This window comes from Nannobrachium achirus, assembly GCF_963921795.1.
Source record: "Nannobrachium achirus genome assembly, chromosome: 8".
Classification (NCBI taxonomy): Eukaryota; Metazoa; Chordata; class Actinopteri; order Myctophiformes; family Myctophidae; genus Nannobrachium; species Nannobrachium achirus.
Genome location: NC_137817.1, coordinates 30,757,775 through 30,829,863, shown reverse-complemented (window position 1 = coordinate 30,829,863; position 72,089 = coordinate 30,757,775). Strand labels below are relative to the sequence as shown.

General features: G+C 40.5%; 3 protein-coding genes across 7 annotated transcripts in view; 2 read left to right on the top strand and 1 right to left on the bottom strand.

Annotated features, from left to right (window-relative positions):
- Window positions 1-11,581, bottom strand: part of picalmb (phosphatidylinositol binding clathrin assembly protein b) — a 19,748-nt gene extending 8,167 nt beyond the window's left edge. For 3 of the 5 annotated variants that reach the window (XM_080732260.1, XM_080732256.1, XM_080732258.1), the window contains exons 1-11: window positions 11,063-11,581; window positions 5,792-5,934; window positions 5,543-5,618; window positions 4,837-4,939; window positions 4,606-4,699; window positions 2,910-3,021; window positions 2,615-2,721; window positions 2,436-2,477; window positions 1,132-1,217; window positions 864-987; window positions 632-765 (exon numbers count right to left, since the gene is read on the bottom strand). In XM_080732260.1, the coding sequence (XP_080588386.1) occupies window positions 632-765; window positions 864-987; window positions 1,132-1,217; window positions 2,436-2,477; window positions 2,615-2,721; window positions 2,910-3,021; window positions 4,606-4,699; window positions 4,837-4,939; window positions 5,543-5,618; window positions 5,792-5,934; window positions 11,063-11,192 (1,151 nt within the window). In that variant the 5' untranslated portion in view covers window positions 11,193-11,581. The remainder of the gene's footprint in view (window positions 1-631; window positions 766-863; window positions 988-1,131; window positions 1,218-2,435; window positions 2,478-2,614; window positions 2,722-2,909; window positions 3,022-4,605; window positions 4,700-4,836; window positions 4,940-5,542; window positions 5,619-5,791; window positions 5,935-11,062) is intronic. The other 2 variants (XM_080732257.1, XM_080732259.1) reach the window with 1 other exon arrangement.
- Window positions 11,582-21,951: 10,370 nt separating this feature from the next.
- LOC308290430 (zona pellucida-like domain-containing protein 1) lies at window positions 21,952-28,964 on the top strand (the record flags this gene model as incomplete). The annotated part of the gene is made up of 10 exons (XM_080732262.1): window positions 21,952-22,090; window positions 22,315-22,535; window positions 22,855-23,036; window positions 23,519-23,591; window positions 23,732-23,829; window positions 24,199-24,279; window positions 24,500-24,671; window positions 26,368-26,470; window positions 28,537-28,566; window positions 28,789-28,964. 10 exons carry the CDS (start codon window positions 21,952-21,954, stop codon window positions 28,962-28,964), a joined length of 1,275 nt encoding a protein of 424 aa, XP_080588388.1.
- Window positions 28,965-33,862: 4,898 nt separating this feature from the next.
- On the top strand, window positions 33,863-39,660 carry LOC308290049 (zona pellucida-like domain-containing protein 1; the record flags this gene model as incomplete). The annotated part of the gene is made up of 9 exons (XM_080731825.1): window positions 33,863-33,959; window positions 34,711-34,928; window positions 35,478-35,662; window positions 36,320-36,392; window positions 36,619-36,716; window positions 37,070-37,150; window positions 37,452-37,620; window positions 38,226-38,337; window positions 39,518-39,660. 9 exons carry the CDS (start codon window positions 33,863-33,865, stop codon window positions 39,658-39,660), a joined length of 1,176 nt encoding a protein of 391 aa, XP_080587951.1.
- Between the last annotated feature and the right edge of the window lie 32,429 nt (window positions 39,661-72,089).

Genomic DNA, 72,089 nt, shown 5'->3' with positions numbered 1-72,089 from the left:
TTATGTGAGCATCCACACTGGTGAACGCACTGCGTAGGCCAGCTGTTTCAGAGGCAGAACCCCCACAGAGAGAGAGAGAGAGAGAGAGAGAGAGAGAGAGAGAGAGAGAGGTCTCCATCTCACTGGTTCTGAAAGTTGTATGGAATAGGATGCATGCATAATCTGACTAAGATGATAAATTATACGGAGGCAAGATGATTGTACCTGAGGAAATGCCAGCCAGCCTACCTGATAACGCTAATTCATAATTCATCATCATCTCCGTTAACAACAAAACTTTCTGATGGTGATTGAGACCGATTGCATCCCAAATGTCTTTCTGATGGATTTTGGTTGGCTGTCAATGTTTCTATCGTTCAATCCCTCCGAAGTGATCGAAACGATATCATTGAAGAATAGCATTGTTATAGTTGTGGTGTGGACTATCATCCACTTCAGTTGACCAGTGAACGGTGCGTTTGTGGTGCCACTTCAAAACATCAATATCCAATATCCTTTTATATAGGATTACATTAATGCACTATAAAATGTGGTACAATAGTGTAATCAGATGTCCTCCAAAGAGTGATTAAACACGATGGCAGGCATAGTAAAACAGGAGCAGAACATCACAATAAGATGCAAACTGTACCCATTGGAGCAGCTGGGTGTGGAGAACAGGTCAATGGCAGGTGCTGTGCTGATAGTCCCCCCGGTGGTGGACACTGGTGATGTATCCGTTGTAGCAAACGAAGGCCTCTTGGAGAGTTCCTTCAACCTCTGTTCCTAAGCAGGGAAGCAGTCCCATTCAAACAAAAGATGCTACAACCAAAATAACAGTCATCTCAATTTCTTTCTAAACTTCTTTCAAGGAAGATTGCTACCTTCAGAGCTTTGAGTCGCGCCTGCTCTTCTTCAAGTGCTGCCTGCTTCTCTCTTTCGTCCACCTTGGTGAAAGACATTCCTGTGCTTGCCAGTGACGACACGGCATTAGACAGAGTACTGGCCCTGAGGGTAAAAACACACAGGAATGCACTCTCAATACTGTACTGTACATGGACCGTTACATCCATTATCAAGAGATCAAATATCATCCGCCGCTATTGACTAGAGAGAAATTCATGCCAAAGAACAATTTCCCGGCGAACCTACCTGCTGGCAGCTGTGGAATCTTTCACCTTTTTGCCCTCTAACGAGGCCAAGTGCTGCTCCAGAGCTTCTAAAAGGCTACTGGGAGCCTGTAATGATAAAAGACATACAATCAGCACGTTGTTGATACACAGAAAATGTAAATGATTATATACATAGAGACCATCTAAGACAGTGGAGGGCAACTAGGCTTTCTATAATATAACACACAAAAGCAGACAGCAATGTGGCAGCTTGTACACACAGCCGATTTATATCTGTGATTGCAAAGTCTATATTCAATTCTAGAGTAACACAATCTGGTAAATCTTTTTTTGTTGTTGTTGTTGTTGTCCCCAATAGGATGGCAAAACCTTGAATCATAAGTTGCCCACCACTGATTAATGACTGCATTCCAACTGAAAAGCTAGCCCTGTGGATGACTGAGAATAACATCAGAGTGAAATGATACGCCACGGCACTTTCAACCACCTGTACGGTGTTGAACTGGGCAGCCATATTAGATGAGCTACATTGGTGTATACCTCAGGTGACAGAATGAGCATAATTTACCACATCGTTTTTTCCTATCAACTGTTCATCACAATGTAGAGACAGAGTCAGAAGCAGAGGCATGCAAAAGACAACACTAAAGCAAGTCACAGACACGGAAGTAGAGTGAGATGATAGTACTTACACAAACTGTGAACTAAAGTGGAAAGATAAGGGAAAATACAGAATATAAAGGTGGTGATAGTTAGAGATAGATTTATCCTAACCGCAGTCCTTGGGGTGAAACAATTTTGTATGTTTCCCCAGCACAATATGTGCAATCTAATGAATACTAGTTACTACAGTTCTTGGTCAACATGTCAGTGGGCTGATATGCTGTGACTGGACTTTAACCCTAGTCATACACTTCCTGTATTACACACTTACAACATTTCACCTTTATTTACTGTACAAAGTAAAAGAAGAAGAAGAAGACCTCTGTCGGAGACATGCGCTAGAAAAGGACATCATGCAAAGTGTCTTATCTTAAAGAACATTTGTGCAGGGCGGAGTACTATGTACAGTATATTGTTGGACAGAGTGACAGAGCTCTTAAAACAGAGGACTGAGCTGAAGAGGAGAAGAACAATGTGAAAGGCAAATAAGGCAAAAGAACAGGGCAGTGTTATAAAGAGAGAAAGAGAGAAAGAAAGAAAGAAAGAAAGAAAGAAAGAAAGAAAGAAAGAAGATTTCTGTGCCAAGTGCTTGATCAGAGTTTAAATTAAAGAGTGCTTGCTGGGATCCTTCTTAATCCCAGCTGTTGTGTAAATGCTCACCTGAGAGAGGTCTGGAATGTCTCCTCGATCAATCCCCACCTGCTGTAAGGCAAAAATGTAAACCAAGTCAACATTGGTACCACTGGTGTACGTACGTACAGCAATGCGTAAGCCAGCCTTCTAAAGTAATCCCGATAATGAGGATACAAAATAAATCATGAACCATAAACACAAATTACCTCTGCTACTTTAAGGAATTCTGAGATCCGTGTCATTCGAGTGAGGAATTTCTTGTATATGTCCAGTCCCTCTTTACACTGGGTCTTCTTCATGTCGAAGTATTTTTCTAATGTGGGTTTGAAATAGATTACTTGATTTACCAAACTGAGAAACTAAGCCTTGGATATTCAATGATCAGATTAATTCCAAACATATTCCAACTTGGTCTAATAGTAATGTGTCACTGTCATTCTAGCTTTTGTAATGAAAAAAGTAGTCTGCAACTGACACAAGTGATAAATAAAAATGTTTTACCGAGAAGGTTAATAATTCCTTCATTATAGGCAGCAAAGAGCCTGATGGAATCTTTGAAGAGCAGCATGAAGGCAGCATTGATGACTCCATTAGTGAGCTCATTGGCATTGACCTGTAGGAAACAGTCACAAATCTTTACATATAGGGCCAGCATTATCTTCCCATCAATAGGTACAGTAGGTTGGCTAAAGGTGATATGTTTTTAATGGAATACTTGAACGTAATTTTGGGCTATTTTTATAGCCCTAGCGCACATACACATTTTGTGATGTACAGTTTGAAAGTTTGTAAAACAGTTTCTACAAGTGAGATCAAAATGCCATGTAAATTCACTTCAGATGGATTTTGATTGGCTGGCAGTGTTTATATCATTCATTAAAATGCTCTGAAAGTGATCCCAACTATATCATTCTCTCTACTGTGGTGAGGAACGTGGATGACTCTATCATGCACTTGAGTTAGAGGGATTTTTAAAACTTCTTAGTTATCATTCTTGGTTTTGGACGGCCCTTAAAGTGGATAGAATGTAATTCAGTGTGACAGGGTCAAGCCGATCCACAGCGCCATAGGTTACAGTGGGATGTCTGGCAGGGTATGAACATTTGGCCAGAATGTAACGGATCAGGGTCACTGTTGGTGTTAAAGGGATATTTCACTTTCAACAAAAACTTTTGGTAATTGTATCGTCTAATGAGGCTTTTATGAACACCCTGAACTGTTTTTAATTTGCTTGATTCAATATTTAGATATTTGATGTAAATGTTACCAGGCCCTCCAGGGCCTCTCCCCACACACCATTGTAACTTCAAACTTCATTTTAACCATGATAGATTCATTAAAAACAGGAGGGTAGTATGAGTCACCAGAAAAAACATAATGGGTGTTTTTAATAAATCTATCATGGTTAAAATGTGTGGGGAGAAAAGCCCATAAGGTGTTTCCCTGTTGAAAGTGGAATATCCCTTTAACAGAAACTTCTACTGTACCTTTACTGGCAAAATGACTACTGTTAAACCACAAGGAATCAATTATGATTACTACCGGTATGTGTAAACAGTTTCCTGAAAAACATAATTATCATCAACTCCCTTTGAAGTCTTCTTTATTTAGTTTTGTCAATGTAAAACAATGCATCAGTATACTATGTCAGCTGATGCATGTTGTTGCAACAAACGGAGTCAATTCAAGTGCTAAAATTGCGCAATGCACATGGTTCCCATTTTGCTCTCTATTATTACCCATTTAATACCACCAATTTAAAGTCCACTCATTCCAATTACAGGGCCTCCAAAGAGTCCTGGATTGCTATTTTTCGTCACTACCTCATCGTGCCGGGAGTGGTTAATTTGCGCGCCTGCTGCCTTCCATGGATGTGGTAGCCGTTTCTCCCTCTCTAGCAAGAATAAACTAATTGATTCGCATTATGTGGGGAACAACAACAACCCGAAATAACCACCATAAACCACTGTTTGTTTTGTTTTTTAACACGGCTAGTTGTAGAACGAATACCAGAATTTCCTCCGAGGTCGAGAGTCTTGTGACGCGAAGTTAATTATGATATACGAGCAAAATGGTCAGCATGCTAACTATGATCAAAGCACCTTACTTTCGATTTCAGCAGTCATCAGGAATGAATACAGTCTGCGCACCCCAGACAAGAACAGCATGGCTATGGGTGGCTTCACCTTAAACTCACATTGAAATCAAGGAGGGCGTCCATCTGGTTCTGAATAATGGGGATCGTCTTCAGAAGCTTTTCTGTATTCATGGTTCTCATCACACCGTCCACCCTGTACAGACACATGGGGTGTCAGAGCACAAGAGGAAAGAATGAGAGAGAAAAGATAATGACACAGAAAGACTTCTGTGTGAGAGATAATGTAGTAAACATTTAAAACGAAACCTGGATTCTTAGATAGATCCTTACCCTCGCTTTACTTTAGTGAAGTCAAAGGCAACCTGTCTGTATGAAACAGCTTTCTCATTCAGATATCGACTATACCTCCGGATAAATGTGGACATGTCATACCCTAGGAAAGAAAGAGTAGTCACGTAAACTAGTAGTATAACCATCAACAATTGAGTACCTGAGACGAAAAACTGTCCATATTTTATTTCATTTTGAATATAGATATTTATATTTAGATAGATAGATATTTTTATTTACCAGACTGTAAACCACAAACTATACGTTTTTAATCTGTTAAATTCTTAATGCACTCCCCCCTCATTTTGAGGAATTAGATTTGTTTTACTTAACTCATATATATTAGGAATTATAAAACATAATACTTATGGAAAGTGGAAAAACAGTATATCTCCAACAGTTTGTGGAACAACAAGTCCGTACAAGAAATATTCAGCAGACAAAGGGAGCAGATAACATTAAAACAGACAATTGAACAAAATGAGGGGGAGTGCATTAACAATTTAACAGATTAAAAATGACTTGTTTGTGGTTTACAGTCAGATAAATCAAAAAATATCTATATTAAAAAAATATATATATGGTCTTAAAACTGTTATTCGTCTCAGGTACTCAATTTACTTAATAAATTATGTTCACCCTAAAAAGAATGTAACACGAATGTAACACAAATTAGAATAGAAATAAATAAATCATCATATTTTACCTTGCAACCCACTTTTGTCTAAAAAGTTGCTGAGGTTGAATAGCGTATTCCTTGAAGCCAAGTACTGGACAAAACGCTGTGGTAAAGAAAATACATGTCATAATCTGCCATTATTATTTTTCAAATTCCAAGTCAGTCTGAAGAGATTATAATATTATTATTTATTGTTTTACATTTACGTAAAAGTATGTACATCGATTATGGTATACACTATAATCTCATCATATACTCCATAATAGAGCAGCTCACCTCATTGCCATAGACCATTAGATGATGTGTGGTGATAAGAGACTTAAAAACCACCACCCAACTAGTGTTGGTGGTCCTCTCAAACAGAGAGTCAGCCAGCTGCGGAATGTTCACGTTCATCTCATTGGTGCAATGGATTAAATCTGAGAGGAAACAGAATGGTCAGTGTTACAGTGTGTGAATTGAACCAGATCGACCTACAGGTTGCTTTAAAGATGGTGTGCCATGATTTTTTTCACCCTCTAAAACAGTGGTTCTCAACCTGTGCGTCGGGACCCCCAGGGGGGTCCCCAAATTATTTTGGGGGGTCCCCAGAGGATTAACTTAATGTACAACACTGTTTTCTCACTCAACAGTAAACAAACCAACATAAAGTTTAAGTGTATAGAGGGTATCTGCGCATTTCTAGAGTGACAATTTAAAGACTTTTTAATACCTCTAAAATGACAACTAAACATTGGGCAAATTGTCAAATATTAGAGGCAGAAATTGTGAAAATAGACGATCTACATGCTCACAACGCCTCGCACCGCGAGGCGTTGTGAGCATGTAGATCTGCTATTTTCACAATAGAACTGTGTTATACAAAATGTGATGCCTCAACTCTTGGGTTAGGGTAACCCTAACTCTTCGGGGGGTCCCCAGTTAAAATATGATTATTTTGGGGGTCGCGGCCTGAAAAGGTTGAGAACCACTGCTCTAAAACATGATGATCAGGTATTATGATTATACTAGAAGGAAGGTTTTTTCCAAAGAAAGTGTACAGAATTAGTTAAAATTATGTTTTTATGTGGCCACACCCACCAGTTCATTAAGTATGCCTGGTTGTCAGGTGGGTGGTGACCAGGCTGAAGTTAGCCACACCGACAGTGTTGGGTGTATGGTAAAAGGGGAGGGGATGAGTTTATGATGTCATTAAATCTGTGTTTTTCGATCTGGCCTTTTGACTTAGAAGCTTTCAGCTTTCAGTAAGAAACCAAAAATACTCAGGGAAGGCAAATGTGCACATTATAACCCTACCTGGTGGTTGATTAGAGTAATGTTAACTCTATAGACACATACAAAACAGAAAAAGCACAACACTATGGCACTACCTCTTTAACTAGCATAAAAACAATATTTGCTAGTGTGTTTATCTGGATACTGAAACCAAACTTAAGAAATTAGATCCAATAACATAGTGAAAACCTATCCATAAGGAAACTGTGAAGCTGTATAAGCATCATTTTATGTGGCGAATATAAAGTTCTGAGTGAACAGCAGGGCTCTCTGCCCTGTGTGGGCATACAACTCTAACCCTAGACACTAAATGAACGCAAATAAATGACAACTCATCTCTCTGTGGGAGACACTTCACAATCACATGTACCCTTAAGCTAAGCACATAATCATCACCTGCTCCACTACACGAATCTGGACCACTGCCAAAATAACTGAACTCATCTAAACTGCATTTAATTTTATAAGATATCACACGCACATTCGCACAATATGATGTGCCTTGCATTATTAGACTCATGAAAGACGTTTGCTAGTAGTGTGATACTACTTGCCTTCACCGTTATTCGTATTGTAAAATATTCAGTCATTTTGTATTGTAATTTAAGCTAGGTCTGTGATTATCTCTAAATAAACAAGTAGCTAAATAGTCTACAGTAAGCACACACTGCTTAGCTTTGCCATAGTGAATTCAAAATTGGTCCATCTGTGGACGTGCGATTTAATTTTACAGATTAATATTTGTGACATGGTTATTAATCAATCGACCAGATAACACATTGAGTGGTAAAGAGGCTGTAAAGCTAACTAACGCTGCTCCTCATTCTCATTGGATGGCCAAAATGTTGGAAAGTGGCAACCCTACTTACAGTATTTTAAATGTTATATTTTTAAATGACAAACTGTAAGTGGTAGCCAATGGTATTGTTATCTGCAAGAATACTTTTGATCCCAGCAAAAAAGATAAGTGGAAATGTGTGTCATTAGATTAATTAGCAATTAATAAAGCAAACCTTGCCTGCATTGTGGTCACGTTCAGTCTGAATTTTCAAATACTAACATGTCTGGCTATGGCACTAAGGTGCTGGCTACACGAATATGGATCTTTTTTTTTTCGCATTTGGGGCTTTTAGCCACAAGCAAACGGAGAACATGATCTGTACCCGACTGGCAAGTGCCTCTGAGACCTTAGTTTCAACCCCTAACATAATTGGTCAGATATAGTATTGTGTGTGCACTGAGGGAAAGAATTCTCAGTTATTTTTAAATTATGCCAATGTGGTTGTGTTGAGGCTGTTTATACTAGCCTGGATCAGCGAGAAACTTTCTGTTCCAGCGGTCTGTTATTATCATTATTTTTTTTTAAAGATTTGTTTTTGGTCTTTTATGCCTTTGTTGGATAGGACAGTAGACTGACAGGAAATGGGGAAAGATGGAGAGTGACACGCGGCAAAGGTTGTCCGGATCGGGAATTGAACCGGCGACGCCGCCAGGCATCCATGCCTATGTGGCAATGCCTAAGTGGTATGCGCCTGGACCAGTAGGCCAGCGTGCACCCCGGTCTGTTATTTCTTGATAACAGACCGCTCCGCTCTATAACAGACCGATGCCTAATCAAAGCCTCAGAGCACCTGCTGCACTGCGTGCATGTTATGCCGTATCCAACATGAGAGCCATGTAAACACAGAAAATGGATTCCATTTGACCAACACTTCCTTGTTTTCCAAGGCGACCGTGTTGCGCTGGGGGGACACCCAGCGCAACACTTGGAAGAGACAAATCAGAGTGTCGGGACTTTTATTTCTCGACCGCTCGGCCAGACGTTATCCCTTACTTAATGAACATGCTCACCTGATAATTTGCTATGACTCAAACCTTAATGGACACTTCAGCCAGTTTGCTACACTGTACTAAACTTAATATATTTGTTGGTCTGACACACTACGTATGCTGAAACATATTATTGAAATGATCCGGTTAAGGTATGAGATCTTATCCAAATCTGCTCACGGACTGCTGCATACACAGAAAAATACTGAAGCATAATCTACGAGTTTGCAAAGTAATTAAGAAAATACAGTACAATTTCAGCTCTGGAGCAACAACAGAATGTAAAACCACTGTAGATGAGGAGATTGATACAGAGAGAGCAGCACATTTCTTGGTCAGGTTGTCTGTCTCGGTTTTTGCTGTTACACTGTACACTGGCATTCATGGTAGTGCATTAACCGATACCCACGCATGTTTTGTACCAGCTCATCATGCTCTTCATACAGCTGCATGAGGGCACTCAAATGTGTGCATATGTTCATCCTGGTGCTGTTGTTGAGTGATGCCAGTCAGAGCAGGGTACAAGTGCTCCTGCCATTCAGAGCAGTGATCAGACTGACAGCATAATTTGGCCTGCCTTTGTGCCCTATATTTGACTGTTTTCAAAGGAGGGGGGTTTCTAAGTAGGACAGGATAACCTTCCAGAGAAGCAGCAGTTAGCATGGCTGGCTGAATTACTCAGAGAAGATAGTGAGATGAGATGAGGAAGAAGGGAAACATGGGGGAGGGGTAACCAGTGCCATGTTGTAAGCATCCTCCTAAATATTCACTTCAGCCTGGGTTGCAAGTTGCAAACTCACATTTATTAATTACACACAACTGTATCCTTCTTGTATCCATGGTAGGTAGTATGGTGACATAAATGCTGCTGATTTGCATACTGTATAAGTGCTGTCTGAATGAAAAAGTGTCACTGAAAGATGTTCTATTTGTGCAGTGAGGAGGAAATATTACTACATTATAAGCACTATTACAGCTACGCAATACTAGGACCATGACAACTTTGGTGGTTTTAATCCATTGGTTAAAGTGAAGGGGAAAAACGTTTTCAACTGAACATAAACTTGGCTTTTAGGCTGTTCTGACAGTGACCCCAGAAGCCTCCTTTATTTATTGCAGACTGTGTGGACATTCTGGACAAGGAGTCGTCGAATTGTAGACTCAGTTTTCTCAAGAGTCAGAGCATGGGTGAGACTGAAGTTTGATTCAGCCAATAGACTTCCACACTGCCAAGTGCCAACTCACTCCTCCTGTAGAAATATGTGAATGACACAACAGGTGTGAGACTAAAGGCCAGGTCAAAACTTTCACCGTAAGTGACCAAATGAAGAAACTTCCTATCTGCAATTCTGCAGTGTTTCTTCAATCTTGCACAAGAAAATGTATCATTACGATGTTATATGTTTCATTTTTATTGTTTTTGAAGATATTTTACAACGCTGGAGTCGGGATCACATTAGCAGTATAAATAAAGTATGCAGCAGTGAGGAATTCAGTGTTGAATATCTAAGTGCAGCAACCAGGAAGAGTCTTTCGGACTATAATGACACATTAATTAAAAGTGCTATAGAGTATTTATAGTACGGTAGTCGGGTTGCCTTGAGTATAGAGGAAGACATCCTTATGTCAGCCACCTAGCTAGGGTCCTCTGCCAATAGAGGGTCCTCTGCAAAAACAGAAACCCCTTTCACAGGCTGAAGATAGATAGCATCTAAGCTATGTGTCTATATTATTCCCAGTGTCTACAATATTGCTAAGAACCTATAGAACAATAACAGATATTACAGTACAATATCTCCTGGCTACAAGATTCTAGGTTCATGCTTATGATCCATCACATCTGGCTCCACCTGACTGGCTGCAGGTGCATAATGGGATGCGTGTGTATACCCAACTGAGCAATGGAATTACAACCATTCATGTAACTTTGAAATCTAGGCCTGTATATGGACAGACTTGGCTACTCAGCTTAGCGTCCAAATTGGGTTATTCGTTTACATATCGACAACAATACCACCCCCCAGTAGTGGCCAGCCTAGTATATAAGTTCCAAGCAAGCAGGCTACAATGGAGATTTAAATAATAATAATAAAAGACAATAAAGACAGCTGTAGGCTACTGGATGAATAACCAAAGCTAAGTAGGCTAGTTCGATAACCACTGATGACGAATACGTGCTCTAAATGGTATGAAACCGTCGTTTTCACTTTAGGTTATAGGCCAGTTACTATAGACTATGCTATCCGTATTTATGTTGTTATGTCGTGTTGTTATCAGTGAATTACATAGGCTGTTGTTTGACAGGAACCAGCTAGCATAGCTGAACCCGAGGCTTTGGGGCCTTGCCTCATTCACCACCGCTGCAACAACTCAGTGAATACTACTCTATACATTTTATGTTGTATGACTGATGACACGTCGTGTTGTTTATGAGATACTCACAATCCAAATGTTTCTTTTTCGGCCCCATGATTTCATGAGTAGTGGCCTTGCATACTGTTTTGGACACGGCGGATCCCGTCACACTGTGCTGGGCTGCAGTTATCCTGTCCGTAATGCTCTGCCCCGACATCTTCCTTAATTGATGCAACCAACAATCAGAGAATCCTCAATACTTGTTCGAAATGAATTGAAATAAAAAATAAAATAGAAATAAAATAAAAAAAACACCACCAAAACAGCCCCCCTTCCCACCTTTGTGGAAAACAAAAGTAAAACCCTATAGGCAATGCAAAACGAGGACCAGGGGAGGGCGGAATAAAGAAAAATGATTCAAGAAAAATGGTAACGTAGACTTTCGCCACCTCAACTGCTCCTCCGTCAATTAAAAGTACGCGTCTGATTTAATTAGATTTCATAAAGCTGTGGCAGTGTATGTGGTACAAAGTCCACTCGCTGACTCATTCGCCCCGTGTCCCTGCCTGGTATCTCTCATCCCGATCTCACACACTAGATCCCAGTGTCTCCGCTGCCTTCGTATCGCCAGTCGCCGCTACTGTGTGTTGGGTTTAAAGGACTAGAAGCACTCAGGGAAATGGCGGGCCTGGTCTGTTCACAGAAAGGTTAGTATATGTATGGGTGACGTTACAGACCGTCAAGCAGATCTTCAATCACACATCATAATTACTTATATTCTGTATTATGTGTCTACAGCTGACCAGGGCCATGGTGGAAAATGCACTGACCACTCAAAACAACTTCAAATTCGTGATTTAATGTAATATATTCATTTAATTAATTGAGTAATTTTAGTTTAATTACTTAGGATGGCGTGTTTCTCAAGCAAGGAGGGGGCAATGTTATAAGCTCCATGTCATTTATTTCATAGAATACAAATTGATGTGAAATGTCACTGTCTAGCGCTCTAGCCTAATCATAGCCTACATGTATATTTAAAATATCTGTTGAATTTGTTTTTATGAACTGTGGGGTGCCCGGCCCCACACAGCTACCCCTATTGATCTGATGGTGTCTCCCAAACACACACATAAATCCACCCAAAGCATTCCCTGTGGCAAATAATAACACATTAATAGGACAATAACAAACACAGGTGCACCTGGAGGCCTGCTGGGAGATCCCACAGGGTACCACACACACATCCCCCCCACCAAGAGGTTTCTGTTAAGGGTCAGGCAAGTGGACCAAAGTGCAGAATCCTGGAATGGATCAGGCAAGGATTCCAAAAGGCAGGCATGCAGGCAGACAGACAGACAGAGAGACAGGAAGATGGGCAGGCAGAACTGGCAGACAGATCGATGGGTAATACAGAGGAAGTCTGTAAATTGGCAAACTAGATTGGTATGCAACTGATGAACTGCAAATTCTTTGATTCACAATAGTAACGTAAATTAGTCTGATTATATTAGCGATAGGCCTACAATCTTACTACCAGTCTGCAGGGCACTTTAAATAGACTTGTATTTACGTCATTCTTTTGTTACATGTCAACCTTGACAGACTCACTGTTGCAGTACCCCTTCTTACTATAACTCTTTGTTACTCCAGCACGAAGTCCCGGAGGTGCCGAGGCAGACCCCTATTGCATTTACCCTTACTCAGAGGCCTGTGAAGTAATATCCAGTGTGGAGGGACATAATCTGGTCCTATTCTTTCTCTGGGTCTCTGGGTCTGGAGAAGTAAGGTGCCAGCTGGTCCCAATGTATGACCACCTTACAGCCACCTAACAGCTGCACTCTCAGTAAACCATGTCTGACAGCATGGCCAACACAGCACATCGTCCGGTTCATTTAGCATGAAGTTTTGGTGAGTCAAACAAACACCCATCCCGGATGCAAAGACCTCTTCCACGCAATGGATGTCATAGGCCTGTTTCTGTTGGACCACAGCTTTCCAGGTCAGTTAACAACGTCCTTCTCACATTCTCTCTCATAGCTGTGTGAAGTAATCCAACCCAGCACCCCCCCCCCCCCCAAACACACCCACACACACACACACACACACACACACACACACACACACACACACACACACACACACACACACACACACACACACACACACACACACACACACCAGGGTCTGGAGCTCTCTACCAAAAAGGAGAGCCACTCCTTAACGCATAGACTCCTTCACTACAATTCAATTTCTATAGTCCCACAGGACCAGTTGCAAGTGGGGGTCCCAATGTCACTGTCGTTGGGTTGTCAGGATGGTGACCTAGGAGGGCAAGGTCTGATTAAATCCCTCCACCAGCCCATGGCTCTGGGGATGGATTAGGTTGGTCTTGGTTTTCCGGATCCCCAGCTGCTTACAGCTTGAACAACTGGGCCTCAAAGTTATCCCAGTGGTCACTGTAGTAGAGCTCCTCTTTTTCCCTGAACCTACAAAACATTTCATCCACCAGTTTGGCCTCCATGGTGTGGAACTCTTTATACTTTGTAAAATAGCTCATCACTCATCACTGAGAGATGACATCCCACATCTGACATCAATGTAATGAACTGGGTTCAATAAAAACACCAAACCAACTCTAGTCAATGACAACTATTAATCACAGCGTTTCCCCCAAACACACATGAAATAAATAGCTACATGAACATAAACTCACTCAATTACACAACTAACTAACAATCACACAAACTAACTCAACCACACATGCATCCTCCCAATGCATTCCCCATGGCAAATAATAACACAATAAGAGAACAATATTGAACACACAAGGCATGCTAGGAAATCCCTCCTCAGCCAACTAACTGCCCTACAGTAGCAGAGTGGCTCAGAGTCTCTGCCTGATGACCAAAAACCTAATATCTCCTCTGGCAAACTCAGATTTACCTTGTTAGGCTAGTGGATGTTGGCTTTAGTGTGTTTTCCCGTGCGGGAGACACAGGCTTGAATCTCAAGCGTGCAGGTGCCGTGACCTGGATCAGGTTTCCCGGTGGGAAGTGTCACAGTCCCAGACAGTGCCGCGTGTTTTCCTTGTTTGTCTTTGTCTTGTCAGTGTGGGCGTGTGTGTGTGTGGCCGTAGGTTTGGCTCCAGTTAACCACTTGGCCTACCTGTTCCCAGCCTCCTCTTTCTAGCCAGTTAGTTAACGCACCTGCTTGCCATCATTTCATCAGTCTCCCAGTATTTAAACTTCACTCCACTCATTGCCAATTAGTTGAACAACCAACAGTGGTTGGTGGTAGACACTTTTAGCCAGTACTCATTGTTCTCGTGAACTTCGGTGTCACTTGTTATCGTTACAGTTTTTTGCACGTTGTATTTTTGCCTGCATTCATCTCACTCTGTCTGCCCGCCTGACTGCCATTTTGCCCTCTCCTCATTCACCGGTTGTGTTAATAAACATCTGTGAACTTGGATACTGTGTCTGCATTTGGTCTGCCAGTTTGGTATTGTGACAGGGTGGAGCTCAAATAAGAGTGAGTGTAGCCTGGGATCCCTTCACTATTCTGAGTTTGGTCCGGTCGGGAGCGGAAACCACTCTACGCCATGTTGTAGTCCTAGAGGGACTACACATTGGCCGGAACTTTAACCCAAAATAATTCCCCTGCGCTCAAGGACATACTTTTAGGGCCTACCTAATAAACCACTTGATGTGGCGTAGTTTTGCTTTTGGAAAATTAGTTTGGTATATGCATCCTTTAGTCCAACTCGTAGCGACTGGCAAGACTACACTAGGCTACTCGAGAATTTTAATAGGGATTGGGGAAATAAACGGGGGGAACCAAAACAAAGTGACGCCGCTTCTTCTGCTTGTGGTTTCCACCTAGACCGGATCAAACGGCTCGTAAACGAATACCAGGCTTTCCCCAGAGAAAGCCTGGTGCTGCGAGGTTAGAGTGAGTGTAGCTGTAGAAGAGTGGGTCAGAGCCTTTGCCCTGGTGACAAAGCCTAATATCTCAGTAGAACACTATGCCTGCTCAAGAGGCCAAGAGTTATCATGATCATCATGGTGCTGTCCAAGATGATAAATAGTGTCAGGACTGTTTTCATTAGCTATGAACTGGCATTGCCAACTGTGCATAGAGCTGTGTCAACCAGTTACAAGTGTAACATTTACTGTTAAGTGCGTTAGTTTGCTCTTAAGAGCTTTTGTTTAGAGTAATATAGTGTTTGATCACCCATATTATAGAGTACCTAGGAGTAGGACCAATAGAGACCAGATGCAGCAGCTCTTCTTTCTTGTGTGACCCAAACAGTCAGCCACAAGTCCATCCTCACCAGCCCCAGGGTGCTGTTCATTTGGCATGACTTGGAACTATACACCAGTATGGGTGTATTAGTGGCAGACATAGGTTTGTTGACAGTAGCCTAAATGGTACCCTGTCCTTGTGTCTGTGTGGAGGTGTCTAGTGATAGTGCCTCTTTTGTCTTCAGTCAGGGAACAGGACCTTTCTAACAATGGGTTTTCTCCCGGGTTGCATGTATGGATGTTGTGACAAATACAACCTTCTCCAGCTGGGCAACCGTGTGTTGAAGAAATTCACACAGTGGGAGCTCTTAAGTGTGCTGCAATTTCAATTTTTTTATTGGTCAATCAGCTATTTACAGAACATATTCTCATGACAATATGGTCAGATATCTTGTCTATAACTTTCAACCCACATGACGCTGATTAAAAACCTGCTGCTATTTTTATTCACATTGTGTTCCTTCCTCTGAATAGGGAACACACATATAAATATATATATATATATATATATATATATATATATATATATATATATATATATATATATATATATTTTTTTTTTTTTTTTTTCTTTTCTTGGGTAGCCGTACATTTTTGGGCCTTTGTGCTCTCAAACCATTTACAACACCAAGCCTTATAAGGAAATTAAGTTCATGGGAACATCTGCTGCAACTATTTCCTGTCATGTACTAAGACACTGACAGCACATGGGGGCAGCACCGTGCCATAACATTATCAAGCTCTTCTACTGTGCAATGGAATTCTATCTCAGCCCAAGAAAAATGCCACAGTATACCTAATATAATCTAATCTAATCTTTGATTGATTGATTGAATACTTTATTAGAAGTTTGCATAGGAAAAGTACAGTTCAGATACACGGTCAACTATTTAAACCCAAGAAAGCACAATGGCTTGTTTACATTGGGGTCCTTTTGTCTATCATTTCTTATCATTTTCAACATGGCAGCATCAGCTACAGATGTGATCAAATGTTGTGTAGAAACATACTAGTGCATCACAATAGCTCACCATGACTATGATTCATTCAGGCCATTAAATAATAAAAGATCTCCCCCCTTCAAATACAGGTACTCATCACCATTTATCCATCATTCATAACTTACATGTGCAGTCAGAAATGTTCACAATGATGTATTGAATCATTCAAGAAAGTAAAAAACAGAGAGTTTATTTTTAGTTATATTCTCAACAAGGTCATGGTATTGAAAAGGCACATGCCTTTGTGTCAGGTACTATACCTTATTCTTTATAAAGGGTGAGGTTACACACATAAAGAATAAGTCACCCCATTGTTTTCTCGTCTCACCTGGGAATTTTAGCAGGTTTCTTACAAGACAATAGGTCAACAAACCTCGGCAAACATATTTTCGTTTTTACAGTACAATAGAAAAATGGCTTCTTCTTAATAGGCCTATGTAAATATTCGAACACTGTTTCTTTAAAATTATTTGAAATAAATGAAGCTTAAAAACTATAAAAAAAGAGAAGTACTTTTCCCTAATGCAATAGTGTAAGAGTTCTATAGCCTTTGAAAACATTACTCAGTGGAGATCAAATCACAGCACAGCCTTTGATGAAGGGTTTGACTTTCCTGCCATATTAACCCCGGAGTATCAAACTACACTCGCACTCTCACGGGTTTTGCGATGAAGCATAGATTGCATTATTTGCATGTCTGTTGGGACCGGTCGCTTAAGTTTGATCAGATGGCGACAGTAGCCTACTATCTGGGGGAAGATCTAACTAAAGTGCGTGTGGCCGTCATGACTCATGGAAGTTGCCACTGTAAAATCATCAGTATTAATTTAACCCTGACCTTGACAAATCGAACCGTATGGTTACATTATAATATGGTTACACTCTCAGAGTTACAAATTGATAGATTCATTATGCACATAGATTTGACTGTATATGAACATAAACCAACAGGTAGTGTCAGAAGGTATACCATCATCGTATACATTCCGAAACCAAACAATGCAAGTTTAGATTTTTATACTGTTTTATACTGTTTTATACTGTCTTTGCAGCTGTGTAAAAAGAAAAAAAATAAGTCACTTTAAATTAAATATTACCATGCCAATTGTAATTTGTATCCCAAGATAAATATATAAAGAAATATAGGCCTATATCACAAGTAAAAACATATAGATTCAAACATTTAAAGATATATACCATCACAAGTCAAAACAATATTGTAACTTGATATTTTGGGCATATCACCCAGCCCTACCAACAGTAGGGCAACTGAAGGGATGGCCATTAAGGAGAATTGTGTTTAGAATTTCTTTATGAATCATAGAGATTGATTTAATATATGGGGACAAAGAATTATTAAGTTGGCTGAGGTTTATCTAAGTTGCTAGTGAAAGTGTTGTTTCACACAAGTGTACTTACAAAATTATTCCTCATTAAGTATTTTACCTTTCCAACTGCTCTTGCTTCTTTGGTTTTCATATTCATGCAACATTAGCAGAGGTAAATTGAGCAATGGATACTTAACATAAAAAAATCACAGTTTACGGTGCGCACGCACACACATGCTCGCACACACAGGTTTTTTTCCTCCGATTGTACTATCTTTGCACATGGGGACATGAGGTCCCCACAAAGTAGTAATTCCCTGTCCACACACACACACACACACACACGCACGCACGCACGCACGGCACGCGCACACACACACACACACACACACACACACACACACACACACACATCAATTTCAATTTCTTTATTTGAGTCCACATTTTATAAAATACATTACAAGAGACCCAAATATTTTCAGTTGCTTCTGATGTCCCAACATGCTTGAAAACAACATGTATCAGTGTGTAAATCCAAGTCCAGACTGTACAGAATCAACACATCATGAGCTTATTCACAGTCAATATTGGTCATACACACACACACACACACACACACACACACACACACACACACACACACACACACACACACACCCTTCTGAGACTGAGCAGTTCCTAAATAATGTGACTGAAAGACAGTAAAGAAGTGGAACCACTATGAATTGGACAAGTAGGTCATTTACTGGTGGGATTTGTAAAATAAGCTTGTTGGTAACAGGTTTGACTATATATGTATTCATTTCTTGTGTACATGGCCATTTGATCCTGTTTGCACTGAATGGCACTTGTCTTCATATTGGTTTCAGCCAGCCCTGCCTCATCAGAGGACTAGATGTGTGTGATGAATAGCAGGCTGCTCAGCCTGTTGTTTACTCAGGGCTTTGTCACTAGCTGTGACCATTAAGTTCCATCTAGAGCAGGTGACACGTGAGGCCTGGAAGACTCCTTATAATGCAGTGACGCATAAAAGCGTGTTTGTTGAAGACACCCCATATCAATCGCGATGAACAAAACAATTTAATAATCAGGTCAAAGAAAACAAACAAACAAGTGCATATGTGTTCATGATTATGCACATGCTGTACACAGATATAACTGTAGGTGTATTAAAGAGCCCACACACAAGACTAAAAACAGTGCTACAAACATTTATATAGTTTCCTGTAAAAGTGAAACTTGTGTAGCTGAGAAATACTGAAAGTATTGCAGCTTTAGAAATTCTAGTAAAAAAAAAGTAAAATTAAACAGTTTGCTCTTCTTTGGGTCTTTCACTCAAAATGTATTTCTACACAGCTCTTTGGCCTTTTCTTTTAAACTCTACCTACATACTTAGTTGACCAGGGTCCCCCAGGGCTCTGCTCCCTTTTTCTATCTACACTAAATCTCAAGCTCCAAATGTTTGCCTCAGAATAGGGATGCTAGGGTTCATGTGGTTTAAACAACCATACCACCATGACCAAACATGTCATTGTCTACTCACAGGTGTGGCCATATTCATCGTTCAATGCACAAAAACAGGCACGTTCGTTCCTTCGTTCGTTCCTTCGTTCCTTCGTTCGAATGAATACACAGTCACTGAGTGAGAGACCGCCTCCTTCATTCAGAGAACAAGATCTTAGTTTCATTCACTGAACGAGATCAGTTGTTTTGTTTGCTGTTTGCAGGGATACACAATTACTGAGGAGCGATATCTGAGATTGCCTTCCTCAAGGAGCTCAATGGCTTGTATTTCCTTCCAATGGGGAACCATCTCTTCAGCCAATGAAATTGTTGAAAATCAATCTCTTCAGGAAGTTATTTTAAATCAGACCCCCTGACTCTTAGCACAGGAGCCCCCCAGGGTTGCATGCTGAGCCCTCTCCTCTACTCGCTGTACACCAGACTTCACAGCAATGCACAGCTCCAATGTCATAGTCAAATATGCTGACAACACAACAGTGATAATAAGCAATGACAAGTCCAAGTGACGAGATCAATTCACTTGCACTCTGGTGCCAGGAGAGGAGAACAACCTCACTCTCAATATCAACGAAGCCAAGGAGATGATCGTGGACTGCAGGAGGCAGAGGAGAGAGCACACACCTACAGTATCTTCATTGATGGCATTGCTGTGGAAAGCGTCAGAGTGGGCCACATACACAAGCGGTAAAAAATGCTCAACAGTGGCTGTACTGGATCCGTCTTCTGAAGAAGTTAGCATCCGCAGGCTCTTCTACAACAGCTCCATCAAAAGTGTCCTGACAGGCTGTGTCACATCCTGATATGTGAACTGTACCACCTGCAAAAAGAACGGCCAGGCAAGCTCTATCGCAGTATTAAATGCCTGAACACCCGATTTCTGAACAGTTTCTATACCCGGCTATATCATACTGTTGAATAGGGCATGAAGCCTGAGGTGGTTTTGGAAGGATGTTTTGAAAGATGTTTGTTTTGTGTGTGTGTGTGTGTGTGTGTGTGTGTGTGTGTGTGTGTGTGTGTGTGTGTGTGTGTGTGTGTGTGTGTGTGTGTGTGTGTGTGTGTGTGTGTGTGTGTGTGTGTGTGTGTGTGTGTGTGTGTGTGTACCTTTCCATGCTGCACAAACCGGTCTTTAAATAGCACCTTTAAGAAATATTACCTGCTGCTACTTTCTTTTTTTACTTCACCTGCAATGGTTCAAAATAACATGACACACCTGCATATGATGCTAACGTTCTAAATGTCATGTACATATCTGCTTTCACATACACTATATACCGGTACACTCTGTATATAAGTATATCTTTATTTGTTCCATTTAACTTGTTTTCTCTTTCCCTTTGCTCCCATGCACTCTACTGTACCTCTATCTTCTTTCTTCTCACATAATTCAACAAAACGATGTAGGCCTAGCGCCCACAAAAACACCTGTCAACTGTGACATGACAAACAAAACTAATTCTGATTTTATTTTGTTCACCCAAAAGACCAACAATATTTCAAATAAATTGCATTAAAATGCAACAGTAGTTTTATTTTCATACTTTAATAAAAATGACTGGAAAAACACTGATTTCCTATAACACCAAACAGTCTGCTTTAGAAAATGGAAATCAGTTATGTCCAAGACCACAGGTATTGTCCTTTAAAGGCACAATCAATGATCCAAACGACAACAAATGGGTAGCGCTTCCAACAAGAAGTAAATTATGTATCTGTTTCTAAACAGTAATAAAGTTCCAAATAGCGTAGTTGTGTTTTTAGCTCTGTGTGTACCTAAATGTTAGGGTTATGGTCTTGTAAAGATATTACAATTCTAGTCACTATAAGACTATCACATTATATATGCCATAGAATACCCTTTCTCTAAGTGATGCCTTGTGCACCAAAATTACCCACACACAGCCCTGCATCAGACCACAGTTGACTTTTATGTTCATGTGAATGTAGGCCGCAGCTCACTCTCTGTAGAAGCCGTTGACAGCTTAATTCCTGGACTTGGCCCCCCTGCTGAGGCCCCGCTGTTTGTGTTGTTTGACAGACAGAGATCAGACCGAGGAGAGATGAGTGGGAACCCTCTGAGTCCGCTCAAGTTTCTGGCCACTGTGAAAAGATTTGTCCAGGCCATTCAGATCTGATGGAGTTTCCCATGTTCTGTAGTACAGGGTTTTTTGGATAATGAGCTCCTCTGTCTTTCCCACATAGACACACACACGCACGCACGCACGCACGCACGCGCGCGCGCGCGCGCGCACGCACACACACACACACACACACACACACACACACACACACACACACACACACACACACACACACACACACACACACAACTTCCCTTTTTGGGCATTTCATGCCTTCAAACTACTGTACATGATGTAGTGACAAAATGTTTCACTCGTCATAAACCAGGTATTTGGGATGAGAGGGATTCGAATCAATTGCTTTGGTGTTTTGTTGGATGAGGCAGAAATTGAGTGAAGAAAGATGGAAAAGGGGAGTGTGATAGTAACAGAGAAAAGGGAGTGGGGCAATGAGCTGCAAAGAGGGGGCATCTTAGTTTAAAAGGGGTGGAGCAGTTGAGGTTTGGGGCTAACATGACAAGAGAGGGGATAAACTAAAATCGTGTAGAGGGAACAAGATTTGACAGATTAGTTTGGAAGGAAGGGCTGCGTTACTTGGATACGGGATTCGATTCACAATCGTTTAGAAAGAAACCAGAAGGCAGTGCAATGATCTTTTGAATATCTAATCTTGAGATAAGTGTCAGATCCATGCTGTAACCTGAGGAAAGTGGTTGATGCAATGTTAACATTCTGAAGATGACAGTAAGTAAGCCTCTCACAAGTGCTGAAATGAAGCAAATGTTCTTTATTTTCCTAATGATGAGTAAGATTGCATCAGTCTTCACGCAATTCAATGGATACAACTGCGATGCCAACTACCACAGCAGATTTCCTGGTGAGAAAACTCAAAATAAATAGCTATATGTAATAGTGTAAATGTCATACCTGTCATTCTCTCTCCTTTTATTATGACTTTGGATCCAAAATGTCATTCTCTATTGGAAAATCTAAACTTCTTGCTTTTTTATTTCCACTTCTTTTTTGAACTTCTATTTCAGTATGGTCCACTCACTTTCTATATTTTCTACACACTGTCCTTGCCCTTCTCTATCTCTCCAGCGGAGCGGGACATTAGTGTGTACTGTGGGGTTCAAACCATTACCTTGAAGATCAACTTCTGTCCAGTGTTGTTTTCTGGATACACCGATGCAGACCTGGCATTAAATGGTCGGCATGGCGATGGCCACTGCAGGGGATTTGTCAACAACAACACTTTCCCCACAGCAGTGCTGTTCAGCATCAGCCTCAATACACTTGAGTTCTGCGGGAACACTCTGGTGGTAAGGAAGGGCCACGCATATATGAAGAGGGCCTTTTCAATGGAGATACTAATTGAAATAAAACTGATGCATTCTCTCGGAAAATTACAGTTTTAAGCCAAATTCATTAGCCAAATTTATATTGCATCTGAGATATTTTGCTTAGATAGAAACATGTTTGACAATGACACTTTACTCTGGGGTTGAAGGGCTTCTGTAAGGCCTCAGTGATATTGCAATGATTTGTATCAGACTATACCTGTTTTTTTAAACAGTGACCAATGTAGAATCGTTTTAAGTAAACATTTGATAGTTGTGTATATTGTTGTTTTCTCCACAGGTAACCACGGCCTATGGGGCCAATGCCTATGGGAACATGTCTCTTGTACAGATTGGGAATATCTCTGGCTATATTGACACTCCTGACCCGCCAGCCATTATTAGCTACCTGCCTGGACTGCTTTATAAATTCAGCTGCAGTTACCCTCTAGAGTACCTGGTCAACAACTCACAGTTGGCATCGTAAGTTCCATCCATTAAGTGTTCTACGGTGAACTTAACCTTTTACAAATTCGTGTTCAGCTCAATTATTTAATTAACCATTCATATTATTTTTGCTCATATACTTTGTTGGCCATTATATTTCTAAAATACTGAGGTGTCATTGACAAAATCAAGTTTCCATTATATTTTTAATATAGATTAGAATATGTATAAGTTTCTACAACCAAAAAATAGAAAATAAACAGACATTTTCCCAAAGCCTTTCATCTGAAAAAGAAACTTTTCAGATGAAATCCAGGTGGTTCTTCACATCTTTTCTTTTGTTCTTTTTGGACAATAGTACGATAATAAATGTTGTCTTTCGCAATTACTGGCAGCTCCCTTTTATAGCTCAAATGCATATATATTCTTCAAAAGTAGCCTAATCATAAATCATTTAATATGATGTATTCATTCTGTGTATTACTGTGTAATGATGTGAATACACTATCTTTTCATAGCTCATCTGCTGCAATATCTGTGAAGGAAAGCAATGGTACATTTGTGAGCACTCTTAGTATGATCTTATACAATGTGAGTATGAAATGAGGTTTGGTGTGAAAAGAATAATAAATACAGTGACCGTGGCAGCTATATTGTGTCACATAAAAAGATAATATCCAAATATATAGCATTTGATTTTGTGCTTTTTATGATTCTGTCTTTTTGCACAGGACTCAACATACTACCAGCCTCTCTCAATCCCAATGGCAGGGTTAGCTTTAAAAACCAGAGTGTTTGCAGCTGTCAAAGCCACAAACCTAGATAAACGGTATGACATATTATATTAATTATCCATGGTATTGCTGAATGTCCTAAGAGATGGTTAACCATTAGTCACCTACTCGTAGAGCATGTTGACCTGTATGCATTACATAGTTTTAATGTCATGCACTATGTCAGTACAACCTAGTGAGCATTCAACATCATTTAATCAATGTTTGCAATATTATCTTTTCAATCATCATCTCTTCCAATTCAGCATCCAGCCTCTACGGTTTTCTTTTCATTCATTCTGTCATTATGTTATTATACTGTGTGAAGGCGCCAGGCCACAGCAGAGAATGACAGATCAGTACTATTCCTTGTGTAGCTAGATCTCTATCCTCTGTCAAGGCCTTACAGTTTTGTCTCTCCATAGATGGAATATCTTGATGGACTACTGTTACACAACCCCCTCAGGGAATCCAAATGATGAACTGCGTTATGACCTTTTCTTTGGGTAATCTGTCTTTTTCTCAAATAATGCCTGGGTAAAAAGCAAAAGTGCCCCATTGCCTATTCACCAGACATACACTGAACCTCTAAAAGGCTTATCACAAGGCTGGAAAGTTTCTCAAATGGACATTTAAACATAGTGTAGTCTCCATGTCTGTGCACGTAGTGTATGCATGTTTATATGTATTATGTATAATATGAATGTGTGTGCTCTTTTGAAACAGCTGCCACAAAGACCCACAGACAACCGTTTTTGAAAATGGGAACAGTCAGATGGGTCGCTTTGCCTTTGAGGTTTTCCGTTTTGTTAAACACCGACATCAGAAGATGTCTACGGTGTTCTTGCACTGCGTCACCAAGCTTTGCCGGGTGGATGACTGCATCATGCTCATGCCAGTAAGTATAGATTCTTCAAGTGTCTCTACAATGCATGGCTCCTGCAAATGACACTATGACTTCATGGTTCAATGGCCTTCATGCTTCAATGGCCCTTGCAGAACATACTGAAATACTGTATCTATTTCCTATTTTCTTAATATCAAAATCTAAGCCTGTGCTCTATAAAGGACTGGCACAGAAAACATCAAAATGCATTAATGCAGTATGAAGCAGGCCCGAATAAGTTACCACAGCCTATTGGATATAAACAGTCAAACAATTCACCATGAACATTTTCGTTAATTTCTGTTGACACAGTCTTGTGACCCTGTACTTCAATTGATTTTACAATGGTGGCTAATCTAGTTCAATACCACTGCAGTAGAGTGTGTAACTCAGCCATGACAGTTTGCCACTGTCAAGATACTGTATTCACCTTATTCCTGGCCTTCTCCAGGGTGCCGCCTTTGCCTTTTACAGGGGGTGCCTAGGGATGGGTATCGTTCACCTTTGAATCGATACGATACCTTTTTCGATACCTGGGAATCGATATGATACCCTTTTCGATACCATTTTCAATACTTTTTATTTAAGTTTAACTGCTCTAGCAGAGCAGAGGTGATGATGATGATCACACAGTGTGGCGGAGCGGAGAGTATAGACATTGGATAAACATCCTAATAATAAACATTATAGGCTATTGTCGGCTATTTTCCACAGTAACGAGTGTCGCCTACTAAAGCAGTCATTAAACTCTCAGTAGCCCAACTGTTACAGATGCGACCGGCCAGGGGTGTGTTCCAGAGTATCGAAACGAGGTATCGTTCATTTTCACGTGAACCGATACCCGATAGTATCGACGTCATGCAATCGATATACCATTAAAAGTATCTCCGACGATACCCATCCCTAGGCGCCATGGAGTTTCTCTCTGTTGTGTGCTGCTTCATTCAATATCTTTTCAATTCCTCCCTAGTCTAGGAACAAATGAAAGGAAAAGAAGCGCTGGGTGCTGGAGGAGGGGACTGCCCATAAGTCAGATGGTTCATTAGTCCGAATTTAGTTAGGGTTACTGAGGTTAGGGTTAGGGTTAGGGTTAGAGTAAGGCATAGTATTCTTAACAGATTCGGACTAATGAACCTTCGGACTAATGAACCTTCGGACCAATGCCATGGCACAGCTGGAGGATGCGTCATGACACTCATGGGTGGCAAAACTCGCACCGGAAGTTCGATTGAAATACATGGCAGTGAATGTTGCTGGCTGGACCAGCTCATGAACAAACTCTATTTATGAACGATTGCGACCTTTGTCATATAATCGGTGCAGAAATATAGATATCACAGATTGTTTTACAATCACTTGCTTTTCGATGTGCACAGTACATAATTTTATTTTGGCTCCTAAACAGCAACAGGTATCATTTCTGTCTCTGAGGTATCGTGAGATTTGGTTGTCAGACAGGAATAAGATGAATACCATTTCAACCATAGATGACCTTTTCCTGTGATCTTCATCTTTCCTGGACAGCTTATGATCAATCAAAAGTTCCATGAAAATCGGCCCATCCATACCTGAGTTTTGATTACAGACAGAATGTATACATTATGATGTCATTTGAAGTCACAGTATCAGTATGTCATCACCATAGAACACTACTATGCATGTCCTACAATGAAAGGTGCTTTTTAAAGTCTGAAAATGCATTTGCTAGATTTGCGGTCGACGCCGTAGGCGAGATGTGGAGCAGAAGCCAGATTCTAGGCCAGCATCTGAAGAGGCCATCATCTCTGCTGGACCCATCATCACCAGGAGTGGTGAGTAGTGGCCCACAGCAACACCCATTTTCCATAAATTCTGCCTGGCTGGGGTCTGCTAGAATCAAGCTGATCCTCTAGGTCACTGTTTCCCAAACAGTGGGTCGAGATCCATCTGTGGGACACAGACAATCTTTTCTGGGTCACGGAAAAAAAAATCTAAATTTATCTTCCTACATTTAAAACTATATATATTTCAAAGGATATTCCCCTCCCCCAAAAAATATGTTTTATTGCGACCGTAGGTTGCAGTTAACTATGGAAACCGGCACATCTTGTCCGTATCTCTGTCAGTCACGCGCCTGACACTGTGGTTCCCCTGACATATCACTGTGACATCACAGGCTAAGCGCAGGGATAATGCCTGATTAATTTCCCCAATGAATCCATTAATTTGGCAAATACATTCAATGTGAAATGTGCCATCTGGTGAATATCTAGCTAGCAAGTTATCTAATGGGCAACGGTACTTTGAAACTTTGAGTTGACATTGTTTGCTGTGTGCACCCACAAAAAGGCACCCCTTTTTACATTAAAACCAATGATAAATACTTAAAGGAGTAGTTCACCACTTTTCAACCTGTCTTCATATAATAGGTCCTCACTAATGGTCATGATAAAATATCACAATTTTTTTCTACTTAGTCCAAGTCTCCTAGGAGAGCTGTGGGAAGTTCAGAATCCATAGTCTTGTGACATCATCCTTTTCCAAAAAAAAAAGAAATTATCAATATTTTTGAAGAAAATAAAAATAGATTTTTATTATCGCGAGAACAATGGCTTCCACTTTAAAATTGCAACTTTTCAGGAATAGAAAGCCTGCAGTTTCTATAAGCTGGATTGACAATCGATGATGTCACAAGACTATGGGTTTCTGACCTGCCCACAGCCCTCCTCTGAAAAAAAAAAAAAAAAAAAAAAAAGAAAAGCTATTTTTGAGTGAGGATCAATTATATGAACATAGGTTGAAAAGTGGTGGAGTGCCCCTTTAATGGATGATTAATTAAAACGTAAAACTCTTCAATTAGCATGCTCAATCAAGCTACATCCCACACAGTTAACTGCTAGAAAAAGCTACCAGAAGATGTTATAAGCTGTGTGCTTTGAATTCAGCTACTATCTGCTTGTTAACTGAAACTGAAATTATTATAATAAATATGAAAATAGTCACTCTAGTAATATAATCAACACTTTCCTGAAATAATGTAGTCCTTATGCTCAGACAGTGACTTAGTGTTGGCATAGTGTAGACTACACATGTGATGGGAGAATATATTTAGCATGTAGGGTTGCAATTTCACTGAATTCTTATTTAATGGGATAAGGAGTTGAGCAAGGCAACTGAAATGACCGACGCGTTTTGACACCATGGGCCCTGTTTTTGTCCGTGCCTTACCCCTAAACTTCTTTGCCTTATTTTACAATTTTGAAAAACATTTTAAAATACTTTAAATAGCCAATGTACAAGCCCACAACGTCTTGATTGATGGCTTGTTAAACCATTTTAAAATGTACTTCTAAATAGTAAAAAAGGCAAAGAAGTTTAGGGATAGACAAAAATAGGGCAAAGGTCTTCAACAGGATCCACAGGGTCACTTGAAGTGCCTTGGATTTTTGTCCTTGTTGGTCTGCAGTTTGTGCGACTTGTGGGCAACAAAGCAGCACCTCTTGGTTTGTGTTTCTGTATACGTACCTGTCACACCAAAGAACACCTGTCCAGGGAGACACCTGATCCATGCAGCGTTTCCTCCCTTAGTTCTAAATCTGTACATGGGATGGAAGTGCACTGCATTCAGCAGTCAGAGCAGTGCATATACAATCCCATTAAATGGGAATACTTTTAAAGAAAAGAGGTAGCTAATGCTTGTTTGTGTTAAGCCCCCATCCACCTAAAAAAGATAAAAGAGAAATGAAAGAAAGGTTGAGACGATTCTCCTTTGCAATGCTATTTGTCTCCCAGGTGGCTGTGAATATAAGGAAGTATGACCTATCTATATTTTTATATTTATGCCTTATTAAGTACTTTGTCAAAATCATTTTAATGAACGCTGTCTTAATATTTACAGATGAAACACCAGCCAACAACTCACAACTTGGTAAGCTATCTTTAACAAATTGTTAACCAACCTCCAGGTATGGAGTGAATTGGGCTCATTAAGTCATTCGCTCACACACACACACACACACACACACACGCGCACCCCGCACACACCGCACACACACCTTTTTGGAAAGACGTCTATAATACAGTAGCTATTAGGCCATATCAAAGATTGCATAGTTGTTACATTTCTGTGTTTGTTTGTGTTATCCTTCAGCTTCATCTAGTAATGCCTCCCTGCCAATGAACCCAGTGACCAGTGCGCTGCTCTCGGGTGTGGTCGTCCTCAGTGGTCTCAGTATCAGTTTCTTCCTGCTGTCAGTCCGCCTGCTCCACAAGGCCCGCCTACCCACAGTCACATCCTCAGGATCCTGGAATCCCACCTTCAAATGAACAGAATTAGGCCAGTCAATCTAAGCTAAAAAGGAGCCTGACCCAAAAGAATATTAGTAATCATTCAGGGTTTTTTATGGTCCTTAGGGTCATCCAAAAAAACATGTTAAAAGTTTCCCATTATATTCTTAGTGGATCAAGGTAAATTCAGGGGGTTCAATCGTTCAAGTTTGGGTCCCTTTTAATATACAGGAAAAATACCCCCCAAAAATCTTCTTTAATTAGTATGTGAGGGGTCTTTTGTGGGGTCCATTTTTACCCCGAGGAATGTTTTTCGTGCAAAACAAATGCTTGCAATGGATTCAGAATCATGAAAACCCCCTAGTTAGACCCCTCACATGCTACTTAAAGAAGATTTTTTTTGTGGGGTATATTTTTCCTGAATAGTAAGAGAAGGGACCCAAACTTGAACCCCCTGAATTTACCTTGATCCACTAAGAATATGATGGGAAACCTTTAACATCTTTTTGGGATGACCCTAAGGATCATAAAAAAACCTTGAACCATTACTATTGCAATTTCTTTTGGGTCAAACCTCAGATTGACTGGCCTAAATGAGTTCTGTGTGTTTACATGTGCCATGCATGTAATAAACTGTCTATTTACATGAGTGGTATTCACCATGTGTATTGACTTTTGTAAATACTCTGTTTTATTTTTTACTTTTTACTCATTATACTATATCTATTGCATTTTTTAAACATTGTAAACAACGTTTTTATAAATGTATGCTTGCTTTTATTAGGTGTTTGTTTGCATGTGTCCTTCAAGTAGGTTACTTCAAGTACGCATAACCAGTGAAAGGGATGTATGTGTGTGTTACAGTACGTTTGTATTCTGCATTCATTAGTGGTTGCCCTAACAGGGCAACACACTATAGTACTTGTCCGACGTTATTATTCAAGAGTGACCAAAAGTTTGGCACGCTACTCCTCCCACATGTTTTACGCCACATACTTGCGCCATATTTCAAATCGACCAGCTTCATCGGGAGTCTGGGGAATCATTTTCTGTAGAGAAAAGTTGTAGTTTAATTGATATTAATGTATTCGTGAATAAACTTTTCCCATTGACTTATATATATCCATATCCATATACATATACAGTATGGAGCTATATCCATATCTGCAGTTCGTGATGTCAGATGTAGGCCAGCTCATTGTATGGAGATCTAAGTGATGATCCAGTCGTCTCCATGTATGGCTATCAAGGGTTTGATAAGGTCAGTGTCGTGATCTTCATATATGGAGATCCAGGTGATGATAGTCAGCTCCTTATATGGAGAGAGAGACACACACAATTAAAAAATATACTTTTCCCAAATATGGGGATGACTGACATCATAGATGTCTGACATCATAGACCACATGAGACTGACACAATATGTTCATGTATGGGCAATTGGGCATTCCAAAATATTAATATTAATGACATCAGGGATTGCCATATATGGGCATAAAAGGGACAAGGACTGAATGGTTTAGCACACACGCTCAAATAGGGACATGGACTGACAGATACAGAGATATTTAAGTGTGACTCGTGTCACAGCAACCACACTTGCAATTTCCAATTGCATCTTTCTAGTTTGGCATTGTAGACCTACCTGTTACCCATGTCCTGTGACTCCTGTCACATCATGCCAGTCGGGCACTGCCATGGTAGGTGTGTAGGTGATTTTCTATTTTAAAGTGACGTGTTATCGTCTTTGTTAAAGCTGGCCTACTGTAGGTCCTCATAGAAAGTACTATTGAATACCTCAGTATACTTGCAATCTGTTGTTTGGAACAGGATCTGTTACATTGAACAAATACATTCTTTTGAGTACTGTGACACCATTAAATGAAGAATATTTTACATAAACTAAAACACAAACATTATAATCCAGTAAGATGTTTTTTTATTTTAACCAGGACCATTGAAGGATGACTTGTTTCGCACTTGGAGCTCTGTGAGACTGTGACTCACATCTGCTATTATACTGAACAATAATAGTGTGAAATTATACTGTAAGGTGTAGCGGCTATATCATGGAAGTCTTGACTTGAATTATCTTTTGCTTTATGTGAATTATATTAAAACTGATGAATGAGTAATGAAAGGCCTTGACAGAGTTTGTGTTGTTTCATAAAAAGTTTGCTTCAGATGTGGAGTTAATAAACAAAAGATGTCAGATTTTTTAAAACAAATATTTTATACTGATTTACACAGAATTAAGGGAATGATGAACTTGATCGAATATTGGGTTTAATAGCCTACCTACAGCATACCTGGCCATGGTTTAGTCCAAACCTGCACACACACACACACACACACACACACACACACACACACACACACACACACACACCGATAGTAGCCTAGGAGTCGTGATGATACTTTCAACTTCCTCCCTGATTCAACTTGGTGATTGTCACACAGGTGCATTCAGACAAACAAAAACGTTGAGGTAAGAAAGTAAATTATTTGTCCAAAACACTATTTTTGTAGTACTTTTCCAGGTAAGATCATGTAACTTAAATTAAATGATAATAAATTCTCAGACAAAATGTGACCCCTGCTGATTTCAAACCACAATGCTAACACAGCTATAGCTAAACAAAGGCTAACAGGTAGATTAACTATTTTTGCAGATGAGATTTTGTAGAGGGAAAAAAGGAGTGGACCAATGGCTACAGAGCCCTGAGGGACTGAGGTCTACTGTAGGGTTTAAGTGCAGAGACCACACCAACTAAGACAGTGGTGAAGTTAAAGTGCTTTTGTGGACTAGTATGGTATAGTATTACAACCATCCCTGTTCACTTTCTTTATTTGTCATGTTTACGCATGGAAAGGATTATGTACGCCTTGAGATGGTAGCTAGATCTATCTACTTTTTGACAGTTAGGTTTGCCCACCCTTCCACTCATCTCTCTTTCCTTCCCTTATGCTCCTTGCCCTTATGATGCATCATTTCCTTATTTGTTTTTTTAAACCAATAGGCTTGCACACTGATAGAGAACCATCCTCCCACTCAACTCACAATACAGGTGTGTAAGCTTACTAAGCTAGTAGGCTACTGCTGACAATGACCATGATGAAGACTGGGTCACAATGCTTGGGTCATTTTAAATACATATAGGGTTAGGGTTACCTTTGTGAACAATTTGCTATGCCAAACCCTATCTTTTCCAAACTGCCATAGCTGAAACAATATGATATACAAAATGATATAAACCTATCCCTTATTTTTATTTGAATGAAATTCAAACAATAAAATATACTTTAAACAGTTGCTGCATTTCTTAAATAAACATAGTTGTGTTGATTTCAACTGACCATGAAATAAAACATGTCAGACAAGCCCGCACAACTGTACAATTTAGAAAATATTTATTTTACCCGAATACTTGCATCTGTTTAATATACTGTGTTATTGGCTATACTGTTCCCTGAACAGAAAAATAAACCATCAGCCTTTTATATTATCATTGAATTGGGTAGGGGAGTGGCTTGATAATTCAACCAAAGTTCAACTGTAAGTTCCAAAAGAAGGCAGGTACTTTTGAGTGACCTGAAATATGATATGTGGGGAGTGTTTGAGAAACTCAGAAATGATCAAGTGAGAGGACAGGAGGGCTCAGTCTGTTTTGAGTCTACACGTCATAACTATGACAATGTAAATACGGTGTCCGTAATCCTCTTCATGGTTTTATACATTTTGACAAAAGAGCAAGGGCAACACTGATACTCTGATTTGACCCTAATCAGTGAAAATGTCTTCCCTTCCCAGGTGGCTCACCTGACAAGATCAGGTTACAATGTCCTTCACCCATTTCCCTCAACTTGAACATAGAGGATGATCTGTTTACATAGGAATTTGTGTTTTGACTCACTAACACAAATATCCAAAAATTTAGTATTAATGTTTCAAGAATTTCAATTCTGTGATAATTATTATCACAGAATTATACTGTATAAAACATGACCCATGTGCTCTTCTGTAATGTATAAACTTTGTTTTTCCAGTGGTCTTGAACAATTCTCATATTATTATTACACTTATATATTATTTTCTTGTTATTGTTATTATGTTTATTCACAAGTATTATGTATATTCACAACACATACACATGTATAATTAATTGGTCCTTAAATGACTCAAGAGACGTCCTTAAAACTTTTTTTAATTTTTATATTAATAAAAATCTTGCTGCGCTAACAGCTGAATTATAATATGCTATGTGATCTTTTTCACTAATTGATACAAAATTAGGGTCATGCAGGACACATTAAACCTATACAGCTATGGGGAAACAGGAGCTCCTTTTTCATTGTGCTCATAGTCCCAGTAGACTATGAACCATACACTTTCTTACTTTATTAAGTTTCATATTAGCATGTAAAGGAGTTCATTTCGCACACAATGTCACAAAGCCACTTTGACATTGTTTAGCCATGTAACTTTGAAGGTGACTGTGTTGGGTTTCCTCATTTGCCTCGAGGAAAGTACCAGGGTGCCTCAACCACAAAAGTGAATTGTTTAAGCAAACTGGGCAGCTCCACCAAAGTGGCATTGACCTTGTTTCCGTCCAATCCTAAAACAGCATTGCATCTTTACAGCTGTTCTGCTTGCCATATATAAGACGGAGCGTTGCGGTCACACCTCAACAGAACTGAGAGACTGAAGAGGTAAGATACAACCCACCTGACTGAGGTATCATACACAGTATAAGACTAATAGCAGACTTTCATTGTTTGACAACATCGGATTATACAGCTTGCTTTGGACCTTCAGCATCTACGCACCTCACTGGATCTACAGATGTTTTGCTGTACACTGTTTTGGATTTTCATCTTCCACTTGCATGCTTGTTTTTATCTTTGCCTCAGCATTTCACAGAGGCCATTTCGGTGAGATGGCTTTAGTCTGCTTCCTCATCCTGACCTCCTTGTGGATTGCGGGCCGAGAGGCCCTTACTCTAAATGATTGCGGAATGTTTTATAGGAAACCAGGTAAGGACTCATATTTGTTCTCAAAACAGATTTTCAAGCTTAGCTTGCTTGTTTGCATTTATGCATGGCTGCAGCATGAAGATTGTGAATAGTTTTCACAGATGCTAAATGTAAATGACCTTATTTAAGATACAGTATTATATGTTATTATGTTCTAAGTTAAACTACTTAAAATAGGGGACTTTAGAAGCATATCACATCACATCAGACACCCAAGCTGGACTGACTGTTATCAACTTGAGTCATATTTTATTAATTGTAAAAGTCCACATGAATGTCATCAACAACAATACTACTACTACTACTACTACTACTACTACTACTACTACTACTACACTACTAATAGTCAATAATAAATGCACACACACACACACACACACACACACACACACACACACACACACACACACACACACACACACACACACACACACACACACACACACACACACACACACACACACACAACCTACCATACATACATACATACATACATACATACATGTTCACTAAATATATATCTATTAATCTATGAATATAATAATTTGTATTATTATTTACCATCAGGGTGTGGGTTAGTTGTGTTTAGTTATTAGTATAATTATTATGCCATATAATACTCACTCATTGAAATTATCTCCCCTGAATGTCTCCCATCCTGAGACTGTTGATCTCCAGAAGTCATTTTGCATAGCAAATGATCATGCATGAATGCATTCCCATTGTAACATTATTGTCTGATCCTCTCCAGAATATACTGATATATCGGTTGCCTGTGGGACCAACACCATTGAACTGGCCATCCTAATCTGCCCAGCTGTCTACACTGGGTACAATGAGAGCTTGCTGGTGCTGAACCACATTATGGATCCGGGCTGCAAGGGAACGCTGGACACTTCAGTGGCTCCTGCGGTGCTGAGATTTCGCTTCCCCATCAGAGAAGGAAATGCCTGTGGCAGTAAATTCATGGTAAGTCTGAATTTATATTCTGGGTATAGATGTCTCATTGCCAATTTGGGTTACTTTGTTAGATGGCCGTGTCGTTCAACAAACATGATGAATTATTGACATCACAGAAGACTGATAGAATAGAATCCACAGAGCCACCCCATTATTAGACCACATCTTGTTCAGTTGAAAATAGTTTTTTCACTTTTTTTCAACTTTTTTATTTTTAACTTTTTTTTTCAACTTTCACTTTTCATCAAGCGACACAATTGTATGACAAAGTGTAATTTTGGGGTGAACTGAATATTCTGTGACATAAAGCTTGTAGATTTTCCAGCGAGGAGAACAAGGTGTAAGAGCCATGAGGGATCCTGGTCAACAAAGTTTAGGCTATAGGGTTTTAAGTGGTTAAGAACTTAAATGTAATTACACATATTTAATGTGTGATGTGTACTGTTGTTAAGCAGGTATGATGCACATCACTGCACATAGTGTCCACTTGGTGTCAGTCTTTTTATTGTCCCTCTATTCCAGAAGTGCATTAACAATCTGTTGCTGTCATTCTCTCAGACCACGAGTGCTCCAGGCCAGGGGATATTCTCAGACTTCTCCAATATCCAGTCCGTCAACGTGAGCGGAGTGGTCCGGTCTTGGGATCCTACCATTGGAAAGATCACCTACAATGCAGAGCTCAAGTACTTTTACTCTTGTGCCTACCCACTTGAGTACCTCATTAACAACACCCAGGTGGATGTGTAAGTGTTTCAGTTTCTTTTGTTGCCTTAATGCATATATTAATGCCTTAAGCATACATAAATTAAATGTCTATCATCCTTCCTCAACATATTTTACTCGCCTATTGGGAACAGGCAGAGGAGGCTCCAGGGGGTGGGGTAGAGGGGGCTTTAGCCCCCCCTATGCCCCCCCACTCCACAAACCCAATTGTGATGAAAAATATTTAAGGAATAAATAAATACAATTTATATGAATATGTGAAAGACAATTGACTGACTTCTACGTAAACCATACTATAAAATCATTGGAAAGCATCTTCAGCCTCACAAAAGCTTCTGCCAATGACCTGGTCTGTTCAGTTATCCATACCCTAAGCGAATTTGTCATATTATAACTATTCATTATTGTTTGTTGCCAAAATTAATTAGCCCCTGCTCTAAAAAAGCCAGCCCCCCCCCCCCCCCCCCCCCCATAGCCCCCCCAGTCACAATTCTCTGGAGCCGCCGCTGGGAACAGGATACTCATAATGGATTTGGTTTATAGTGTAGATTGAATGCATAGTGTTTTGCTTGGTTTATTCTTGGTTACGCGACACTGGCACACAACTAAGAATAAATCACTCTTTTGTGTGCTATGTATGGACCTTCGCTCACCGTTGCTTCTCTCTTACCTCTCAGGTCAGCCTCCTCCATTGCCTTGAAAGACAACAATGGGAGCTTCATCAGCACTCTGAACATGGCCTTGTTCCGGGTGAGCAAACACATTCACAGTGGCGCTATCTCAAATGCACGCGCTGACACACTGATTTCTGAGCTGCACAAATTGGCAAATGCCAGCGTGTATAAGTACCATGAAGAGGAACGGTGCTCCCATCTCAGATATTAGGTTCTGCCGACTTTAAGCCTAGAAGGTTGAACATCTGTGAGGGCATTTCAATTACGTCCATATTAATTGCCATCCCTTCTTTGTTTGCCAGGATCGGAATTATACTACACCCCTCATAATACCACCTCGGGGCCTTGAACTGCGAACTAAAATCTACGTACAGGTGCAAGCCTCAAATCTGACATCCCAGTAAGAAACCTTTATCACAGTTATTTATATTTTCATAGGATCACTGGAAAATTGATTTGTATGTACTTTGCATGCATGTCTGTATATGTTACATGTATATACTTTGTATCTGTCTCTGTATGAATGCATGAAATGTATCTATAAATATTGTATTGTATGTAAATACATGCATGCACATGCTAGCACGTATGTACAGGTATGTACGAAAATACATGCATACACTGATACATAGACTTCAACATATCATTGGTTAGTGTCCGACTGAATAATTAGTGCTAGACTTTGATTAGAGGACTCCACCTGTGACCTGGAGTCTCTGACTCGGTGCTGTGGACCTCACTTTTTCTGCACAGATACCATGTTCTGCTGGACCGATGCTATGCTTCAGTCTCTCCTCAACCCACCAATTCTACCTTCTTCAATCTCTTTGTCTCGTAAGTTAAACAGCACAGTTTTATACAATCACTGTTCCGCGAAAGTAACTCTTTTCCTCTCACTTAATCAAGGCTTGATGGCGGTTTCTGCCCGATGGTCATCAGAATTCCACATTTAATTCAAAATACTTCCACATCTATACAGGCTTTCCACTTTTTGTGCAGTATATACACAGCCACCTCAAGTCGGGGGAGCCTCATTCTTAAATTCACCTCCCTTATTTTCAATCATTAATATACTTTCTGTATCTGTGTGATGTGCAAATGAGCACTTGAGGTGAGGTTCGCCTTTTTCCAAAAGGTGCTCTGTAGATCAGATGACCACCATGTTGGAGAACGGGGACAGCCAGAGGGCCCGCTTCTTTTTCCCTGCTTTCCGATTCATCGAGCAGCAGAACCAAACGGTCTCCACCTACTACCTTCACTGCATCACCCGACTCTGCGAGCGCACTACCTGTGCAACATTTAAGGTAAGCCCAGGGCCGGTTCCTGGCACAAGCAATATAAGCGGTCACTTAGGGCCACAACCAATACGGGGGCCACATCACAGGAAGAAGTTACATTATGTCATGTACTGTATTCCCTATCCAAAAACTAGCGTTATTATTATAATATGCCCTCCCCCCTTCCTTCCCCATAATCCCTATATTCTAGGCCTGGCTGCCTTGATTCATGAGCAAGTCAATATGCCTCCAAAAAGAACATTTCGATCTGTTGCTGCAGATTATTTTAGGTGGCCCTCCACTGACGGTGGGGGGCCACCTAAAATAATCTTGCATAGGGCCACCTGAGTCCTAGAACACCGCACTCACAGAGAGCCGAAACATTTCACACCAATAATTGTTGTATTTGTATTTGTTGTTTTTAAAGTTTTATCCTAATAAAGTTGTTGTTTCTTTCTGTTGTAAAGCGCTTTGGGTACCTAGAAAAGCGCTATATAAATCCAAGCTATTATTATTATTATTATTATTAATAACACAGTCAAGTCAGTGTTGATTTAACTCAGATTGTGCTAATAAATGTCACTGGGGATTTTACTGTGAACCAATCTGTCTCTTTCTCTCTAATTCCACAGCAATGTCCCCCCAGGGGGAGGAGAAGGAGGGATGTTGAGACCACTGTCATCCACGATGGTATCACTGAGCCATCTTTACTCACGGTACCCATTGCAACCCAGGCAGAGAACAGTATGTCTCCCACCAGTCGATCAGCATGTATACATATCTACATAAATCTACCTCCACATCTTCCATTCTGTCTATGTCTGTCTCCTCACACCTTTTCTCACTTTCTCTAAATAAAAATTGAAATAATCAAATATATTAAAAAAATATTTCCATTAACTCAAAACCAATCATGGATATTGACATATTTCTCACATTTCTTTCTTCTAGCCGGTGGAAACCAAAATCATATCGGTAAGTCTGTTTTGCATCAAATCAAGAGTGTATTATTTTCTTTATTATTTGATTATTGTCTCTGCTAGGCCGGATAGACGAAGGCCATAGACTACGTATGTTTTCGCTCCTGTCCGTTTGAACAGCCGCCCGTCTGTGCGTGTGTCTGTGAGCAGTTAATCAGGAACCACTGGACCAATCGGTGTGAAACATTGCATGCGCACTTTCAGGTTTTATCAATCAGGTTTTTCAGATTCCATTATGATTGGCTATGAGTGGCATTTCAAAATTTGCAGGAGGGGCCCGTTTTGCAAATATTTTACAAACTCATTTTAGTTTTTATCACACATCAAGGGGCCTCTAGACCAGTGGTTCCCAAACTTTTTAGCCCTACACCCAAAAGAGGAATTATACGTTTGCCCAGGACCCAAACTAGTGAAAATAGCAGATCTACAAGCTCACAATGCGTCGCTTCGCACCACGTTGTGAGCTTGTAGATCGTCTATTTTCACTACTTCCTAATAATTAAAAACTAAATGTAGGAAACAAAAAATAAAGGGACCCATAAAAATGTTTTCGCGACCCACAAACGGGTCCTGACCCAGTGTTTGGAACCAGTGCTCTAAACAACAGCGGTACCACAAATTCCACAAAAGTCACTGTTTGTTATGCTTTCACAAACACGCAGTCTGTCGTACAAACTCTTTCCCCCCCATCTTCCTCGTGCCCTGGCGGCTGTACCCGACAACTGACACAGGGTAGCTTATCTGTGTAGAAAAAGACAACCCGGCCTGGCAGAGATCTGCACTCAGTGGAGCGCCCTTTTCTTGTTTAGTCATGCATTTCCCCCCCCCCCAAACAACAGTATTTTTAATTTAATTATTAGTGAATGTATTCACAAGACATTGGGTGCTTTGTTGCCCTATGTGTGTGATGTATCATTTTTGTTCTCATTCTCCTTTGTGTGCAGAAGACGAGCTGTCTGCTGAACAAGCTAATCGCACTGGTCTGGCGGTCGGCCTGGGGATCGCAGTTGCCGTCCTCAGTCTGATAGGGCTGGTTGCAGTACTGTTTGCTGCAGCCTTCTATCGAAAGTTCAAGCGGCTAAGCTAGCATTAATTAACATGTGAAATATCATGATGAGTTTTGACAGGGCCACATTCCCATACTGGTGGAGGTATGAATGTATGTTTTGTTTAGTTTTTTTCTCTCTCTCATTTTTTGTTGTTTTCATTGGTTCTCATTTTTGGAAAGCCAAACCTTTTCACCGCTTGAACATGAAGTTTGAATATTCCACTTATGAAATACCTGATATAGAAAAATAAGAAAAGAAAGAAAGAAAGAAAGAAAGAAAGAAAGAAAGAAAGAAAGAAAGAAAAAAAGAAAGAAAGACAGACATTACATTACAAATTCAGACAAGATAGCCAAGGAGAGAAAATATGGCTACATAATCTAAATGACTGCTTTCATCTAAAACTAAGTTGGCTTGTCTGTGTGTGAGTATTTCAGGAGTATTTCAGGTGCTCATGTTTTTCTCTTGTATATGTAATAGAAAAAGCCTGCACTTCTGTGTATGAACCATGAGCACAGGTGAAGCAGACAGCAGACTACCATTAGCTTATCAACTAGGCTACTGACTAAAAGTCATAGATTTGCTTTGCTGTTTTGAAGGACAGTATAGACTTTTGTTGAACCCAGCGCTTGCTCACTTGAATGTTACTGTACATTTTCTTTGTTTAGTTGTTGCATGTTGTATAATTAAATTCTAGGTGAAAGCTTTTGTGGGCCATTACCCAATATTCTGTACCTCACATAAGGCACAAAGTTGTACAAACCAAAAAAACATATAACCATATGTCAAGAAGAAAGTGGGTACGTTTGTTTATTTATTTGCAGAGATTCTGCATATTTGGTCTGCTCATTTGACTTGACTTGAACTTGAACCGATGTATCCAAGTCTGAGATGAGCACATTCTGACTTTTAAGATAACTCAGGGGTATTTTCATTATATTAAACATTATGTGCAATAATGTATAATTATATTATTGTGGCAATTAACTGTTATGAGAGAGACATTGTATATTTGTCAAGAATGAATGGTTGCAGTTGTTTCCGTTCATGTCTGCATGCATTATAATTATTAAAGCTGGCAGGTTATGGATGGAATAAGTTATGTCTATTCATATCTATTCTATTCATCAATAGACTTTCACCTGCAATATACACTACCTAACTCCATAATATCAATATTCAGACTATCCCACCTCACACATTTCACAAGTGCAAATATTACAAATTAGATGTTTCCTATTAGAGGAATTATGTTGGTTTTGATTCCTTTCGGTAATTGAATGGAAAGTAATTGAAATTCAGCGGTGGCAGACCATTTATTCAACTATTCTTAAAGGAGGAATATAGACTAACTGCATGAAACCATAAGTACAAAAAAGAAAGAAAAGAAAAAAGTGCTGGTCCATGAAAGGTGATGTTTTTTTACTCTCCACTAGAGGGTACCTAATCACCATTTTCAATGATGGTCCTTTACCTTTTTGGGCCTTGAAAGTAACTTTCCATAATGCCACTAAGGTTTTTGCAAAAAGCTTGGTGTATGGAAATGTACATTATGACTGCATTTTCAAACACCAGTCTGTCTGCAAATATGATCACAAACAAGGGAATAAATCAGAAGTACATTTGGACTAACCTTCCAATTAGTCCCTTCATAATGGTACAGTATGGTAAATACATTCACATATTCATACACACATTCACACATTATGGTGGAGACAATCATGCCGGGCACCATCCTGCTCAGGGGTTCAGTGTCTTGCTCAAGGACACTTAAGCATGGAGCCAGGGTTAGCCCACCGAGACGGTTAGCAGATGGCAACAGTACCTCCTGAAACACTGCCCCCACCCTAATAATCTCTTTAAAAAATATGTTTTCTCTGAAAATTGTCTCTTCAGTCAATTTAGTTTAGACACAATTTCAATATTCCATATACTTTATTGTTACACCCCATTATAAGAGAGTAAAATCATTGGGTTGAAGCTCCTCGACATTGGAGCCCATCCCATCCCCACCAGCTGGTGTCAACTTGACTGGAGGATCATGATCCAGCTGCACAGGCTGCTGACGTTGATTCCCAGGTCCCGGAGCTTGGTGTGGAGTCATGGTGATGAATACTGAACTGTGTATGAACAGCATCCTCATATAAGAGTTCCTCTTCTCCAGGTGGGTGAGGGTGGTGTCAAGTGTTGTGGCTATGACATCATCCGTGGATCTTTGTTTTACTGGTAAGCAAATTGGGGCGGGTCCAGGGTGGTGGGTAACATGCTACAGATTAGTCAAGGAAAACAATTGCTTAAAGGTTACAGGGTAAGTGATATTTTTGGGTTAAAACTAAATGTGTTTTTTGTTACAAGGTTGAAGCACTATATTCTGGTTGTAATCATTGCTATATAGTGTGCTGACTCTGTTCTCTATCCTGATTGGATACAATTGGTATCCTGACCCAAAAATGCACTTTCTGTTTAATAAAGAGCTGCTGGAGAGACATGGAGACTCCTGTTATTGTGCAATGAGTACTATCACAATATAGAGCTATATATTTAACACTTATTTTAACCAAAGAAAATCACTTACCCTATCATTTTATTTCATTGTACAACAGTGTTACATGCTGACAAAAGCAGATCTACAGATGCATTCTGCATGACCCAAAGGGAAGTGACATGTCTTCCCCTAAACCAAGGAAAGGAGTGGCAATTTTCCCAGCCAAGTAATCGAATCATTACTTCCCATGGAGTTAAACGGACAAGACCATGACTAGCTAGCTATGTGTGTCGAAATGACCTACTTTAAAATATTAGGGATGAAATAAGATGAGCTGCAAGGTGTCTCTCCATTATGGTTATGGTTGGAGTAATTGTATAGTTAGATAAATCTCCCCCTGTTATATAAGGGTTCTCTCTAATTTAATTAAAACAACAAGGATAAGTGCGTGCTCTGATTCTCTCTAATGGTTTGGACATTAACCTTTAGATACAGATGGTGGGACCTCTAAAATGGTAATAGCCTGGAGGAATAGAAGTGAGGCGGGGCTGGGACTCTGTTGTTGCTTCTCTGTCACTACTCTCTTTGCATATGTATACAACATCTGGAGCACTGGTTCCCAAGCATTGGTTCGGGACCCATTTGTGGGTCGCAGACACATTTTTATGGGTCCCTTAATTTTGTTTCCTATATTTTGTTTCTAATTATTATCATTTCAAACATTTTTAAAACATATTACCAAAAATGCAATGATTTTTCTAAGTAATATCATTAATAAATAAAATAAAAAACTAAGACATTCCATAAATTAGAAATAAATGTTTAAGAAGTAGTGAAAATAGCTGATCTACAAGCTCACAACGTGGCGTGAAGCGACACGATGTGTGCTTGTAGATCTGCTGTTTTCACCAGTTTGGGTCCCGTGCAAACGTTTGATTTCTCTTTTGGGTCTTGAGCAAAAAAGTTTGGGAACCACTGATCTGGAGGACATCATGCATGCAAAGTAACATCCTGACTGAGTGTTTGTGTTATAGTGTAAAACATTCCCATGAGGGTCCCTTAAAGCAGTGGTTCTCAACCTGTGGGTCGGGACCCCCAGGGGGATCCCCAAATTATTTTGGGGGGGTCCCCAAATGATTAACTTAATGGGAAACATTGTTTTCTCACTCAACAGTAAACAAACCAACATAAAGTTTAAGTGTATAGAGGGTATCTGCAAATTTCTAAAGTGACAATTTATGGACTTTTTAATACATCTAAAATAACAAATTAATCATTGGACAAAGTGTCAAATATTAGAGGCAGAAATTGTGAAAATAGACGATCTACATGCTCACAACGCCTCCCAACGCGAGGCGTTGTGAGCATGTAGATCGGCTATTTTCACAATAGTACCGTGTTATACAAAATGTAATGCCTCAACTCTTAGTGCTCGTCAGGGTGGGGGGTCCCCAGTTAAAACATGATTATTTTGGGGGTCCCGGCCAGAAAAGGTTGAGAACCACTGCCTTAAAGGAGTAGTTCACCCCCAAAATGACTTTTTTTCCCAATTGATTACTCACGCCATGGAGACTTAGGTTAGGAATGCCACAAAAAACTAAATATATTATTGAACTCAAGTCTCCATGGTGTGAGTAATCAATAGGGGAAAAAATCATTTTGAGGGTGAACTACTCCTTTAATTGTACATTATTATTACACCTTAAGTATAATAATAATGATAGTAATAATGAGTTAATTACACTTAATTAAGTGTAATAATGTGAGTTAAGTTACACTTAGGATTGTACTAATGAGCACACTACTAATATTACTCATATTGATTGATCTTCAATCTATAATATTAAGCACTGTTATTTGCTGACAGAAAATGTAAATGTATGTAATTCTGTGCAAAATAAAATGATAAAAACAATCTGCAGGGAAGAAATGTTGCTTCATGAGAAGACTCAAAGAATTTATTGGCCTAAACTTCTTTTTTGTCCTCAGTTGAGAGTATGATATGATTGATGATTAAATATTATTTTTGATCCATGGTACTTTTCATATTAATTTTGATTTAATCCATCTTCAGGCTATACATTCAATTTAGCAGACAGGACAGTAATGAAATATTCATGGCCCTCTTTTCTGTAATTTAGGTCACAGTGTCTATCATGATGTATATGAATAAACTAAAGCTGGTATATTCTGTCCCCTATAGATTACACTGGGCAATCAGTATATGGGTAAACGGCTTTGCCATACATAAAGATAAAAGAGCTAATGGAAATGTAGAAGAAAGGAATATGAAGCCAAGCCATGTCACGACATTTTGCTATGTGTGTGTGCGTGCGTGCGTGCGTGCGTGCGTGTGTGTGTGTGTGCACGCGCTCACACCAACAGGATACTGATAGTGGACAAATATGGTTTTCTTTTAGGCTGTTGCCCCCTGCACACAGTGGTGAAGATAAAGAGAGCAAGAATGTGAAATCCCTCTAAAAGGATAACTAATCCTTCCGTGGATGAGCGGCCCCATTCGGCCTGTGTACTAACACTTGAAATCCTCTCCCCGTTTTCCAGGATTTCTAGATTATCAAAGTATGGACCCTTGTAGCTTGGTAAGTGCAGAAAATCCCACTGGAATTTAGATGAAAAGGGCTGACCATCTGAGAAACAGGTATTAAGTGCCATAAAGATGTTGCCACCTTCAGTCTGTGAAGAAATTGACTCTGGTTTAAGCCTCTCTGAGAGTTATTACCTCTCTTATTATACGTTATTAATCATTATTTAATTTATTTTCATTCAGGAACTTTTCCCTGCATCTTGGTATTCTTTTGTTGTGTCTTGAATAAATTGTCTGAAGAAGTGAATAAGGCCATCATCACCTTGTCCCACTTCATCTGAACTTATTTGTCAGGCTGTCTGTCATCTTTTCAACAGGGGGCTACTTGTTAATGATTGATGTGGCACCTCTTAATGTGATGGATGAATCGCCTTCTGCATGATGGGATGGGGTGCATCACCCCATCGCCCCTTCCCCCCAATGCCCCTTCTGTTGGGGAGACACACGGCTTGTGTCCGTCCTTGGTGGAACAAAGGCACATTCAATTTAAGCCCCATCAATAATGTACAGGCAGAAGGAGCCCTGTTGCTAAAGTAGCTGTGTTTTCATTGAGGCGTAGTGGTGGGCTGGCATTGGCTTGGGCTCCTATATTAGTTCCGGGGTGGGACTCTGAATAAATTATGGAGTCATCATTTTGTACCACCCTGTGTAAAAGCATTGGAAAGTAAATCCCTTTGAGAAACATTATTACACAGCAAAGTGTTCAGCGTTAATTTAACTCAGAGAGTGTACAAATGTAATCAAATGGACTGTGGATGTTACAGTATACACTATACAGTACGTTGCATGGCAAGCTTTGCAAAGACAGTCACAAGTGGCATACAACCTCATATATAAATATCAATAAGACAACTGAGAACTCTATTTAATAGCTATAAAGTTTTCACTGGAGTTTTGATCTTTTTTCTTTTTTTCTAAGGCAGCAGCAACACCTAATCTGTAAAATCTGTACTATGGCAAAGGGGGTCAAAACAGCAATGCTTTATTGTGAAGGAATGCATGCACTCTTAGCCCTGTCTTTTATCCATGCGCTAATAGTGTACAGGGGTCACTGAGAACTCAAACAAATTCACAGTCAGACCATCCACAATACAATTGCCCTTTGACATAACTGACTGAGATGGGCAGCTTTGTACCAATCCATCTGTGGCCACAGGGGGACCTGCTGCAGGGATCATGTTTCATAATTCATGAAGGAAACCAGACATCCAGAAGGAAGGAACAGACAACCCCAGGCAAAGTGTGCATGGGGTTACTCTTTAGGTCTTTGATCCAAACAACCCAGACCATCTTATTCTGTGATTTGGCATATCATTTGAACATCTCAGTGTGGATTTTTGTTTTAGTCCAGTCAAGTTTATAGTGAATATGCAAACACTCCAGATTGGTGCTGAATGAGTGATTGTTGCGACCGCCAGGTCGCACTTATTGCGACCGTAGGTCGCAGTTACTTGCACTCCTATACTATCCAAACCTCCACCGGCTGTCAGTCCCTCCATCAGTCCGTCAGTCCGTCTGTCAGTCACACGTCACATGTCACACTTTTGCCCTGCTCATATCTCCACAACCGTTGCCCCGATCCATGCCAGATTTTGCACACACACTCCTTGCCTGCCAAACTACAACCTCCAATAAGGACCCCCGGAGCTCCAGGGATCCCCAGGTCCCTGGGGGACCCCCAGGTGTAAAAAATGACCAAATGTGCAAAAATGACCAAATGACCACCCCAACGGGGCTGCTCACGGGGAATTCCCGGGGACCACCGACTCCTGGTGCTCCAGAACGGATGCAAAAGTGGTGGCGCCCCCAGTGGAGGAACCCCTGCCACTGCAGCGCACATAAAATGCCGTAACTCGGGCTAGGAGCAACCGGGAGAGCCGGGGCCGGTACCTATTCGTCCGCCCCCGCCCCTCATTTCTCACATGGCCCTCTTCTAGCGCCACCTTGAGGCCGATTCTTGCAAAACACATTTTTGGACACTGCTCCTACAATTTGCCCTAATATCACGCAAATCGGTACACAGTATGTCTACACTCATCTCATCAACATGGATCTGTCCCATTTAGCGCCACCTTCAGGCCGATTTTTTAAAACACATTTTTGGACACTACTCCTATAGATTTGGCCCTAAAATCATGCAAATCGCTACACAGTATGTCTACACTCATGTCATCAACATGGATCTGTCCCATATAGCGCCACCATCAGGCCGATTTTTTCAAACACATTTTTTGGACACTGCTCCTACAAATTTTGCCCTAAAATCACGCAACTCGCTACACACTTGCTCTACACTCATGTCATCAACATGGATCTGTCCCATATAGCGCCACCATCAGGCCGATTTTTATAACACATTTTTGGACACTACTCCTACAGATTTTGCCCTAAAATCACGCAAATCGCTACACAGTATGTCTAGACTCATGTCATCAACATGGATCTGTCCCATATAGCGCCATCATCAGGCCGATTTTTTCAAACACATTTTTGGACACTGCTCCTACACATTTTGCCCTAAAATTACGCAAATCGGTACACAGTTTGTCTACACTCATCTCATCAACATGGATCTGTCCCATATAGCGCCACCATCAGGCTGATACATTTTTGGACACTGTCACTGCTCCTACACATTTGCCCTAAAATCACGCTGCGACCTGACAGTCGCTCATCTCCCGATTAGGGAGTCTTACTGGTATCTATATAATTGCATTACTTCTATGAAGAAGACCACCGCAGGAGATTTACATGGATTTGTACGTGTTTTTGTACAATGAGTGAGCAAACTGTTGGGTTGTAATGAAGTAATAATGAACAGAATGGCAAGGCTTTAGATCAGGGGTTCTCAAACCTTTTTAGGCTGTGACCCCCGAAATAAACATATTTGAACTGGGGACCCCCACCCTGACAGCACTTGGAATTGTAGGTATTAGATTTAATGTGACTCGGTTCCACAAATAAATACATGCTCACAACGCCTGTGAGGCGTTGTGAGCATGGCTATTTTCACAATGTTCGCCTCTTGCTTACTTAATATTTGACAGTTTGGCCAGTTTGGTATTAAAACGATCTTGAAAGTCCTTAAATTGTCACTTTATAAATGTGCAGATACCCCTATATACAGTACACTTATACTGTGTGTTGGGTTGTTTACCGTTGAGTGAGGAAAAAAAACTACATTAAGCTAATCATCTGGGGACCCCACAAAATAATTTGGGGACCCCACTTAGGGTCCCGACCCCAAGTTTGAGAACCACTGTTTTAGATAAATACCTTGCAGTTCAGTCAGTTTCCCATTCCTCCCACACCACCAAGCTGTTATGAGTTGCATGCAAATACACAAGTAGATATCCTGTGGCCTGAAACAGACCTCAAATTCTTCAATTGTTCTTGTTTGGGTTTTATTTGAATTCATGCTGGTCCTTATGTCCTTAACAATGCTGCAAAATATCAGCACTGCTAAGATAGTATTGTATCAGACTTATATTGTAATGTAAAAAAGAGCCATACTATCAGCAAACCTCCACCTACTTCCATGGATTGGATCCATCCATTCTCACCTAATCGCTATCACATATGGCTGTGTGTGACAAATAGAGTTTATTACCTTCTTCACATGTTGTACTTTTGTTGCTATTTGTTTGACCGCCAAAACCAGTTAACTCCATTTTTGTCTGTTGGTTAAAAAAAGTAAAAATCACTTGAGCTTGAGGTTTTCTATTTTCTGGAAAATGAATATTTTGGATCAGCAAGGGGTCCCATCGGGAAGTTCTTCTAGCAAACACAAGCAAGGAATGCAAGGAATAGTTAAAAAGCATTTATTATGCTTGGGCTATTACATATACTGTATACGTATATGAATATTTTGGAGTTAGCTGGTTTTGGCCCCAGCAGAGATATATAATGGTAAATGCTACAATTCTAACATTACTTTTTTGAGACTACTACAGATATATACAATTGTAATATGATTTATTAATTGTAGTTAATTGTATGCAAGAATCATTATAAACTAATTGAGAAGGTTTAATTCATCATGTTGTGTCTTGTCAAATGAATGTTCTGATGTCGTGTAGTACTGCAACTTCAGTATTGGTAGGCATACTCCCCATTACTGGAGAGTAATTGTTCAACTTAATCGTTAAGTGATGATGTTATACATTGTTTCACTGTATTGTAATTCTTGGGTGTTTTCTGTTCATTTATTGAAACAAAACAAAAACAACTGAAAAAAACAAAAAATAAAAGCCTTGTCGTCTTTTTTGTTGTTGTGCATTATGGCAATAAATGACTTAAAAGGAAACATCAGTTGTCCGTAGGCCTACTTTACCATGTAATGGTGATGCTCAATCTCCTGTGAGCCAATCCTAGAATTATTTTACATAATAGTATACAACATGTTAGAATGTTTTATTATACAACAGTGACATAATTCCTAGTACAATTATGGCAGAATATAGTCTGATGAATTGCATACTGCAATTGCAACATCCTGAATATGACTCTGAACGTGCACAAAAATAATACGAGTCTGGATTTTCACTTTTATATACTCAGAAATTAGCTCTGTATGCTTTATATGCTCTATATTTGTTCAATTATTGCTCACTAGAGTAGAACGTCAGTTAACTGTTTTTAAGTTCCTTTCATTTCCCTTTCCGAAGGTGTGATTCCTTATTTTAAAGTGAGAACATCTAACTTCTTTTCATAACGATTATTCTTGAAAGATGGATTACATATTCCAAAAGCAGACGCACCAGCCACATGCCCACACATGATACAGTATACTCATTCATGTTCTTGTCTTACAAATAAGCTGGAGTCAGATTTCTGGCTATATGCCAAAGCCAGGTGGTGGCGTTATACACTAGTAACACCTCTGGAGGTGTATTTCTACAGTTAAATTAGCACTTTGGGTTTTATTGTCTAAATCCATATGTGACTCCCCTCACTGTATTAGGGTCACATATTATGTTCAAAATTGCCTGCTCCTAATGGCTATATGGGTAAGTGCTGAAAACCAAGGTATATGCTAATTGTCTACCCCAGATTGTGACCCAAGGGGACATAATTATTGTTAGAATAAACTATGTGCCAAATGGCCTAATGAGAACTAGACAGGACAACATGTGAAAATGTCTCTATTTATTATGTTCTTCAAATCCTCTTTTGCTATAAGCTTGAGCTCAAAATAAATCAATAAATCAAATCTGTGCTAATTAAGAATCCAACTTAATTTTCTCGTTTGCAATTTTGTTATTCAGCTCATACTTGCAAAATGTTGCAAAATGAATAAATCAATCTCACTGTTTGAATGTTTATGTGAGAACTACATTATACAGAATCTAACCAGAGGCAAAATTATTATTAAAAATGTGTTTCCTTGCTTCCTGTCACATCCATACCCTATTTAAATGCAGCAGGAGGATGATGTCCCTTTGGGAGCAATAGAAGAGGGAACCCAAAACATGGCATCCCCAGTGCACAGGGACAATTTCCCATGATGCATTTGTTTGAGAAAAGGGGTTTCATCCTGTTTTGGGGGGAGTAACATCAGAGATCATCCTGCCATCTTCTTTCCAGCTTGGCTCTGAGTGCTGGAGGCAATAAGGTACACCCCCCACTGTTTGATTAATGATTTATAACCTTTTCAGATGTTTTTTTTCCTCTCATTTTTGGGGAGCTGTACGGTATGTGCTGTGTTTTGCTCAGAGCTGTTTAGGATGAACGAGGGCCTCCTTGCACAAACGTTTTGCAACTGTCTTCGGCTGGGACAACAGTGGTTTGGCTGATTTGGATGATTTATTTAAGGGCAATACCCAACAGCAAATACTTCACATCATTATACAATGAATGCCCTTCTGAAATATATGGGAATACTCTGCTTGACAATCACTAGACTGGTGCACATTAGGCAACAGCGGGAACCTTGAAACTTGATAATAATTATAACAATAATAATAATGGTTATTATTATTATTGTTGCACTGTTTGAGCTGGGGCAATGGTAACTGTTTGATAATCCAGTTCAGCATTGTGAATAATACAGAACCTTGAATGCACAACAATGAGTGTTCAGCATCTTAATAAAGCATGTCAGCCTCAATTTCTGCTCCCAGAACTCAATACACTGTATATAAAAAATGCGAATCAAGTGAGTTGGTAGTCCCAACAGCCCAAGTTAAATATTGAAGTGATTTAACATATTGTTTGATGAGGCACACAGTGGGAATGTATAGTGAAAACTAACACGTTCCTTCATCAGCATTGCTCAAAGAGAAACTGACTCACCTGTAAGATATTTTGTTCTATTGCTTTTATTCAGATCATTTCAAGATTGTTTTGGTTCTTTGAGCGGTAGATATTTAGATTCCCAATTCAGGTGGTTACATTTGGGGTTTGTCTGGCATCTGGTTTCTGGCAGGGAGGAGGTCAAAGGGGGTGAATGTAGCAGTGTAGCTCTGCCTAAAATCCAGTAGCCTGAAGTGCTATGGTCAGGTGGGATTCCTCTTTGGATGTTTGGTGTCCCATGCGGGAGATCAAGATTCAAATCCAGCTGGTTACATAATGTACATTGTGTGCATCTCTGAGTGACTGAGTGATTGTGGCAGATAGACGTTCACTACTTAAAGTTTGATGGACTCACTTACACCTCATTATTGCTCCCAGACCTCAATAAAGACAACAAGACTATAGGGAACTGACCTATAGTATGACCATTGTTATCAAATGCGACCAGGGAGTATTGTTTAAAGAGAGGAAGAGCCGGAATGCCTCTCAGTGGTCTCACAAGGATCAGTGTACAGCAGGGGTCTTCAATAGGGGGCCGCAAAACCTTTTCTTCATTTTTTTAAAACCTAGCATCCGTATTCTGGGAGGGAACATTTGCGTATAGAGGGAAAACAAACAGACCAAGTACAGAGCCAATGGTCAAGTTCTGGGGCTTGCCTTTAAGTTGTTAATGTCTGAAAATACACATTAAAATGAATGAATACAACATATTAAAAGATAATGTGTAAACAAATAAACAAACATAACTTTACACAACACTGTGCTGTCAAACAAGTCTATGAATTATATTAAAATGTTTTAATATGCAACACAATATTATAGAGAATATGTGGGGGTCCTTGCTTCATCCCTGGTGTGCAGTGTTCATGCTAGGAAGCAGAAATTGATTGATTGATTGATTGATTGATTGATTGAAGACTTTATTAGAAGTTTGCATAGGAAAAGGTACAGTTTCAAGACGGTACAGTTCACTGGTACAAGGTCTACTAAAAGGAGATCCATGAAAAGACTAAGCATACCAACTGCAATTACAGCTGTCATTTAAAATGACACAATGATACAATGAAAGTCCTGTGGGAAATCTTTTGAGTGATTGAACTCAGAGAAAAGACTTAAGCTTCTGCATTCGCCATAATTCCTATTATGATAGATTATTTAAAACTAGGAAAAGTACAGCAAAGCAAATATTCACGTTTTTCAAACATTCACATTTATGTCACACACAAGCAATGCTGAAAGATGAATGAAAACTCAGTAATCCCTTGGGTATTTATTTCCAGCAGCTAATATTAATCATCTCTTTGAGCAAAGACACTGGAAGGTGAATTCAGAAATGTGAATGTGCCATTATGCTGTCTGCATAAATAACCAGATTAATGCTTTGTTGTCCGTGTGACAGTTGCCACAGCTGCTGAGAGATAAATGAAATGTGACCTGAAGCCAGGAGGATACCAAAAGACAGAGGATTTACGATAAGTTGTAGCTTTATTTACCAGAGAAGGACTGCTGAAATCATTATGCAAGCAAAGATCCTTTGAGAAAAAGGATGTCATCAATGAATAATTCCATCATTCACCTGCTGTCTACTGTTGAATAGCACAGAAAAAAATTAGTATTCAAACTGATCAGTTTCCTGTATTTCATCAATGTAACAGGTGCATGTCCAAATAGATGACTGCATTTAATCCAAACAGGGGCTTGTTTCCCATATACACATTACATTACATTAGCAAGTTTGACTTTTCTCCAAGCTCTCTAATGTTCTACAATTTCCGTTTGCCCCAGACTATCTTATTTTTCTTCCTGGAAAATGCTGCAACAATATTGACTTCAGTGTGGTTACTTGACTGAGTTGTTGTTTTGTGTCTGTCTGTGTCTCGAGTGTTTTGTGTCTGTGTCTGTCTCAAGTTTTATGTGTTATTTGCAACAAAGTTATGATGTATTTTCCCCCCATATCATTCAATAGGTACTCCTCTGGTGGTGCACTGTCCACAACAAAGCTTGCCTGGCCTTTGTTGCTGTAGCGACGAGAACAGATTGTGGTTGATACACTGAACTTTGACCATGCACGGAGGGAAGCTCACCTATACTCTGGGCCATCTGCACCACCTGCGGACCTGCGGTAGATTTTTCTGTTTGCAGGCAGCGCAATTCCCATATACATGGTGGTGACACAGCCTGAAGATGTGCATGTATGCCTTCCCCACAGCAAACCTTTTCAGCGGCTCCAGCCCAGCCTCTGTTGAGTCTTTTTCACCTGTTGCCCACCTGATGTGTGTACGACCAGGAGCTTGAACTCTATGACCCTTTCTACGGCAACAGCATAGATGAAGATGATCAAGATACGTAGGTGAGTGTTCTCTCCTCGGCCTCCTGCAGTCCACAATCTGCAGTCAGGCCTATATGACTGTAGCCTGGGCTGGATTCCAATTTCGGGCTTTTGATCCGGTCGGGAGCGGATGGGCTCCTACGTCATTCTGTAGTCAAAATGGACTACACTTTGGCAGGAAACACCAGACCGGAAACAGTTCTAATCACTACTTGCGCATGCGCTTACTACTTGCGCATGCGCTATCGGGGTTGAAACTGTTTCCTGTTTGGTGTTTCCTGCCAAAGTGTAGTCCATTTTGACTACAGAATGACGTAGGAGCCCATCCGCTCCCGACCGGATCAAACGACCTGTTTAGTAAACGAAGACCAGGCTTTCTCCCAGCAGAAAGCCTGGTGATGCGAGGTTAATATGACTGTAGTGTTGTTGAGGATGACATTGGAGCTGTGTGTGGATATTTTACATGTACAGGAGCACGCATCCCTCCTATGTAGAGATGGGATTTATGGTTCTTTGAAGTGAGCCGGATCACTGGGATCCGTTCCTTTCAAAGAGCCGTTCAAAAGACTCATTTTAGTTACTTGTCACTTGACAGTGACAACAAGTAACTAAAATGAGTCGGCTCTTTGAAAGTTGTCACTTTGTAGATTTTGATTACAATTACAAATCATTTCAACCCTATAGGCCTATACATTTCGGCCATATATAGCCTACATTTAAGCCATTTGAAAATAGCCGATTTACAAGCTCACAATTGTGAGCTTGTAGATCTGCTATTTTCAAATGTTTTTTTCCCCTACATTTTATTAACTCTCCTACTGCCAGATTATTTATTTATTTATTGGGTCTGGCGCCATCAAAAAGCGGCTTACCTTGGCGACGTTATAGTAGATAGACAGACAGACATTTATTTATTTATTTTTTATTTTTTTGGTTGTGCAATAGTGCACTTTGGTCTGCCAGGCAGCAGAGGGCGGCGTCATGCGAGAATGAATGTGAATTTGCCTGTTATGTGTTGAAGAAGAAGAAGACCAGTCACTGGCCATAGAGCCTTACAGCCGGAGGAAATCAACAAGGAAGTGAATTGTTCTCCGTTGATCTAACGCATAATGGATTTTTTACACCATCACCGCGGAAAATGTGTTTACAGTAGACGGCCGCGCGACCCCTCATCAGCTTACAGTCATCAGACGAACGAACCGAACGAGCGTCGTATTGGCATCGAGGTTCTGTAAAAAATGGGGCGAACGTTAACGTTCAAAGCGTGGGAAGAGTTAATTGGAAAACTTGTGAAATGGGTCATTTTGCATTTACCCAAAAGTACAAAAGTAGACTATTGGTACTTTTAAGTGCATTTTGATACCAATACCTTTGTACTGTCTTTTACTCAAGTACATTTTCCCACAACTGTTCATTTAGAAAGGAACAGCTCCCTACTACGAACCGGATCCCATCGTTCATTTCAAAGAGCTGTTCAAAAGACTCGATTCGTTCGCGAACGTCCCATCTCTACTCCTATGTGCTGGTCATGGAGTCAGATGTTTCTAATTCTCACCACTTGCCGGTTGTTCGTCTGAAAGTCTAGTATATCCAGTCGCACATTCTTGGGTGCAGCTTGAGGTCTCTGAGCTTAGTGTCAAGCCTGACTGTGACTATACCATTGAAAGCTGAGCTGTAGTTTGCACGTATTTGCCCTTCAGCTGTCTATCATACAGGTGAGAGAGGGTGCATGGAGTGAAGGGCCATGGCATTTGCAATGACAATTGTCTGCAGTGTTGCAGTAACTAATAAAGCAAATATTATACTTTTGACTCCACAACATTTATAACTTTTCTTTCCATATTTTTTTTAAGTAGACAATTATTTGTTTTCTCCCCAATTTAATCCTTATGCTATAGACTCCTCCCCGCACACATTTCTGTGTTGTCACTGCTGTTGTATCCTACTGACTCACCTGCCAGTGAGGAGCACCCACCGGGAGGACGTAGAGCCTTCGTCCTACTCCTCCCGCCCAACACTCCCCGCTGACAGATGCCGCCCCATGCAGCCCGTAGGAATACATGCCCAATATGACCAATATCACCCACCCTCCCCCGAACACGGACAGATTGTGTTCGCATAGACACCTGACAAAGTCGGTTTCACCACAATGGATTTGAACCACGATGGATTTGGCGGGCATCGACTTTACCACTGCACCACCCCAGCGCCTACATTTATACCTCTAGATCAGGGGTCTTCAACAGGGGGTCCTTTTTTATATTAACCACTTGAACCCTAACGTCCATATTCTGAGAACTTTAGCCAAAAATAGCCGATCTACAAGCTCACAACGCCTCGCAGCGTGAGGCGTTTTGAGCTTGTAGATCGGCTATTTTTGGCAAAGAGCTTTGGTGTAGAGGGAAAAAGAGCACACTAAGTGCAGAGTGAAAGGTCAAGTTTATTATGTATTGACGGTTCAAGTGGTTAAATATCTAAAAACTCAAATTGACATTAATCCAAAATACACTGATGATTGTGCTGTCAAACAATGAAACTATATGGAATCTATGAAAATGTTGTGGGGGTCCCTGCTTCGGTCTCTCTCTAATGGGTCCTTGGCCTGAAAACGTTGAAGACCCCTGCTCTATATGATATGGTTGTCATTAGTTTTAAGTATAGTATCAGCTGTTGATAATCTATACTTAACAGTATTCAGTACTGTGACTTATTTGTCCACCACTACAAGTCTGAATTTAGCCACGTAGTCGGAGTAATGAGACGTCAGACTTTCATAATCCTCCGCTGTCGCAGTAAGGGTTCAGGCTCATTGGGAACATTCAGGTGGAACATACGGTACCGTAGGATCACACCTTTTGATTGCCTGAGAGTTTGACCTTTCTTCCTGCTCCTGCAGAAACCATAGGGGAGTACATTAAATGAATATATAACTGCTCCCCTTCTTGCATCAGTTCGATGCCCAATTTACTTCCCTATGAGTCACCTCCTCAACCCTGCTTGATCTGTCTATTTCCAGGAAGGTAGGTTATTGTGGGCCAGCAATGTTTGGGATTTGCCAATCAGGATGGTGTATGGAAAATCTGACAATTCCGTCTTGATCACTTGACTATAGGCCTAGAGATATTGTGTACCGCTTTGTGTGATGTTTGGACAAAATGTTTATAGGAGTAATATAAAAGAAATGGTGGTGGTGCACTAATAGGGCAATGTTCAAGGGGTGGCATTTCGTCCTCGGCCAAGTGGTGTAATTTAGCTTCATGAAAAACAGAAGTATATGAAGCACAGTACACAGCAATTCTCTCCTAATTCTCCTGTGCCTCCACCCCCACCCTCTGACAAACAAATAAAATGTAAAAGAACAGAACAATAATAGAAAAGAAAATAATAAATAAATAAATGATGACAAGAACAGCAACAAATGAACAATAATTATACAGTATGCTAGAGTAGCAGACCAATTTGCATGCAAGATTTCACAGAAATTGCACTGTTCAGGCATCTTGTTCAACGTGGAGCCCCCCTGCAAACTGTGGAAGCCAATCTTAGCCAATCAGGATGGAATATGAAGACCCATTTCGTTTAATGACTAGAGATACTGTGTACCAATTTGCGTGATGTTCGAACAAAATCTGCCTCCTGGTGGAACAGGCCCATGTGAGAAAATTGGGGCAGAGGTTCCGTTCTGGCATCCAGGAAATGTGTGTGCACAGTTTCGCTGCGATCAAGCCAACGGTGCAGGAGATTAGCTGTTAACAGACAGACAGACAGACAGACAGACAGACGGAAAGACAGGGTGCAGAACATAGTCTTGCCACTCCTTCGGCCTGGCAGAGACAAGAATAAAGCTGAAATGACTGAACTGAGGATCTGCTAGACATTACGTCATAGGGAGAAACCCTATGCGGGTTAAGGGAAAGGTTGGGCTATATAGCAGGTGTGCCCAAAAGGTAGAGATTGTGATCTACCAGTAGCTCACAAAAGCAGTGCAGGTAGACCACATGACATGCCACAGAATTGGTGAGGTCGCGCCAATTCTTGGCCATCTGGCCAGTGATGTATATCGAACCAGTTAGCCATATATGGAGACCCCTGGTACCCATATATGGAGATCCATGAACGGAGATATGCTGTGAGAGCCCAAACATGTTTACTCAGTTATTCGTTATGTGAAAGTCCTATGATGTTTATGACATCTGACATCATACCCTTTTATGCCCATTCATGGAGAAAAAGATTACAAAACCCCTCTTTTTGGCATCTGTCACTTGAATTAAGGTGACTTGATTGATTGATTGATCAAGAAGGGCCTGTCAACTCCCTGCATGGCTTCTAAAGTATGGCAAACCCTGCAATGCAATGCTTTGTTTCCAAGAGTCGGTAGCATTTACAAAGAACCCAAAAACCTACCACTTCCACTGCAGAATGGGATGAAGACTTTGCCCCCACTATTTCCCATTTCAAGTGTGTTTGGCTTATATGTAACGCTAGTGCCGCTATGCCAAAGCAACCTCAGGTACATACTTATGTTTAGGTAGATTATGTTGAGCTGGTCATTTTATAGTTCTCAAGTCAAAAAAGTATAGGCACCCCTGGGCTATAGCGTCAGGAAAGATGCGTATTTGGTTGTACACACAGAGACGTACTGTAAGGGCGATGTCTTCAGATTTATTCACTCTAGGACCCGGTTTAAAAAATGAGCATATTCGGGTATCCAAAATGCCGGTTCCATGTGGACGAAACATTTATCAAAAACATTTGCGGATCCACCTAAAAATGTCCTGACATGACAGGCTCTCTGGCCCCCTAGTGGTTGTGGCCCTAAGCAACGGCATAGACTGCTCATGGCAGCGGCCGGCCCTGGCCCACAGCCTTAAGAGTATTCACGCGGTTGAAGGCTTTACGTACAGTATACTGTCCTTCGAGATGGTCAAAGGGCTGGCCTCAGGCTGGTGTTGTTTCTGTTCGTCTCCTCAGGTGATGGGGGGTGGGGGGAGTTGATCTCAAACCGGTTGTAGAAGGCATTCATGTTGTTGGGGAGGGTGCTAGGCTGATTCTCTGTGCATCTGGTTTTTGCCGTAGTGCCTGCCTTCCTTGTCACATTAATTGACAGGATATGAAACAGACAGCAGAAGGCAGTGTTTTGAGGTTTAGAACAAAGGACTGTATGAAGTAATTGCTTACAAGGATGGTGCTGGATGTGTCGAAACCAAATGGGCATGTGAACACCAAATGAAATCCCAAATGGGCGTGTGGACACCAGTAACTGATAAATGGTAAATGGTAAATGGTGCATTTATATAGCGCTTTTAATCCAAAGCGCTTTACATAGATTGTGCATTACATTCACCCATTCACACACACATTCATACACCGGTGGCGGAGGAAGCCATGCAAGGCACCAACCTACTCACCGGAGGCAATTAGGGGTTCAGAGTCTTGCCCAAGGACCCTTCGACTTTAACTCAGGGGGAGCCCGGATTCGAACTGGGAACCCTTCGGGATTTATACCCTTCGTGCTCTAATACCAGTTTCTCTACCCCTGAGCTATGCCGAAATGTGCATGCGCATTCCAATATGTTGACACCAGTAGGGTGACAGAAAGTGTTATTGACAGTGTTAAATGTCTATATTTTCAAGTCTTTAAAGACCCTTTAAAGCATTAATCATTTGTATTCTCTGTCACACCACAGAATGTGTTATTATACGACCCAGCAAAATTGTTATGACAAAAAAAATCACTTTCAAAATTGTGAAAGAAAAAAAGAAAAAGAGCAGAGGGGGAAAAACTGTATTTCTTCTGCTCACTCTGCTCTGACCCTGGGGGCTTGTCTCCTGAAGGCACTGAAACCATGGCCATTCATGGGAGAACAGGGATAACATGATGGTGTACCTCCCCCACCCAGTGAAACTGACTGATGAAAATGGTTCCAGGGTGTCATTGTCTCCGCCAGGCCGAAAGGCATGGCCGAAACTATGATTTTTCCCCTGTCCATCTGCATCTGCGTGCGTGCGTGCGTGCGTGCGTGCGTGCGTGCGTGCGTGCGTGTCCTTCCGTCTGTTTGTGGACAGCTAATCTCCGGCACCATTGGGGTTTGCATTTTTTTCACCTACTTATCAGCAGCACACCTCTTTGGAATCTATACACAACCATTTTCCCCATCTTTTATTAAAAAGTTCTTCTTTTATCTTCAGTTTGAACGTTAATTGTTCCATGTCCTGTATATTGTCCATGATTGACCTCCATTGTTTATAGTCCAGAGTAATGTCCTTGAGACAGTTCTTTGTAATTGCTTTTTTCGCAGCGATCAGTAGGATCTTAATTAAATATTTGTACCCCACTTGTACAGACTCCTCTATGAGACCCATGAATTAGGAATTTCGTATCCCAATACTTCACAAATAACTGAGTGTATGATATCCCAGAAAGGGTGGACCTTCTTACAATCCCAGAATATATGTGTGTGATTGGGATCGTAGTGGCCACATTTTCTCCAGCACATTTGTTGTGTCTTTTGTTTACTCTTAATTTGGGGTGTGATGAAATATCGAATTAGATTTTTCCATGCAAATTCCCTCCATCCTATTGATTGGGTTGTTGTCTGATGTATTTGCCATACATCGTGTTTTCACCATGCAATAACTCCACCGATCAGTGTAAAACCTTTTATGCGCACTCCTTAGAGGCCAAGGAAAAACCTTTGCCCTGCATTTTTCAGATCTGCTTTTTACCAGGATGCCGACTTATGTAACATATTTTTTGATATTACTCCTTCAGATTTGTTCCAAAAATCACGCAAATCAGTACACAGTATGTCTATAGTCATGTGATGAAGACTGATCTGTCCAATATTTCATATTCCATCCTAAATGGCTATTTGACTTACATTGGCTTCCAATGTTTGCAGGATTGATCCGTTTTTAACAAAACACCTGAAATTATAAACGCAGCTTACGATTTCCGTGCAATTTTGAATGCACATTCCCAATAGGTCAAGGAACAAATGCCACCCTTTTCACATTGGCCTGTTATAGCGCCACCAGCAGCTCAAATACACAAAATGCCTCAAATCATGACAGGCCACACAGATTACATGGCACCCTTTTCACATTTGCCTATTATAGTACCACAAGCGGGCCACAATAACCTACCTGACCTGGCTGAGACCTGTGCTTGGAAGAGCACTGCTTCTAGTTAAGTCGTGATTTAGCCCCACCCAAAAAACATAAACTTTTTTTTCACAAAAATCCATTATATGCAATTAACAGTCTTTTTACATATTTTCAGCCAATACCGTTAAACATGAATAATGAGTAATAACTTTACCCTCTAAAGTTTAGAGGTTAACTCTTAATAGAATTTGGGTTAAATAATTTGTGTCTGGTGAACTTTTCATGACAACTACATGCAGCACGCTACTAATAAGGTTCTCTCTCAAGTCTCTCATGTGCATGTGACTGCCCAGGTGTCAGCACATACTCTCTCAGAATATCTTGTTTGCCATTGGTAAACATTGCTGATGGAGAGACTTTTGTACAGGCAGATATTACAGTGTTGCAGATTTTCAATGTATGAGAGACTGTGGTAGATGTAACAATTCTTGGTTTTGATTTAATTACTAAAAAAAAAACCTTTGGATGCAGAAGTTGTTGATTGATAGATTGAAGACTTTATTAGAAGTTTGCATTGGAAAAGGCACAGTTTCATGACAATACAGTTCACTGGTTCACTTTAAGGTCAAATAGAACACAGTATATGCAGGAAAAAAACAAAACAAAAAAACAGTCGTAAAACAATGCATAATAAAAGGTATTTACAATTGAAATGTCAGGGGGAGGTAAGCATAGGCTTTGTTTTCTTTTACCATGCAGTTTCGAGTATCAGCCGCCTCTAACTGGTTTTTCAGTGCCATTTTAAAGGAAGGTATGGATTTACACTCCTTTAAGGCTTTCCACATTTTTGCGGCATAGCAGGAGAACGAATTTGACCCCTTTTTTGCGCCAAATCTGGGTTGGGCGTAATCTGTGGCGCTGCCTCTGGTGTTGTAATTGTGAACATCCTTGACGATTTGGAAGTATTTTGTCAGGTACATGGGTATCTTAGTGGTGTAGTGTATCTTGTACACCAGGCCCATTGCAAGATGCTGTACTCTCTCAGCTACCATGAGCCACCCAAAGCTTAGAAATTGTTTCGCGATATGGTGAGCCAGAGATGGAAGGTTAAGCAGAAACCTAATTACTGTAGTTTGTTTTGGGCTGTTTGTGGAGCCTTGTTTTAGGGCCTTTGAGGCGTCACGATACCATACCTGGACTCAATAGTCAAAGTCGGTTGAATGAATGAGTGCACCTGCTAGAGTCTTCAATTTATTTTTTCCTCAGTAAAAAGCTATTTTTTTCTTTTTTTTCTTTTTTTATTACCTTAGTAGTCATTTTTTCCTTGGAAAGATTAGCCTCTAGGATGCAACCCAAGTAGGTAATTTCAACCTTGCTGAGGTTAGGAATTGACCCAAAGAGGATGGATTCGGTCAAAGGTTGCATTGGCACATGCAGGGGTGATTGTAAAAGCATGTGGGGACAACATGTAACTTCATAAATACCAAGTGCCATCATTTGTTGTTTTCCCAGGAAAAGAAAAGGGCAATGCAAAGGGAAAAATAAGATATCTACATGCATTGCATAATAAGAAGCAGGAACATGAGGTTTGACATAAGATGCAAAAGGTATCAGCACAACTGCAGCCACACAAATGTAGCCACATAAGGCAAAAACGTCCACAAAGTAAAAGTACTTCTCTTAGGGGAACAATCCACACGAAAGAGGTAATCCATCATAAGAAAGTGGAACGTTTTCCAGCGTGGCAGGCCAACCATGGTGACAGGTGGTGATCAGGACTTGTTCAACAGTCTAACGGTAGCCTAACGGAAGCTGTTCAGAAATCTGGAGGTTTTACCTTTCATACTGTGGTAGACCGGAATATGATAGTTTTTCTTGTATTATCTATCTATAAATGCGACAAATCTCTGCGTGTGTATCTCTGCGTGTATGTAACCCGCGTATCTCGAGAACCGTTCGTCCCACCGGCTTCAGATTCGGCACGCGCGTTCCCCGACGCGGCGCGGAGTGCAGTGCCGAGCCTCGACCCGACCCGACGCACGGTTTTCCGAAACCGGCGCAAAACGTTCGGAATCTCCTTATGCAGAGCTGATTGTTGACATCAGGCTGTTCCGGAGGAAATCGGCGCAAGCGCTGACTCATTGTGACATCACTTCATAAAAGGCTCTGACATCACGTACACCACATGACCCCACACTCCTATGACAGAGATCTACATATATGGGCATATGGGCATTCTGACATCACTTCAGCTGACTCAAAGACAAACAGGCAAACAGATGGTCGCTGACTCATTGTGCTCAAGATGAAGACAGACAGATACAGAGATATCCATATATGGGCAAACATCACGTACGCCACATGAGTCAACAAAAAATGCCATGGTTACGTATTGAATGTCATCAGTATGACGTAACCGAACCATGGGTAGAGGGGCATCATTCCCCACGGGTGGCAAAGCAAAGAGGCTGTGTATACTGCTCAAGATGAAGACAGACAGATACAGAGATATCCATATATGGGCATAGAATGGACGCTGAAACCGGCGCAAAACGTTCGGAATCTCCTTATGCAGAGCTGATTGTTGACATCAGGCTGTTCCGGAGGAAGGGGCATCATTCCCCACGGGTGGCAAAGCAAAGAGGCTGTGTATACTGCTCAAGATGAAGACAGACAGATACAGAGATATCCATATATGGGCATAAAATGGACGCTGAAACCGGCGCAAAACGTTCGGAATCTCCTTATGCAGAGCTGATTGTTGACATCAGGCTGTTCCGGAGGAAATCGGCGCAAGCGCTGACTCATTGTGACATCACTTCATAAAAGGCTCTGACATCACGTACACCACATGACCCCACACTCCTATGACAGAGATCTACATATATGGGCATATGGGCATTCTGACATCACTTCTGCTGACTCAAAGACAAACAGGCAAACAGATGGTCGCTGACTCATTGTGCTCAAGATGAAGACAGACAGATACAGAGATATCCATATATGGGCAAACATCACAAAGAGGCTGTGTATACTGCTCAAGATGAAGACAGACAGATACAGAGATATCCATATATGGGCATAAAATGGACGCTGAAACCGGCGCAAAACGTTCGGAATCTCCTTATGCAGAGCTGATTGTTGACATCAGGCTGTTCCGGAGGAAGGGGCATCATTCCCCACGGGTGGCAAAGCAAAGAGGCTGTGTATACTGCTCAAGATGAAGACAGACAGATACAGAGATATCCATATATGGGCATAAAATGGACGCTGAAACCGGCGCAAAACGTTCGGAATCTCCTTATGCAGAGCTGATTGTTGACATCAGGCTGTTCCGGAGGAAATCGGCGCAAGCACTGACTCATTGTGACATCACTTCATAAAAGGCTCTGACATCACGTACACCACATGACCCCACACTCCTATGACAGAGATCTACATATATGGGCATATGGGCATTCTGACATCACTTCTGCTGACTCAAAGACAAACAGGCAAACAGATGGTCGCTGACTCATTGTGCTCAAGATGAAGACAGACAGATACAGAGATATCCATATATGGGCAAACATCACGTACGCCACATGAGTCAACAAAAAATGCCATGGTTACGTATTGAATGTCATCAGTATGACGTAACCGAACCATGGGTAGAGGGGCATCATTCCCCACGGGTGGCAAAGCAAAGAGGCTGTGTATACTGCTCAAGATGAAGACAGACAGATACAGAGATATCCATATATGGGCATAAAATGGACGCTGACAAACTAAATAAAATAAATAAATGGGGTTTGCGTTAAAGGGTGGGGCATTCATTCCCTATTTACATCGTTCCCAAGTAGGCCGGTCCCCGACTAGACGATTGGCCGCCCGAAGGGAAGAGATCTCCATATATGGGCATAAAAGGGACACAGACAGACAGATACAGAGATCTCCAAATATGGGCATAAAATGGATGCAGACATACAGATATCTCCATATATGGGCATGATAAATCCATATATAGGCATAAATGGACCCAGGCAAACAGATGGTCAAAACGGGTCCTATGACAACAGTTATAATGGGGTTTGCATTAAAGGGTGGGACACAGACAGACAGATACAGATATCTCCAAATATGGGCATAAAATGGACGCAGACATACAGATATCTCCATATGGGTATGATATATCCATATATGGGCATAAATTGACCCAGGCAAACAGATGGCGGAGCTGATTGTTGACATCAGGCTGTTCCTGAGGAAATCGGCACAATCGCTGACTCATTGTGACATCACTTCATAAAAGGCTCTGACATCACGTACGCCACATGAGTCAACAAAAAATCTCTGTGAATGTGTATGTATGTATGTGAATCTCGAGAACCGTTCTTCCCACCGGCACGCGCGTTCTCCAGATATGGGCATAAAATGAATCCCCGAATGGGGAGCTGATGTCTGACATCAGAGTTTTCCGCAACCGGTACTGTGTGTGCAGAGATCTCCATATATGGGCATAAGGGGACAAAGGCAAACAGATGGTCAAAACGGGTCCTATGACAACAGGTATATTGGGGTTTGCATTAAAGGGTGGGGACAAAGGCTAACAGATGGTCAAAACGGTCACAGACAGACAGATACAGAGATCTCCATATATGGGCATAAAATGGACGCAAATAGACAGATATCTCCATATATGGGCATATGGGCATAAAATGGACCCAGAACTATATCTGCAGTGATCTCCATATATGGACATAAAATGGACACAGGCAAACAGATGGTCAAAACGGGTCCTATGACAACAGGTATAATGGGGTTTGCATTAAAGGGCGGGGCATTCATTCCCTATTTACATCGTTCCCGAGTTGGCCAGGTCGCCGACTAGACGCTGGGCCGCCCGAAGGGCGGCCCAGCTTCTAGTTATTATTAATAAGAAAATTAAAAATCTATTTTGATGTTATTATTAAGCCAGACACGATTTTGATGATATATAACTATAACTATAACAGAAATATAGTTTTAAAGATCTTTCTAAGTCAAGTGGATAGCAGATTTCACACCTATAAAACATATATAATGTGACAATAGTTATAGTTAGTTATAGTGCTCAGTGTGAACTGAACAGCCCTTAAGCAGTCAGTTTAACATGTAGTTAGCCCCCAACCCTGCACACATGACACAAGTAACCCTGCTAAAACAGTAAAGCTAACATTTGACAAAGATATCAAATATTAGACCACAGAATGATCATCAAAACTTTCATAGACATTAAACTTATTTTTCCACATACTGTCTTAACCTTTAATGATTAAAGGTTAAGACAGTATGTGGAAAATACTATTTTTTAATGCCTAATTTATTTTTAATTTTTTATATTGATAGAAATCTTATGTGAGATATCATTTCACTGGCAGAATACATAATGAGCCTTGTTACGATTGCCTCCGCATTATAGGCTTGTTTCCTTAAAGTTCCTTTTTTTCCTTTTCAAATAAATTGTCTCTGAGATTCCCACAATCATTATTGATTTATTGTTTAATTGTGATTTTCCTTGATTGAAAAGAAATTCACTTGTGTTTCAGTTTAAATATTACATTTACTCACGGTACCTGTTTAAATTGATTGGGGATTTTGTGAACTTATTTCTTCTTCTTCTTTTGTGTATCATCGTCCTTGATGATTGGTTGACGACATTTTATTTCACAAGATTTCTTGTTACTTAGGAAAAGCCATGGGGCTGGCTGTCGTCTTCTCCCCCTTGCTGACGTTCATGTTACACTTTAACATTACTTACCGTAGATAACTATCATGGAATTCAGAAAGCTCTTTGGGTCTGAATTGAATGGCACAGCTTCCTAATCTCCATATGAAATGTATGCAACAAAGGAGAAAATTAGTCCCAAAGAGTAATTGTTTAAGATGGGCCTTTGTCAAAATAGGCACAAGAGAGTGAAAGCACTAGTTTAGAGCAGAAGCAGCACCAGTCAAGTGTTGAATTATTCTTCAAACTTCTCTCACACACTGAAACCTTTTTTGACTCAAAGTAATTATAATGTGCAGTAACTGTGTATCAAAATGAACTCAATACTTTAAAATAAAAAATAAAACTCACAACAAATGAATTATCAACACATAAGTAGCCAGTATGAGCTTTATTTGAGTCTAAATCAGCTTCACCCTCCAAGGTTTGATTGATTGATTGAAGACTTTATTAGAAGTTTGCATAGGAAAAGGTACAGTTTCATGACGGTACAGTTCACTGGTACAAGGAGATCCATGAAAAGACTAAGCTTATTTCCACTGGAAACCATTGAAGTATCTCATATAACATTGAATGACAGACAAATAGAACACGGTACTATGCAGTAGATATGTAAAGAAAAACAAAAAAGAAGACAGTAAGTCTAAACAAACAGTATATACAAAGAAGGGGCAGGGGAGGGTAGGGTTGGGCTAGGTTCATTTTTTACCAGTTGCGAACGGCTGCTGCCTGTAAGTGGTTTTTCAGGGAAGTTTTAAAGGATGCTAGTGATCCACACTCCTTTATGGCCTTCGGTAAGGCTTTCCACATTTTGGTGGTATAGCAGAAAAAAGAGTTTGACCCTTTGTTGGTTTTGACTCTGGGTTGAAAGTGATCTGTGGCGCTGCCTCTGGTGTTGTAATTATGGACATCCTTAATGTTTATAAAGTATTTTGACAGGTACTTGGGTATCATAGTGGTGTAGTGTATCTTGTACACCAGGCCCATTGCAAGTTGCTGTACTCTGTCATCTACTCTGAGCCACTCCACTCTTAACTGGTGAGTAGCGGTGAGGTGAGTCTGATAGGGAAGGTTAAGCAGGACCCTAATTAGTTTATTTTGGGCTGTTTGGAGTTTAGTTTTCAGGGCTTGTGGGGCGTCACGATACCATACGTGGACTCCGTAGTCAAAGAGGGGCTGGATTATTGCACCAGCTATGGTCTTCAGTGTGTTGAAATTGACCATCGGGGCGATCCTCTGTAGGAAACGGTACTGTATTTTGTGTGCAGCCCTCTGTTATGGGGACACAAAAACATTTGTTAAGGAATCCAAACATATTTTTATTACAAGACACTAAATTCTAGTGAATTCATCCCTCTGAGACAATAACTATGTTTAAAACTACATTTCATTACCAGCCCAAGTCAACGTAATGTAACCGAATGCATTAGTTGAACCATAAACTTGTCATAGCATACTGTAAAGCTGAAAATGTAAACATCACAGATAGAGACCATCTACCCAGTATGCTCTACAAAACACGCCATGGCATTGCTCAACTTTCATGACACTTTGACCTTGCACTTCACAAGTTAGGCCTGATGACGAGACATTCTGTACATTTGAAATCCAAGAAATAACTTCAAGGATGTTTCAAGATGGTTTACATTCTTCAGTATAGCCTATCGAGTCCACTGCACACTTTATTGTAGGAGGCTTATGTGTTAAAAGTCCACATTTAACAGATGTATTATTTCAAATAGCCTCTGCCTGCCTTCACACTATGCCTTGATTGCCTTCTTGTTCTGACATCCAAAGTACTAGTCAGCTTTGCAGCTACCACTCAGTAGTCCCTGTGGTGCACATGATCAGTCTCAGCCCAAGGGGATATTTGGCTCAAAAACAGTATATTGATTAGCATGCTAACATTAGTTTGTTTGGAGTTGTGCTGCAATGCAGGTGTTGCTAATTAGGTTCTTGTAGGTCACAAGTGAACATTAATTCTGCTAGCAATCACATTGTTGTTCAGTGCCCAGGGCATTGTGTAGATAGCGTCAGCCTGGCTGTGGTCATTTGAACTAAGCTGCTCCTTCACACTCAAACTGGTATTTCCACAAGAACAAGCCCTGTGGGCTTGAGATTCCAAAATCCCCCCAGATTCAAATGTCGCACAACTCCCCTCTCCAGGCTCTCCTCTACTCCTCCTGCTCTCTCTTGGTGGTATACACCCAGTACAACTCCCTATGTTTAAACACTTGTAATCAGATCTATCCGAGGGAACCGTTGACAGAAGGCTGAACTGGATCCACGCTGTTACCTTGAACAATGACAGGGCTTATGGTAGTGGCATGCAGTCTGGGCCGGAAAGCTCTATTCTGCTTGCACGGCAACAATAAAAGCATTAAACAAATACAGAACAAAAAATAAAGCATATTTATTGTTGAAGAAAAACTTTAAAATCTGAATAATCAAATACGATTTGAATTTGTTATTAGATCTTAACTGCCACGACCCTGCAGAAATAGCATTTCTCACAAGCTCACACACATTGTGATACGCTTTGAGCTTGTAGATTGACTATTTTCAACGAAGAGATTGGTGTAGAGGTGAAAAGGGAGCAGCCTAAGTGCAGAGCCTGCATTCCCCAGTAAAGCACTTTGAATAAATGCACTATATAAATGTACCATTTACCATTTTATAGAGGGCTTAAGAAGTTAAGTTTTGCCAAACTCTTGTACAATGATTGATTCAAATTATAGGTGGCTATACCTGTTGTATCAAACTAACCAGCCTGATCAGGAGACAATGCAGGTAGAAATGTTTTCCAAGGTATTCACTTGGGATTTATGTACGGTATATAGCAATTAAAAAAGAGGACCAATTCTGAGTCTGTGCAGTCACCCATTCCCAACTTTTGTACAAAACATTAACTGCTAGAATTACATTTTGGACATTGTCCCACTGTACAGGTATAGTATTTGTATTTGCCTAGTTACTTAACAGTCAACATACTTATAACTGAAGGCCATAGCTGAACACAAAGTTGCCAATAATTTTTGAGAATCAGGCTTTTAATTCAAAACTCGTCTCTCTAATAATAATAATTTAATGAATTAAAAGCCTAATTGTATTAAAGCCTGATTGAATAGCCAGGACCTAGCTGTTTACCATAATACTGTTCCCACAACTGAAGATATAATTCTTTGGCTCGCAAATCTCTTAAAACCCCCTCTGTTGATAGATTCTTTAAGAAAGACGAGAGAGGAAGTATTCTAATGTATGCCACGGTAAGGTTAAAACGGGAAAAGCACAGGCCTAAACTGGTTCTAAGCTATTGCTTTTCAGAAGCTTCTTTTTGATGTAATGACTCACCCAAACCATAAATGGCACCTGTTAGTTAGTTAAAATGTCCATCATTTAAATCTGATTCCTGTGGCTCCTCTTTGATATTCTTGAGAGTTAATTTAAATAGCTACATCACGAGATTGCATCTTTCTTTGTCTGATATCTCTCTTTCTCTTTAAAGATTAGGTGGCAAATAGAATGTTAAGAATGCTTTTCAACAGTGTGTTGTTGGAAATTTACTGTAGAGATTGAAATCTAAAACACGACATGGACAAGAATGACCACAACAAGAAAGATTTACTTTCGTATTTGTTAATGTACATAGGCTCAAATTAATATCTCAAGAACAGATTTTGTGCTAAAATATACACCATCATGCAGGCTGTTTGTTGGGGGATCTGGGTAATGAAACTACATAAAACTAAGCAGTCTTAAGAATCTACCATTTGTGTTCAATGTGTAAACCTATGGCAGAAGACACAGTACCATTTAATGCCACACACATAAGCTAAAATTTCTTCTTGCCAGTTTATAATATGCATAACTTTATGAACACACCTATATGGCAGTCAGGTGGTACAGTGGTAAAGTAGCTAACCACTTCCGCAGAGGTTTGAATCCACGGCGGTGCATCTGGCTTGCAGAAACAAACACAATTGTCCATGTTTGGGGAGGGAAGCTGGGTGGGGAGGGAGATGTTTGTCACTGCACCTACAGGCTGGGGCGTCGCCTGTCAGAGGGGAATGTTGAACGGGAGGGGTAGCTACATCCTCCCAGTGGGGGCTCCACCATAAAGACTAAATTGCAACTCTATATTTAAAGATAATAATAAAAAATAATGATAATAATAATAATACATCTATCGACACCTAGCAATCAGTATTATGGGGAAGTGTCAAATTCTGGATCAATCAGGACGGAGCAGTGCTGAAGGGTCCCCTACTTGTGCCAAGACAAACAATATCAACCTGAACAACGAAAGAAATGGCCTTTGCCTGCCTGGTGGTTTGATGATAAATCAACAAACTATTTCTATTGACTCACGATACCTAAGACCTTGCCTGCTCACGGAACTCCAAAAATGAGATCTACCCTGTTGTTCCTGCAAGTGTAAGGATTAGTTTAGGGACAATTTAGGCCATGCAGAGAAAAATGAAATCAATAAAACATGCACTTCACAGAAAGAATGGTAACCTCGCATTGACTACATGCTGCTAGCACACTCAATCAGATTAACTAATGAAAGAATTATTGATTGAAAGTGTGGCGGCCGGTGCGACACTGTTGAGGCTGACCATTAAATGTGGTACTTCTTCTCTCTTGGCCACACTGGAAATGTCAGGGTCATTCTGCTGACTGCTCCTTGTGGTGCAACAAACCACGGTCTGCAGGAGACGAATCATTCAGCCATCCCCTAGGTGCAACTCTGGACGATGAGCCTGTGCCAAGGGAACGGGGATCTTATCAAACCTGGAGAGGAGCCAAATTCACCTGCTGTTGTTCAAACACAATGGGGAAAAAAGGAAAAACAAAATGCACTGTTGCGGTGTTGGGCAGCCTTGTTATAATCACTGCTGTGAACTGCTGAACAGCCAATTCTGGTTATTCATGGTTATTAATGTTGACTAAAACTTAAACCTAACCCTAACTCTTAAGAGAGGATTGTCAGGCGATCCAAGTTATAACGCTCATGTCACTATATGACTTATCCATAACCATATAAGGAGTTCCCAATGCAGCTACGCCCAAATATGGAGTGTGTTGTCTTACCTTATCGTGTTGTCATATGGCATCAGGCGCAAGCAAATCCGTCAGCACCATATGGGCACAAAAGGAGGGAATAAAACTGATAAGGACTGACAGATACAAAGATCTCCATATATGGGCTAATGGGAATATTGGTTGGATCTGTGGTGTTTAGAATTCTATATGTGAGGGCCGCTAATCCTCTAGTAATAGAAAATAAAAATCATTCTGCCAGTGTTGAATATTTCTACTGTATGCATTCTGGGATGTCACTATGTGTGCTTTTATGTCCCCAACTCCACAGCAACATAAGGTTGTTTGTATCTATTCTCACAGCTGTAGCAGTGTCTCACAAGATGTCAAAATAAGAACATTTGTTCTTTCATCAAAGAAAAAACAGTGGGAGCTGTACGGTGCCTCCGATATGACATGTTACTGCAATGCATTATTCCTTCTGTGTTTGCTTCCCCCAACAATGGGAGCTGACTGCTCTCCAGTGAATAACACATCCACCTACAGTATATGCCTTTACAGTGGCTTGCATTGTCTTGTTTTGAAAGACAACATAATACTTACTAACATTACATTTACCTATCAAAGGCAATATCCGCCTTACATTTTAATAGATAGTAAGTGCCAGCCCAGCATAATTTGCCTGAGTATATCTCTAAGCATTCAGTGCTCAACACTGATAATCTTTTCTCCATTCTCTGCTGATCCCAGCTAACACTCCAATTATTAGCAGTCTGTTTTTGTTTGGTAATTGAATACCAAACTCTAAGACTTGGTCGCCATTCAGTCTCAATCATTTTCACTCATGTCATGTGGGAT